Source organism: Rhinopithecus roxellana, chromosome 16 (assembly GCF_007565055.1).
Source record: "Rhinopithecus roxellana isolate Shanxi Qingling chromosome 16, ASM756505v1, whole genome shotgun sequence".
Lineage (NCBI taxonomy): Eukaryota > Metazoa > Chordata > Mammalia > Primates > Cercopithecidae > Rhinopithecus > Rhinopithecus roxellana.
In genome coordinates this window covers 62,559,111-62,631,199 of record NC_044564.1, presented here as the reverse complement: position 1 = coordinate 62,631,199, position 72,089 = coordinate 62,559,111, and the positions used below count along the sequence as shown (strand labels likewise).

Below are 72,089 nucleotides of genomic sequence, written 5' to 3'. Positions count from 1 at the left end.
ACATACATTTAATCTTAAAAGTGCCCTGGAAATTTGTAGAATGAGGAAGAGAAACTCAGAGGGTTCTGTGACATCTACAATAATGTATAATTACTAAATAGTTAAGATTCTACTGAGGCTTCTAACATAATTTCTTCAACTATGGTCCTCCAAACATTTAGAAAAAGAGAAATATTTGCATTTACATGATAGACTACAATGCTTTCTTTTACCAATTTTTTATAGATATAGCACACTTATAAAGTAATAATAAGTAATTAAGAACTGCATATTTTTTAAAGTCCCATGGTCACACTTGCATAAAATTTATTTCATAGATTTTTAAGTGTGTAATTATCTTGCACATCCTGTGGGAATATAGTTTATCCCATCATTGTTAAAACTTTTTTTCTATATGAGATTTTGATGAATCTTGTATTTCATTCATGATAATCTAATTCATGATTATGTTGATATATTTTACATATGAAATCATTCAAAATCAATATATGTTTTGACTTCAAGCAACAGCACACCATTTTTAAAATTACTGTGTAATCCACTCAATATGCACAACCAAGATGTCTGTGTCTATTGATCGTAAAAATACAGTACAAGAGAAAGGATTTTTTTATGACTCATCTCCCTACTATTAATATCTACAGTACCAATAATCATGTTGTGGATATAGCCGTGAAGGAAATGTTTTTTTGTCTTCAGATAATGTTTTCACCAGTAGACACTTATGATTAACTGATTAACTGGGCACAAAAAGGAAAGAGTGTGGTCAGATTTGTCTGAGGGAGAGATTAATAATAGTATCTGAGTGTCAAAAGTTAATTAGACATTTTCTAAGCTGGCTAGAATGAGAAAGGAATTTTAATCAGAGGGAGCAACATAAATGACAATACAGATACTTACACATCCAGTGAATCATGTCTATTAAGCACCCACTCAGGCCTACTCTGCTGTTTGGATAATGGAAAAGTTACATAAAGCATTGTCAAAGTATTAGTGTTCCCTAAATGAACAGAAAATAAAGTTTTTTTTATTTTTATTTTCCTACTGAAATTTTCTTAGAGTGACAATGAATATCAATAGTAAATTCAAGAAGAACAGATAGTTATGTGCTTTCACTTTTAAAAGAAGATTCTAAGCAATACTATAAAGGTACATATAATTACTAAATACTTAACAAGTTCCAGTCATTACCACTATCAAGTTTTGCCCTTCTGTTTCCACTTTTACCCAAATAAATGAAACGATATTAAAAAAAAAAAAAAAGTATTGGCTAGCATATTCTGGATTGCCTGTGCATACCACCTACATGCCACCAAAAATTGCCAGTCTTTATGCACTGTGTAGACATGGCAACTAAGTTATTTTGGGTAAGTCATTTGTTTTATTTGCAACACATGAGGCTTCGTTTTCATGGAAGAGAGAAAACCCAAATAATACTAAAGTGCTCTATAGAATATACTAGAGTCAATTTTACAGACAATTACTTTTATTTAATACATTTGAGCTTTCAAAATTATGTTTACTTTTTAAGCATATTTCTGAAATTTCATATTCTCAGAATACATTTCTCTCTGTTTATGCAGAATTATAGAATTTCCACAGAACTATTACAATTTAAGAGATAATTTAAGGCAGCATACTAAGAAGGCTCATCTTTAGCAATGGAACAAGAAAGAAAACTCAGATGAATTTAAAACTTCAACTACAACTTTACAAAGACCCACAAAAAGTGAATTTAATAAATGCATGGATAAGCATTCATTCCAATTGCTCTAGAAATGTTTTATAAACCAAATAACTTTTCATTTGAATTTTTTTCACATTTCAAATTCTGCATACAACTGGAAAACACATATTCATTTTCTGTGGCTGGCCTTAGAAATTATAGGATTCAAATTGTTTTAAATATTCAATATTTTATATTTATTTGTCTCTCTTAATCGAGATTTCCACAGGAAAATATGGATCTTCTTGCCTTATACTCAAGAATTATGGAGACATTAATTGCCAGATGTTATTTTCTTTTGTCCTGCAGTAGGCAGGGTTCTGTCTGGAATGTCACTGCACATGGGTTAATTTGATAGCATGCAGACCCACCTAGAAAACCTCAAGATTCCCTTTAGTCTTTCCTCTATGAAGCAAGAGCTGTGTGATCTTTAAAAGAATACCACCTGCCTGTCTAAGCCACAACTGTTGCAACTGAAAAGACAGAGAATAACAAGAGTACAATTTCTTAGAGTCTGGGATTCAGAGTAACATTAGATGTCAGAAGCAAAGCTAATTTGATTTTGAATGTCTTTACTTGAACCAGAAATTCTTTACTATAGCTCAAGAAATGATAGTCTATAATTATCTGATATAGAAATTTTGAAATTTTATGTAGTGGAACTTACAGATAGCGCAATGCCAGAAGTTCATGCTTTGGTACACATGTTCGGCTAGAAGTACATACCAATGACAGGTAATTTTAAATATGGCTAAAACAAAAAAGATCTAATTGAGCAAAGAAGAGAAAAAGAGGACCAACAACTAAACAAACAAAGAACGATTGAATTTTACTACTTATAGATACACTGGGCTCCTTGTGAGGAAGAGGCAATAGTGGCTGGGATATTGACATTCTAGAGGCAACAGAAACTAAAGATGCTTCATAGGAGGTGCAAGAGTAAAGTTGAAAGCTTGAAATCTTGAGTTCAGAGTGGAGCTGGCCCATGCTCTACAATGGAGAACAAATAAAATTCCCAGTCCAATTATAGGCTTGGTTATCGTTTACATAAAGTTCTATGTACCAGGAGGCAATAAGACATAGCAAGAAAGAAACAGGCTTGCCTGGAGAGAATGAACACGTCTCTCCATTCAGCAGTTAACTATACTGTAATATCAAAAGAAGAAAAGAACCCAAAGCAGCATTACAAAATAGGGTTGTACACTGGGGACCCTCGGTGATATGTCGCCAAAAAAAAAAAAAAAAAAAAAAAAAAAAGCTAAATAAGAAACACTGAGAGAAAGAGTAAGACAGAGAGAAAGAAAACTATAAACAAACACAAAAAATGAGCCAGCCAATTGAAAACGTATAAAATTATTCAAAAAAATGTAAAAATTCTGATGCTAAAACAGATAATAGTAAAAATATTTTTTTAAAAACACCTTTTAAAGGGCATCAAAAATATTCTACACAAAGTAGTATATATAAATATTCACAACCTTTCACTAATATTTATAAAATATTGCTGAAAGAATTTAAGAGGATCTTAATAAATGAACACAGACTCAATGTTCTTAAAGACTCAATAATATTAAGATATCGATTCTTCCCTAATTGATTTATAGGCTCAATAAAATATCTATTAAAATTCCAACTCTTGTTATAGAAGTACAAAAGTTGAATCTAAAATTTATACCTGAAGTAGTCAAAGTGAAGTGGCATCATTGTCTGGGATAAATACATGAAATTTGTTGTCTCACGGCCACGGAAAACTAGGACAAGAACACAAAAAGAGTGAGGTTCAGAGAGGAAGTTTAAGGGCAAAAGAAAGAGAAAACTGCATGCCGGGCGTGTCATGCCTGTAACCCTCAGTGCTTTGGGAGACTGAGGCTGGGGGATCACTTGAGGTCGGAGTTTGAGACCAGCCTGGCCAATACAAAATTCAGCGGGGTGTGGTGGCACGCACCCGTAATCTCAGCTACTCTAGAGACTGAGTCAGGAGAATTGCTTGAAGCTGGGAGGTGCGGGAGGTGGAGGTTGCAGTGAGCCAAGATCTTGCCACTGAAATCCAGTCTGGGTGACAAGAGCAAGAATGTCTCAAAAAAAAAAAAAAAAAAAGAAAAAAGAAAAAAAAGAGGCCGGGCGCGGAGGCTCAAGCCTGTAATCCCAGCACTTTGGGAGGCCGAGACGGGCGGATCACGAGGTCAGGAGATCGAGACCATCCTGGCTAACAAAAAATACAAAAACTAGCCGGGCGAAGTGGCGGGCGCCTGTAGTCCCAGCTACTCGGGAGGCTGAGGCAGGAGAATGGCGTGAACCCGGGAGGCGGAGCTTGCAGTGAGCTGAGATCCGGCCACTGCACTCCAGTCCGGGCGACAGAGCGAGACTCTGCCTCAAAAAAAAAAAAAAAAGAAAAGAAAAGAAAAGAAAAAAAAAGAAAGAGAAAAATCTTTCCCTGCTTCCGAAAGCGGTGCTGGAGAAATGGGTTGCTGGTTCCCTGGTGGAATGCAAAGGGTTTTATAGACGGGCTTGAGGAGGTGGTGTCTGTTTTACATAGGGCACAAAAGATTGGTCAGAACAAGTGTGTCATTTGCATAAGGCACAAAAAAACTGGTTAGGGCTAGGTGAGCCATTTGCATAGTGCACGGGAATCTGGCTGCCCCCACCCTAACCTTTTATTACGCAGATGTGTTCGCTTCCTGACCTGCGCCATGTTGCCTGTTTCTTTACTGTACACGTGCTGACGAAGAAAAGGGAGCCTCCATGTTGAACTTGCCTGGCCCTCAGGTAACCGTTTTCTATTGGCACAACTGCTGGCATTCACCTGTGCAAGCTTCCAGCTTGCTAATCTGTGTTTGCAGCTCGATTTTTCAGGCCGCTCTTTGTTAGAAAGTAAATGATTTGGGGGCTGCTTTTTGTTAGAAGGGAAATTCTGCCGAGGATTCTGTTCTCCTTACTATCTGCCTAAATAATTTCTTTCTAGCTCCTGTATCTAAAGCATTTTTAATATTATAAATTTGGAATATTATATTACTTGATTTTAAGACTACTTTAAAGCTAGAGTAAATTAAATGTGTGAGATGAACATGAGAACAAACATGGATCAGTGAAACAAAACGGAGTTCAGAAATAAACCCACGCGTATATAGAAAACTAATGTTGGATCTAAGGGCGAAGTAACTAAATTTAGGAAGTTTTTTTTCATTTAATGATACCAGAACAATTGACTATTCCTGTGCACAAAAATAAACCTTGCTTCTTCCCTCATATATATCAAAATTAATTGAATGCCAAAATTGGAAACAACCTAAATGTCATCTACTGGTGAATGGATGAACAAAGTGTGGTTACATTTTACAATGGAGCACTGATCAGCAATACAAAGAAACAAATAACTGATAGACAACTACAGGAAAAAAATCCATCCTGCTAAGGGAAAGAAGGCAGACACAAATGGCTACCTTGTGTGTAATTTCATTTAAATAAATTCTAGAATAGATAAAATTATAGCAACAGAAAGCAAATCAATTGTTGCCAGAGGCTCAGGGTAAGGGTTGGCGATTGACTGAAAAGAGTGCAAGGGGAAATATTTTATTTGGTGAAAGGAATTCTACATCATTGTGATAATGGTTACTTGACATTTATCAAAATTCATCAAATTTTATATTTAAAATTGGTCAAATTTCATATGTAAATTAAGTACCTAAATAAATTGACTTAGAAAAAATAGATCTTTTCAACTTAATATAGGGAAAACTGTTGTCAACTTACAATCTTATAACATGCAATTTACCTGTCATGCATGGGAAAATAATAACATTTTGGTATTTACATAAAAATTAGTATTTAACACCAAAAATCACTTCACCAAAGTGAACATTATTGGGGCACAGAGAAAAATAACCCAAAAGTGGTGCTTTGGCATGCTAAGCATTTTTAAATTAAAGACAGAAGGCCTAGAAACTACCTGAGAATCAAGGACTTGCTAACCTTCTCTTTTAACTTTCTCCCAAGTGCAGGGAGTGTCTCTCTCTGGAAGTTCTCTTATCTGTCTGAGAAAAACTTCTTTCAAAAAAATGCAATTGCCTTAAGACCTTCTCCCTAGAATTGTTAGCAAATTATCAGAAACGGTTAACCACTAGAGAAGATAAAAGACTAAACGTTGCCACCATGCTAAGATAGCCTTTCTAGGCCGGGCGCGGTGGCTCAAGCCTGTAATCCCAGCACTTTGGGAGGCCGAGACGGGCGGATCACGAGGTCAGGAGATCGAGACCATCCTGGCCAATACGGTGAAACCCCGTCTCTACTAAAAAATACAAAAAACTAGCCGGGCGACGAGGCGGGCGCCTGTAGTCCCAGCTACTCGGGAGGCTGAGACAGGAGAATGGTGTGAACCCGGGAGGCGGAGCTTGCAGTGAGCTGAGAGCCGGCCACTGCACTCCAGCCTGGAGCAAGACTCCGTCTCAAAAAAAAAAAAAAAAAAAAAAAAGATAGCCTTTCTAGCTATTCTGAGACAGCTCTAGAGATTGCGTGGGATACTTTACCTGCATAATAAGATAACTGTTCTTGGCTAAGTTCCACCCCTCACCTTCCCACCACCTTCTCCTGCCAGAACTTAGAGGAACTTTGTCCCTGGCTGTTGTCTGTTGTTTGGGCTCACTTATCTCTCCTGAAAATCACTTAACTACCTCTCATAATACCTACATTCCCTATCTTCCTCTCTCCTGTGAGAAGTGTGCTCTTTAAACCTCAACCATCTGACTCTTCCTCGAGTCTCATATTTGGAAAACCCCTTTGTCTATGTGCAGATTAATCTATTTGCATATCTTTTCTCCTGTTAATCTGTCCATTATAAGTATATTTTGACAGGATGAATCAATCATCAAACCTTCAGAGAAAACGTTTAAACTTTACTACAACATTAAAAGATAAACATGTGAGAGGACAGAAATAATCAGTTACAAGCAACATTGTTAAGCATTGAAAAAATAATAAATTTAACTGTACATATTTCAAAAAATAATTATTTTGAATTAAAATAAGAAAATCTAAAATTCTGAACAATAATAAGATGAAGGATGAAGAAAGCTTAATAAGCAGCTAGAGTAAGTTTTTACTAAGTTCAGGCAGTGGATTAAAATATTAATAGGCTAAAATGCAAGAAAAAATAGCATTAAATAGTTTTGCATGATAAAGCTTTAATTCAACTTTCTAAATATTGTGTTTCAAACTAAAATAGAATAATATGAAAAAAATTACCAATTCAAGGCAGAAATGAAGGGTAAAACAGAAAAGACTGGTAAATAACACAAAACTAATATTAAACTAATATTAATTATATCAGTAATTACAATAAATGAAAGAATATTAAATTACCTATTAAAAAACAAAGGTGATAAGTTCGGCTGAAAAATATAACAAAGCACATGTAAAACCTACAGAAAAATGAAAATAAAAGGATGAGCCATTTTATAGGCAGCAATTAATAATCCAAAATTACACACATATAAAAACTAATAAGTAAAAAGAGAATATTACAAAATGACAAAAGGAATAATCTACTATAAAATTCTATGCTTCTAAAAATGTATCTTCAAAATATATACAAACCATATGTAAAATTGTGAAGGCAAGCACTGACCAATTTGCAGTTGTTAGGGACATACAATCTTGATGAAGGATTAGTAAGAATTAGTACAGTTTGAAAAATCCAGTTTTATACATGTATAACTTATTTATACAGATACATAGTATGTACAAATATATTTATTTTTTCAAAAATGTCAACAATTGTTGAAAATAATTGAAACTCAAAGATAACTCATAATAGTTTAAGAAAACAATGTAGTGCATACTGCAATTTTATTTAAAATGAGAGGAAGGAAGTGCCCCGGGAGCCATTCACCCCCTTTACTTGAAGTGGAAGGAGGTATCCGTCTCAAAAAAAAAACAAAAAACAAAAAACAAAACAAAACAAAAAATAACAAAACAACAAAAAACCTATAACCTACATAGCATAGTGACCTAATCTTTTCAACTCTATCTCTAAAGTAAATAGGCTAGCAATATTTTTTACAAAGAGGAGGCCTTGCCTCTGAAATGTCCTTACTAGGACATCACTCGCTAAGGATTGCCTATAGTAAACAGAACCTAGGATCTATGAAGCTATATAACTGTTTGAAGTATAAAATAGAGAGGTTTCATAATTTAAATGATCTAGCTATATGAGAAACTGCACGACCCTCACTTTAAGGTCATTTATTCTAGGTCACAAAGGCATGTCTGACTGGGAAAGAAAGACACAAGTATCAACCCAGTCCTGGACGTCTCTCTCTTTGTTTGAGCCTTTTGATTGCCTGTATTCTTAAAATTATTTAGAAGAGTGATACTGGTTTAGATGTCTGGGTTGTGCGCATCTGATTTGATAGTTTAATTCTGTGTGTTTGCTCAATGATAAAGGGCAATATATTTTTATATTATTACATATTGAAAAATTTTAAATACATTTCTAAATAACTCACAGATTAAAGAAGAAATCACAATAGAAAACACAACATCTTCTTTAATAAAGCAATGATGAATGTGTCATTTGTAAAAAATGTCAGGATGTAGCTAAAATAATAAATATAATTTTAGGTTTTCAATGAACTTACATTAATAATGAAATTTCAAATATGTGATACACTTATGTTAATAAAATAAAGGAATATGAGATAAACAAAGAAATATATTGAAGAAAAATATGTGTATAAATGTACAAATAGAAAACTAACCCTCAAGAAAGTGGACAATAAAAATCCTCTTACTTAAAAAGAAATAGACATTTATCAGTCTAAATAGTATTAATTCTTCAAAATTCCATATAAAAGGTAACTTTACCTTCTTTATCATACATTAAAACCATACAATTAAAAGGGAGAAATAGAAACATTAGTTCAAATATTGAAGAAGAGTTAAATATGAGAAAATGCCATGAACAAATTCTTGCTTAAAAATTTAAAATGGAGGAATACTGGCATTTTTATGTAAAACTATTCATTACCAAATTTATGTGAGAAAAACAGGATCATTTTTAAGACCACAATTTTTAAAATTTAATTTTTTGGGGGTCCCCATATCCCTGCAAATGGCACTGGATATGTATTATTCTCTGTTCATGTTCTATCAAGTCTCCAACTTGCAGTTAATTCCTATGTTATCCAACACATTTTAGAGAATTCAAATTAAACATAAAAAGGAAATGTTACCAAACTCATTTTATGAGGATAGAATAAAAGAAGTGAGAACAGAAATGACAGCAGAAAATAACATTTAAAAATCAATATGAATATAGACATAAAGCACTAAGTAAAATATTAGGAAGCTGAATTCTTCAGTGTATTAAAAATGCATCATAGTCAAGTAAAATTTATATAATGAGTGCCATTTGGGGAGATATTAGACAATAGTTAATAACATTGCGGACCTGCCTATGAAATTCCCATTCTTACTCTTCAACCTGAAGTATTTTCTCTAAAAGCACATTTACACATAAGTATGTCTAATGAAACATACTAGACAACTCATTGTAATATGGTTTGTAAGATACTCTGAATATTGAGGGGAAACCTACATGCTATTTAATAGGGAATAAAGAAATAAACATTCGTATGATGGGAAACAGTGAAAATAATTGACTAGAACTGTTTATAGCAACATTGCTATATATAAAATAAAATTAAAAATTAATATTTCAGGGAGTTACATAAATTATGACAAATTCATGTTAAGTTTAAAAACATTATGAATAATTCTATTATTTATGGGCATATATATGTATGTAGTGAAAATAAAAAAGCAGTCATGGAAATGATAAACTCAAAATTTAGAATGGTGTTTACCTCTATGCAACAATAGGGATATATAGAAGCCTTTAAATTGTTATTCTTAATATATTTACTTAAAAATATATATATACTGACATAAATATCCTAGAATGTTTATGTCTGAGAAAGCTAATCATGGTACATGAATGTTTTCATTTTACATATATTTTTCAATATTTTAAAATAAAAAACAATGTTAAGAAATAAAATTGGCCAGGCGCGTGGCTCACACCTGTAAACCCAACACTTTGGGAGGCTGAGGTGGGTGGATCACCTGAAATCAGGAGTTTGAGACCAGCCTGACCAACATAGTGAACCCCGTTTCTACTAAAAATACAAAAATTAGCCAGGTGTGATGGTGTGCGCCTGTAATCCCATCTGCTCGGGAGGCTGAGGCAGGAGAATCGCTTGAATCCAGGAGGCAGCAGCTGCAGTGAGCCGAGATGGTGCCACTGCACTCCAGCCTGGGCAACAGAGCAAGACTCAGTCTCAAAAGTAAATAAATTTTTTAAAAAATGAAATAAAATTATATTCCATCATGTATTTCTGTAAACATCAAAATTTTTTAAATCTGAGTTCTAAAAGCATAATGGTTTGTTTACATTGTCATACAAATCTGGAATTAGATAAGAAGAAACCAGTTTGAAAAGATTATTAATATAAGGTGAAGGGAACTCTTGATAGCAATGGGAGGAAGTTCTTACCATAAGATCTGTAAAAGTCTTCAAGGTCAGGCAGAAAAAGGCTCTTCTTTTAATAGGGAGGAACAAACAAGGCTAGAAAAAAAATGCAGTATGGGCGAGTGGAAAGAGGTGAGTAGTATGATGGGACCACAGGGAACGTGTGTTTCCCTGAGTTAAGCAACTTCTCAGAAGGGTCCCTTAGAGAATAAGTGTGTTTCTGGATCAAAATGAGGATGAGTCAAAGTTCAGGGGCCTAAGGAAAGGAGAGAAGCTTCACTAAAGTCAGATAAGCCAGGTATTTAGTCCAGATTTTTTAGTGGGTAAAAACATTTGAGCTATTCATTATTTAGGTAAAGAATGAGAATTTGGAGAGTATATCTGGCCTAGTCATAGGGAACAAAGGTATCACCTGCAAATCATTTGAAGAAGGGTGATTCTTTGCAATATCCTTGTCAAGAATACACAGGTTGGGGATTTCTTTAACCATCACTCTTCAGAAACCACAGGTTTCAGGTTAGGTTTAACATTATCAAAATTTCAAAGTCAGTAAATGGTAATCTGTGTATATGGTGTCTCCAAAACCTATTTGACAAGTTTTTTTGGGTCTAGTCTTTTAAGTAAAACCAGTGCATTTCCTTATCTAACATTAGAAACTGGGTTATATTGGAAAGAGACTTGGAGTGGTCAGTGGAAGATCTAAGTCACAGCTCTCAAACCCATAGCCAAATCAGGCCAGCAGCATTATTAAGAATGACTGGCTCAGTTCATGTTGCTTGTCTGCTTGGATGGTCTATATTTTTTATTTGTTTGCTAATAGATTTCAGTGCATTTCAGTTGGCATGCACTCTTCACATCCCAAAGACAAGCCACGGCCCCACTGCCTTCGCCGTTTGTCTCACAGGTTTATATTTCTTTACTGACCAATGAAGAATTTGAGCTTGCCACCCATAGTCTAAATCATAATCCAGTTACTCTAGAAGCCCATGTCATATGGTTTTCCTGAATGTTAATATTTTTGTGTAATTACTTTGAGATTAGACTAGATTAAATTGAAAGTACTTTCTGAGTTCTAAAATGTTGCACTGTTAGTAGATATTTTAGTAAGGACATTTTTCACAAGCAAGATCTTTAATTATAAAAGGACATAAATATAAAAACATTGAAAACATTGAATACATTCATAATAACTTCAGTTAATTTATTTACTTAAAATAGTTTTTTTTCTAAATAAAAGATTTTTAAAAGATCAAACCAAAACTGTATATGGAAGATACATTTGAACCTACTTATCTCCCAGTAAATAAAAATTTGAAAAAAACATTCATAGGAAAATATGATCTTTAGCTTCAGCATAAGCATATTTTTGTGTAATTCTGCAGAACAGCAGAACAAAAGTGATTACATTTGAAACACTGTTAAATTTTTAAAGAATAAGCTTAAAGCCATTATAGAATGCAATTGCAGCAAAAGTGTGAATATCTAGATAGACGTTTATAATTTGTCTCAGACTAACATAAAACAATTTAAGATACTTTTGTTCATATGTTAAAAAAATGAATACAAGTGAAACTGAATATATATAAAATAGTGTGTTTAATTATCAGAGTCCTAAGATGTTTGTTTTGATTAAAACACACATTTATATCTACATTTTATCATTGTTTTTAACGATTCTTTTGCTATTGAAAAGTAATTTTCATAATAAAATATTAAAGCAATAACTACAAATCATTGTTATTAAACAAAATTAAACATTGAACAAGAACTATTTTTATTTTCACAAATTAAAATACATCATAAATATCTCATCTTTTTGCTATTTTTTTTACAAAGTCGACAAAAACTGATTTGGATCGGAATCTGTATGGTGTAGAATGGAGACCAACTGCTGATAAGAGAGACAGAGGGAATACTGTAGCTAATTAACGTTGCTTTATGCAGAACATCTGTCTGCCCATTCTTCTGGCACTTTTTTTGTCTATTCTCAGAATGTACAATAACATTGATCTCTAGTTTAAAGCCACACACTACTAGAAACATCAGTTTCTGTAGATTTTAAATTAATGACCCTACTTTGCTTATCTAACAGTGTAAAATAAGATAATAGATATTACAACACCAAGGGGGATGGTGTTAAACCATGAGAAACCACCCCCATGATCCAATTACCTCCCACTAGGCCCTGCCTCCAGCATTGGAGAATACAATTTGACCTGAGATTTGAGCTGGGACACAGAACCACACCATATTAATCTCAATGGCTTATTGAGTATTTTGAAGAAAATGCACTTTAAAAATGGCAGGTGCAAAAATAATGCTGCCTGATATCTTTCAATTTTTGTTCTTGCTTTAAACTTCCACATAATACTAAAAGATACTATTACTGAGTTTACTTTTTTATACATGAAATTTAAGGTTAAGAAAAATTACTAATGTCACACTCTCATTAAAGCAAACAATGTACAACTCCAGGAAATGTGGTGAAAGAGTTTGGAATATATCATCCCAAAATATCTCTGCAGATATGTCTTTATAGTATTGTCTCTTAACCTAAGATATCTCTTAATCTAAACCAATGTAAAAATAATTGCATTGGTTTAGTGTATTAGTCCATTTTCACACTGCTGATAAGGACATACCTGAGTCTGAGAAGAAAAATAGGTTTAATTGGACTTACAGTTCCACATGGCTGGGGAGGCCCTCAGAATCATGGTGGGAAGCAAAAGGCATTTCTTACATGGAAGCAGCAAGAGAAAATGAGGAAGATACAAAAGTGGAAACCCCTGATAAAACCATCAGATCTCGTGAGACTTATTCACTACCACCAGAACAGTATTGGGGAAACCACACTCATGATTCAAATTATCTCCCACCAGGTCCCTCCCATGACATGGGGAATTATGAGAATACAATTTAAGATGAGATTTGGGTGGGGACACAGAGCCAAACCATATGATTCTGCCCCTGGCCCCTCCACATCTCATGTCCTCACATTTCAAAACCAATCATGCATTCTCAACAGTCCCCTAAAGTCTTAACTCATTTCAGCATTCACCAAAAAGTTCACAGTCCAAAGTCTCATCTAAAACAAGGCAAGTTCCTTCCACCTGTGAGTCTGTAAAATCAAAAGCAAGCTACTTACTTTCTAGATACAATGGAGGTACAGCTATTGGGTAAACACCTATGCCAAATGGGAGAAATTGTCCAAAACAAAGGAGTTATAGGGCCCATGCAAGTCTGAGATCCGGCGGGGCAGTTAAATTCTAAAACTCTAAAATGATCTCCTTTGTCTCCACGTCGTGCATCCGGGTCACACTGATGCAAGAGGTATGTTCCCATAGTCTTCCAAAGCTCCGCCCTTGTGGCTTTGCAGGGTATAGTCCCCACTCCTGGCTGCTTTCACAGGCTGGCATTGAGTGCCTGCTGCTTTTCCAGGTGCTCGGTGCAAGCTGTTGGTGGATCTACCATTGGGGAGTCTGGAGAATGGTGACCTCCTTCTCACAGCTCCACTAGGCGGTGCCCCAGTAAGGACTCTGTGTGGGGCCTCTGACGCCACATTTTCCTTCGGCACTGCCCTAGCAGAGGTTCTCCATGAGGGCTCTGCCCCTGCAACAAACTTTTGTCCTGGCATCCAGGCGTTTCCATACATCTTACATCTAGGTGGAGGATCCCCAACCTCAATTCTTGACTTCTGTGCACCTGAAGGCTTAACACCACATGGAAGCTGCCAAGGTTTGGGGCCTACATCCTCTGGAACAATGGGCCACGCTGTACCTTGGCCCCTTTTAGCAATGGCTGGAGCAGCTGAGAAGCAGGGCACCAAATCCCTAGGCTGCAAACAGCATGGGAACCCTGATCCTGGCACACAAAACCATTTTTTCCTCCTAGGTTTTCTGATCTGTGATGGGGAGCTGCCATGAAGACCTACGACATGCCCTGGAGACATTTACCCATTGTCTTGGGGATTAACATTTGCTCCTTGTTACGTATGCAAATTTCTGCGGTCAACTTGAATTTCTCCTCAAAAAATGGGTTTCTCTTTTCTAATGCGTTATCAGGCTGCAGATTTTCTGAACTTTTATGCTCTGTTTCCCTATTAAAATGGAATGCTTTTAACAGCACCCATTTTGTTTCTGTCTTCTGAGCCCTCACACTGCTCCAACCTCGGCCTGATACCCAGTTCCAAAGTCATTTCCACATTTTCTGGTACCTTTTTAGCAACACGCAACTCCCAGTACCAATTTACTGTATTAGTCCTTTTTCACGCTGCTGATAAAGACATACCCGAGACCGTGAAGCAAAAGAGATTTAATTGGACTTACAGTTCCACATGACTGGGGAAGCCTCAGAATCATGGTGGGAGGTGAAAGGCACTTCTTACATGGCAGCCGCGGTAGAAAACTGAGGAAGATGCAAAAGCGGAAACCCCTTATCCTATCAGATCTTGTGAGACTTATTCACTACCATGAGAACAGTATGGGGAAAACCGCCCCCATGATTCAAAGTGTCTCTCACCGGGTCCCTTCCGCAAAATGTGGGAATTGTGGGAGTATAATTCAAGATGAGATTTGGGTGGGGACACAGAGCCAAACCATATTATTTAGGTTATCTATTTAACCTAAATAGACAGTAAAACAATGTGCTGTCTGAGCCTTGGTTCCTCATCATTTTAGTCATTCCAGATCGTCAAAAATAGATAGGTTTGTTTAAATAAGATAATAAATGCAATGTATTTCATACAGTGCCTGCCAATATACCATAATAAGAACAGCTATGTCCACTGTAACATTTAGAATAATTAGAATGGGCCAAATACTTTGCTTGATTAGATGAGAGAGAGAAAGAGAGGGAAGAGAGAGAAAGATCATGGCTAACATTTACACTAACACAGAAGTTAAGTATCATATTCATAAGCGTTTTAAAGTTGAATAAGCACAGAGAATTTAAGTAAGTGAACAAAGGACACATAGTCAGTAGGATATGTCTCTCTACTCCTGTACCCCTGCTCAAAGTCTGTTCTCATCTTACTATGCCAGTGTAGTGGAGGCATATTTTTAACTTTATTCTTTTAGGGTTTTGTGCTGGCCCTGAGAATTAAATTGACATAAGACAGATTAACAGGAAACAGGCATGCACATTTGTTTACCATGAGTTTTACATGACACGAGAGCTTTCATAAAGAAATGAAGATCCCCTAAACAAATGAAAACCCAAAGAAGCAGTTAGTGTTGAATGTTTATATAATGGGTTTGACAAATAGTAGTCAGTTGTGAAAATGTGAAAAGGCAAAGGGATTTGGGTTAAGAGAGTTAACTGGGTGGAGAACTGACTAGAAAGATAAGGGTAAGTTTAACAAAGCTTGAGTTTACAGATGTCCCTTAGTCTCAACTTTTTGCCCTTGATGATAAGAATGATGTTTTCCTTGTGGTATAGGGAGGGCATCTTTTATATGAGAATTTTATCTCCTGCTTTTAAGAAGAAGAAAGAATATCACCATTATTTTTGCACCTGCCATTTTTAAAGTGCATTTACTTCAAAATAGGCAATATGCCATAGAGATTGATACGGCTTGGCTCCATGTCCCAGCTCAAATCTCACATCAAATTGTAATCTCCATTGTTGGAAGTGGGGCCTGGTGGGAGGTAATTGGATCATGGGGGCAGTTCTCATGGTTTAACACCATCCCCCTTGGTGTTGTCACTCATGATAGTGAATTCTCAAGAGACCTGGTTATTGAAGTGTGTAGTACCTTCCCCCTCTCTCTCTTTCTGCTGTTCTGGCCATGTGAAGTGCCTGGCTCTCCCTTTGCCTTTTGCCATGATTGGAAACATCCTGAGGACTTCCCAGAATCAGAAGCCACTATGCTTCCTGTACAGTCTGCAGAACCGTGAGCCAATTAAACCTCTTTTCTTCATAAATTACCCAGTCTCATGTATTTTTTTTTTTTATAATAGTACAAGAGCAGGCTAATACAAAGGTATATTTTGGAGTGACATATACTGAACTCTTTCACCACATTCCCCGGAGTTGTGCAATATGTGTTTGTTTAATAAGCATGTGACATTAGTAATTTTTCTTAACCTTAAATTTCATGTATAAAAAAGCAAGCATAATAATAAAATCTTCATAGTATTATGTGGAAGTTTAAAGCAAGAAAAATAATTGAGAGAGATCTGAAATTTATCCTGACACACAGTAGGCCGTATTAAATATACTTTATCAACTGGGAACGAAAGGCAGCTGTTAAACATAAAGCTTACATTTGTACAAGTTAGATTATTTTTGAACTAAATACCTCTATTACTTCCATTCGAGCCAAAATAATTTATATTTCAATGTTTTACCTGTTTCTTGATCATACTGCTTTAATACAAGATCTAAAATGTTCTAAACTGTTATATATTTCCCCACAAATTGGATGTAGTCCCTTAAAATTTTCTGCAGTTCAATTTAATATAATTTATTTCTTTCCTAAGACAGTTTTACAGATAACTCCACAGTCCAGACTATTTTAAATATTGACATAGGATGTTCTACAAGACAAGAATATTGCCATTTTCACACAATGCTTAGGTAAAAAGGATTTTTAGGTAGCATTTCCATATACATGAGCCAATCCAAATCCTTTTAAAAATGTTTATTCAAATATGCAACTCTAAATCATTACTAACCAGGGCTTTAATTTTTACAAATTTTATATTTATATGAAATATATTATTTTGGAATTTGCTCTTTACTGATGATTTATTAGTTAAGCTGTGAGTTTATAGCCATTATATTCAACAATGGATTTTTTAACCACTCAGAATAGGAGAGATGTTTCTATAATGGGTTTCTTTCCTGCTTTAGGTTTCTAAGAACAGAAGATACAAATTTCTACCTCCACTTTAAAAAAACCTAATAATGCTATATATTAGCGGTGAATAAATACTCAAACCCTCATCTTCAGGGCAACTTCTTCTCTTACTTACCTATATAAGACCGAAAATACCACTGGCCACTGCATGCAAACAAAGAGGCAGATAGGGTTTTCATAAATTTCCCATTGACCCAGTGTCACCGCCAAATGCATATTCTAAATAGGAGAGTCTAGTCACCATGTTAACGTAAACTATTGCTTATGAGCTCCTTTTAGCTAAATAAGAGAGAGAAACAGGCTCTCATTTTACCTCAGTTAATGGGAGTTAATTAGAATGATTCCTGGGAATTTAGTTTAAATAGGAAAAAAGACTCAATAGCTACACAGAAAAGGCCTGAAGGAAGATAGAACACTGTGAAATATCACGAAGAACTTGTTCATAGTGCATCTGAGTTGAGCAGTAGTACTGGAGGCTCTGTGGTGGTAATAAATACAAGGTTAGATTAGAGATTTTTCAAAGGTGTAAGTAACATCCAATAAGATAAACCAAGAAAGCCATTGTCTTTCCTGCAAATTCCTGCATAGGGGCCCTCATTGCCTAAACATTTTAAGTACACATGTCTCAGTACTTCTGGTGTCTTCTCGTCAGGTTTAACTATTATGTCAATATATTACATTTGAAAATTGGTAAACAGACTTCTGCTTTTAAATTTGAAAGTATAACCCCTCCACGACTCACATGCCATTACAAGCAACTAGAAAATAATACACAAGATTTGCAACAATTGTTTTAAGACATTATAATAGTCAAGACAGGACTGTGATTTCAGCAGGAAGAAAAATGAATGAGGTAAATCCTACAACTATTCCAGTGTTTTTCCAGAGGAGATTTTCTCACTATGGAGGAAGAAAGGGAAAACTCCAAACACAAAAAGCTTGTGGTCTTAGTGAATTGTGGAGAAAAACAAAATTTCAGAGGGTTCTGCTAGAGGCCACTACATATAGAGGACTCTGAGGGTAAAGACTATACAGAAGTAAGCATAACTCAGAGATAAGAAAGAGGTGACTCTTAAAAAATCACTGGAGGCTGATGGATCAAACCATTTCTGAAAACTCATCCTAGACTTTTCATTTATGGAAAAGCATTTATGATGTCAGTTTCTGGCTCTTGCAACTAGAAAGACCGATCCAATAAGGATATACCATATTTTCATTCTAAACTCAACATTCCCTATTACTTTATAAATTTAGGATGTAAAGTAATGATAAATTGGTATTTTATAACAATCATAAAAATCAGAAAGTGCTTAATAGATGAGTACTTGGATGGATGATTGGTAGTTAGTTAAGTTGGTGTTTTTATTGTTTCATGTAGTTTAGACCCTGGCATCGTAGTCAATTCCCTGAAATTTGCATTATGCTTTTCAAAGAGAATTAATTTAAAGACAGTTCTGTTCATTTTCACCAAGTTAAAGAAAAGAATGCAATGGGTAAGACCTCACCCCTGACGATATACATTCACATGTATCAGAAAAAAATGCAGGTAAAACTCACAGAAGAAAAATATCTGATTTTTTAAATGTTAGAACAATTATGATAAAGATAATGAAATAATTAAATATAAATTTGACAGTAAAACTAAACAAGAAGAAAAATGTTATTTTAAAATTCTCACAGAGAACTTTGTCATAAATTTCACAACATGTATCACAAATGTCCTACCATGCTCCTGTAAAATGATTAAATCTAGTTGTTTTTCTCAAGCAAGCTCATTCAGATTTTAGCTAAAGACATTTTTCTTCACAATTCTAGAGTTTGAATTTAATTTTCAAATTACTGCTAAATGTCATAGCTCTGATTACCCATATTAAAATTAGCAGCATTTAGCATGGCTCTCATATCAGAGTATAAATGAATGAAAACAAGAGACTGTAAATTTATCATTAAAATGTAATATGGTCTTGATTTCTTTCATATGGACTGATGAAGAGACAGATAAGTAGAACTTTTTTTATAAACTTACTAAGTTTCAATACTTACCAGTGATACAGGGACTTATCAGGTATCCCAGCCTGTCTTTAAAAGATTCAATATGGCTTTCTGGTACACTGTTTGTACAGACTTTGTAAGGTAACTGGTCTATTTAAAAACTTTTTCAGATTCAGCCTTTACTTTAAACATATCATATCAATAAAGCATATGACAGATGGGAAATGATCTGAGTTGATCCTGTGCAGAAAAAGTGGAAAAAGTGAGGAAATCCAAATAAAATCTGTAGTTTAGCTTATTGTTTCAATGTTACCATTTAATATTTGGTGGATGTTTTATAGTTATGTAAAAGAAATATATCACAAATGTAATATGTTAACTTTAGAAGATGCTGTCTTATGTAACATGTTAACTTTAGGAAATGTTATGTAATATGTTAACTTTAGAAGATGGACAAATGTATTATTGTTAGGTTGTTAAGAAAGATGGATGAATGGTATAAAGAAACTATGTTTTATTGTTAAACGTTTCTGTAAATCTAAAATCACTCCCACAAAATGTGTATTTTATAAAATAAATTATACTTAGGTTAATATATTTTATTCACTTTCATATCTCTTGGAGATACCTTCTTAAATTCTGAGATAGAAAAAATCACCTGGAAGCCACTCAGTTTGATGGCTATTTTACTTTATTAATAGCCACAAAATACAGCTTAACTTGGTCTCTGACTCTGCCGGTGAAGGATGAGATGCAGTTTTCCGTTTAGAAGATCATGTTACGGAGTGCTGTGTGCTCTTGCATGTGGTGCTTCCTATTGCTGGAATATTCTGCTTTCCTACTAAATTCATACTCTTTCTTCAAGACTACTTCAGTATCTTCTCTTCTGTATATGTTTCTCTAACTTTCCCTACTCTTTAGAAAAATGTAATACACTTCAATGTATTAAAAATTTATACTTTATACATTTATATAATCTCTCATTGTAGTTCTGAAATAGTGTTTATCACAATTAACTGTGGAACTTCTTTTCCCAGCATCAAACTCTCATTTCATTTAGGATAATACCTTAGAATCTGAGTCTTTAGTAGGAATTCTCCCTTCAGAGAAACTATACTTTGAGATATACTGTCTTATGTAACAGTAACACACTTCATATACGATTCTGTACCAAGCATGATAATTTATTGAAAAGTATACCCACAAAATTGAATAGTTAAATAATTAAAAATAGGTTAAAAAAAGGCAAAAGTAAGTTGTATTTAAATTCTTAAGACTTAGCTTAAAAAACATGTTCATGAAACTTATGCAAAGACAGCCAGGCTCCAAGGTTGCACCTTGTTCATAGAGCCTTCCTGGTAACTCACTTATATTTGGTTTTCATTGAAAGTATTTTCAAATGGATAAGCAAAATTTATAATTTTCGCTTATTTTAATGTTTTTTTTTTAAAAAGCAAAACATGTGATTGATGTGTTAAAATTGCCTAAGCTGAGAGAGTTTATCAAAGCAATTGGTGTTTGCAAATGGCCCTGGCAATTCTAACAATTAGAAGGCGCTCTATAGCAGTGATCTCCAAGCACCTCTGTTTGTACATAACATAAATTAATTTCAAGAATTTTCTCCCTTATACATTTTGAGTTGAAATTTAACATTTTTCACCATAAATTCTAATATAATTGAAAGGGTATAATTTATTGTGTATTCTATGTATTGATATTTTAAAATAAATAATCATATCACCGATTTAGTTTTATCCAATGAAAACTAAATATTTTGCAATATACTGCCCAATATCAACTCTTTAAATACTGTCATAAAAAAGCTTTTATTTAATACATATTCTGTTATAAATATGTTTTTGTTATACTCTGACTGCTGAATTTCACTTTAGTGTAATTTTTTTATGCTGACAAATTTTTTTAATCACTTACCATAATCATTCTCCAACAAAATTATGTACATAATATGTACTTATTTACAAAATGCATTTTCTATGATTGTACATAAAATGAGAAAATACTGTAGAATTTGAAGAAACAGTTGTATAATCTGATGTAAGATTTTTAAAGTGGATATTTTTATTATGGCTTCTGTTTTGTGAACAGATGGAAATGAAGTACAATGGAAAAATGAAGAATAGTTAGGAAGATATTGAGTAATAAGGCAAGAGATTTTGATGATCAGATTATCATGGCAACTGTAATTATGGTGAAAATTGATACCTTCCTGATTGTATTTTTAAAGTAGAGTCACAGAATTTACTAACAGATAGAGGTTGAGAAAGAAAAAAAAGAGAAGAGAGAGAGAAGAAAATGCAGAGATACCAGTAATTTATTTTTAAGACAGAGAGAAACTAGAAGAATGTAATTATCATGTACTACTTGGGAAGCTACATTTGGGACATATTAAGATGACACTTATCCATCCAAGTGACAATGTGGTAGAGGAAATTTGATTTGTGTCTGAAATTCAGAATAGATTTCTAGGCTAGAGACATAAAGTTGGAAGTCTACAGCATAAAGATTGTGCTTAAAGCCATGCAACTTGCTTAGGTTCCTGGAAAGTGAGTAAAGAAGAGGGTTAAGATAAAAAGAAACAGTTAAGAAGACTAAAACAGAGCAGAACCTGTCATGAATACAAAATGTAGCCAATGTTTCCAAAAGGAAGTAATTGGCTGCTTAAAATACTGGTGATGTTAGCTACAGGCAATATGCTCTATAGTAGATGTTCGGAACTTATTATTATTATTTTTAAATTTGTTAAGGGGGTAGATCTGTTAAGTGTTTGGGTTGGGGGGGGGAAATCTGGTAGATGATGAATATATCTATGGCCTTGATGGTAGTAATTATTTCATAGGTATATACTTATCCCCAACACATCTGTTTGTATACAAAAATATATACAGTTTTTACATGTCAATCACACCACAATTAAGTGGTTTTTAAAAATACTGGTGATGAATGAAGTAAGGTAGTGGATAAGAATTAACCATTGGATTTAACATTGTATAGCTTAGGGCTGACTGACAAGAAGAAGTGTGATGGTGGAGGAAGAGTAAAAGCCTATTTGGAATAGGATTAAGAGAATATGTAAGAGAATGTTCATGTGATGATGATAATGATCCAGTAGAGACACGGCAAAAAAATGATAATTCAGAAGAAGTTGAGAGGGGAGGTTATTGAAGCAACAGCCCTTATTGGGTGAGAGGACTTACTGCACAAGTAGAAGATTGTCCTTAGCTAGAAACAATCTACTCCTAATAGGAGTGAAAGCAGTTGAGAAACATAGATATTGAAAGGTAGATAGGTATATGGGACTGGTGGCTAAAATCTAGTCATCTGAAATGACTTCTGGATTTTCATTACAGAATTAAGATATCAAATCTTTGGCCAAGAAGGCATTTTTAATATGTTTATATTACATTGTGAACATAATGGGGGTGGGTATTCACAGAGAAAGCGTTTTAACTAGAAGCACATCTGTGTTTTGCAACTGCAATTAAAAGGCATTATCCTTTTATGTCATCTGTTATATTACTAGGGGAGATGTTATTTATAGAAAAGAAAAAATATAAAATCCATGGGGAGCTTAAAAGGCATAGTGAAAAACAAAATTAATTTCAATGATCTCTATAATAATTCAGAAGTCAAAATATATTTACAAGTGCACTATCAATCAAGCTCTTGTGATTAAACTTATAGTAACTCTATTCATTTATTTATTTGTTTGTTTATTTATTTATTTATTTTTGAGATGGAGTCTTGCCCTCTCGCCCAGACTGGAGTACAGTGGCACAATCGCGGCTCACGGCAACCTCTGCCTTCTGGGTTCAAGGAATTCTCCTTCCTCAGCCTCCTGAGTAGCTGGGATTATGGCTGCGCACCACCGCGCCCAGCTAATTTTTTGCATATTTAGTAGAGACAGGGTTTCACCATGTTGGCCAGGCTGGTCTCAAACTCCTGACCTCGTGATCTGCCTGCCTCGTCCTCCTAAAGTGCTGGGATTACAGGTGTCAGTCACTGCCCCAGGCCAGTAATTCTCTAAATCATCCTTCTTTGCTACATAACTTGTAAGACATTGGTTAACTCAACCTAAGGAGTATGCTACCCTTATTACTATCCCCCTAAAAAGAAAATCTGACAAAAGTGAGATTTTTTTGTTTCCTGAAGTTGTGAATTATTTTATGCACTTCAAGTCTTGATAATTTATCCATAAGTATTATCATGCTAAGGTAAGAACTTGTTTGAAAGTCTATGTTTTAAATTATTAATTGAAAATCATTAAAATTAACATGCTTTAGAGATTATTTTTGAAAATGGTAGAAACCTCTACCATAATTGAATTATATGGTAGTTTTAAAACATTGTATTATGCACTTCCAAAAATATGTCCTGTGGTATACATATTATCACCTTCATTTCATAGATGAGAAAAGAGTCTCAAAATATGTAGTTTCCCCCAAAACATAAAGGCAAGTCTTTGAAAAAGACCGTACTGCAATTAAGAATGCTGAGACTCCAATGTTCTTTCTAAACAGTTCTGTGCTGCTAGTCAAGAGGATTTGTCAGAATTAGCTTACACTTTCATGCATCCTTCCCTCATGGCATCCCAGTAAAGGCTTCCAGGTTTTGTAGTTCTACTAGCTGACCACAAGAGACTTTTAAGGAAGATTAAGAAGTTTTACTCCATAGCTAGAATACATTTAGCTCTCTCATCTTTCTGTCTTATTGATTCCCTTCAAGTCACTGCATCACTGAGTGCCCTGGAAAAGTATTTTGCTACCATTCTTTCACCACTTATTCTTATTCTTATTCTTATTCTTATTCTTATTATTTTTTGATGCTCTGGATGATAGCAGTGGAGGGAAGAATTTCTGTCAATGTATTTTGATATCTTGCTGTTATCACATAAGCACTGGGAAACTATCACACAAAACCTCAACTGGCCTAGTTTCCCATTTCTTAGGTCATATTCTACTTCTACACAACCTTGAAAGTAAAATGTTAAATGCAATGCATCATTTACTTCAATTTAATATACTCTCTATGATTTTGTGTTTGCTCCATATTATATATGCACTATTTTCCTTAAATATGAAAAGGCAAAAAAAAAATGCACACAATTTAGCTATTTTTAAAGTGCATTTTTATGAAGGATTAAAAAAAAATCCTATTTGGAAAAGCTAAGAAGTAAAAACCACAGCATTTGGCTCCTTTTCAATGTAAGTAAATATATAAACAGCCTGTTGAAATGCAGATCTCCTTCATAAGAAAAGTTCCCATTGGAGTTGGACCGTCATGTTCATTTTTACTTTATTGATATTTAGGACTTTGAAAACATAAAAATATACTTCTAAAATATGTTCTTTAAATTTTAATCAGAAAAATCTGGGTAGGTTTAGATGTGAGTATTTTAGTCCATAACAGCTTTAAAAAAACAATTTTGAAAACAAATTAGGGTGTAACTGCAATTGGTTCTTTTAGATCAATTAGTGTAAAAATATGTATGTCATAAACCTTTCACCTAAAGCATCTTACTTATTCTGTGCCATATTTAGCAACATCACAGGTATTTTAATGATCGAACAAACAAATTTATTTACAAATCAAGTGAAGGTGACTCTAAAAAAACACATTAGAAAACACTACAAGTTTTCCCATTATATTTAGAGGTGGAACAAATGAATGACCCACATTTGCACTAGGAAAGGAACTTATATTTTAATAGGACAAAAATTATTGTAGTATTAGAAATCATCTGTTGTTTTTATATTAAATAAACACTAAAAATGATATGACATACCTGACATAATCATAGGTTATATATCAGCAGGCTAATAAGTTGAAGAAATGTTTTGTCTTTATATATCCATGCTAGAAGGAATATTGCAGAAACACACTAAGAAAAAATGTAATCCTGGTGAAGGAGAGTAACTAAAAGCAGAGATTTAGGAATAGCAAAAATGAAGTTTTCTCTGCAAGTAAGGTAATTTATTCCATTATTCATCCACTATCTACTGATCTACTGAACACCCAAAATGTGGTAGACATTGTGCCTTTTTTCATTGTACACCTTTAAAAAAATCAACCCTTCAAATTACTTATCAAAAATTTTAATTCAATGTAATTTATTGAAAACTGCATAACTCCAAGAAGGGTGGGAAAAATTCACCTTAAAAATTAAGGCTATTGTATTATTTGAACATTCTAGGTTAGGGTCTATGAGATTTGCATGACCTAAAATGATATTTGACATCAGAAAAAAATGCATAGCTCTAAAAATAAAATTAATATTTGATAATAAACATCAATAAATGTTTAATTAGATGATTATTAAACAGTATTATAGTAACTAGTCAACAAGAATTCAACTTAGTTACATACAACTAAAATCACGAGGATAAAATTGATAAATTATTTTTAAAAGTAAACATTATTTTAAAAGACCATTTTAACATGTAATATAAGGACTTCAGAAATAAATACCCAGAGCCTACTTAAATTTTAAAATGGTAAATATATTCTTACCATTTTGTACTTTGTTAACAAAAACAGACTTTATATTTCACATGATGATTAGAGGAAGGAGGCAAATATATATGGAGCAGAGATCAACATATAATATGAGTATTTCTACAATGAATCATAGTTAGAAAAATAATAAAAATTTACAAACCAGTCACTTACCAAACTAAGAAACGTGTCTGAAGGGGGCGGATGGCTGGTCAGTGTAAAGATAGTTTTTAAACACAGTTTAGACTACCTCACTCATTACTTATTTTACCATAATGTGACACTTCCAAAGTAGACACCAACAATTATGGAAGTAAAAGCAACACAAGTTGAATGAGGAAGGTAAGAGGAAAACCTGAAAGTGTTTTTACTAAGACTGTACACTTAAATAATCAATGAGAGGAATTTATCAAAGCTCTCTCTTTTGTCCAACATAAACTGGAATCACAATGTTTTATTAGCCATAGTTTTAACCTTGCCTCCTGTTGAAGATAAATGTATCTTAGAATTTAAAAGAGAATCTAAAAGCTCAGCAGAAGGGAGAGCTATACCCATAGTATGCCAACATAGCAGGGAGATACTATCTTAATGACTCTGAGTTCATTCAGTGGCCTCTGCTTAGTAGAGTTAGAGGAAATGTTATGTAGTCACTAAAAGTATTCCTACACAAACAGCAGCAAATCAACAAGCTATCTTGATTAATTACTGTGTATTGATTATGAGGATCAGAGCATCTGAGAACACAGAAACCTGAAATTCCACAACATTTTTGGATTTCCATGTAATTGACATATTACTAATGGGGTTGAGACAAACAAAAATATTGGCAAGAGTAATTTAAATATGTTCTTTTTTAATGAAATGCTCTGATATAGTAGTCAAGAATCTGTGGCAGGTGAAGATCAATAGGAAACATGAAAATGAACTCCAGGAGTTTTATATACACGTCTATTTTTAAAAAATTAGAAGTTGACCAAAATTAACATAGTCTATTTTATTGTGATGTGCTATTATTCCTTGTTGATATTTAGGAGAGAGACAAGCATGTCTCTGAAATGTACATAATTAATTTCCTTAGAAAAATTGCAAGAAAAGCAAAAAAAAAAAAAAAAAAAAAAGAGCAGAAGACATATACCTTTAATCTTAGTCACTATGGTAGTCTGAACATCCTTTTGGGATAGATACAACAAGAAAAAGTCTATAGCCTAAGAATAAGTGTTTTGGCTTTGGATCCATTTCAAGGGGTGGCTTAAATTACCTATTTAGTCTTCCAGTCATCTTAAATCATACATCTGGTGAGGCGCTGCTGAATGTATGATTTTAGGGATGCTTCATATGACTTTTTGAAGAGAGGCAGGATTGGAAAAAGACAAAATCAACAACATAATATAAATTCCTCATTAGGCAATTCTGCAACTTGTGTTTTAGTGTTTTTTGTTTGCTTTTGTTATTTTCGTCACTTCTTTATGGGATAAGTGGACTAAAATTAACTGGAATTGTGAAGGCCATATGCAGTCAGCTCTCTGTTCTTGTTTGCAGAAATTATTAGGAGGAAGGCAATTTTTCTGGTGCCTTAAAAGTTACTCAGATGATTCATTCATTCATTAAAATATTTATTATCTACTATTGCATTGGGCACTCAGCTGAGATTAGAGATACCAGTGGTTAAGGAAGGCCACATCTCTTCCTTTATACAGCTTATAGTCTAGTGATAAAAGACTAGAATGGCCAAAATCCAGAACACAGAAAACACCAAACGCTGGAGAGGATGTGGAACAATAGGAAGGGTCATTCGTCACTACTCTGAGTGTAAAAATTGAATAACCATTGTGGAAGCGTGGGAGACAGAAAATGAGGTTAAGTACACAATGTAAGTGGGATCAAGAAAAATATTTCTAAACTAATACAGAAAAGAGAATTAAGATTTAGCCCAAGAAAAAGGGAAGGAGAATGCATTTCAGGTAATGAAAATTAAATGCTTAATGTTCCAGAGATCAGAGAACATCGCACATTTAAGGAGCTTAGTTTAATTCATATGTCCAAGCTTATAGTTTAAGAAGTGAACAATGTAGGAGCAGTAAACACCTGGGAGGAGTAAAACAATTGTGGATATCTCTTATTTTCTCTGCATCTATTTGGAATCAACAATAGGTATTCATAATTTTATTTTATTAACATGACCTTAATTTTCCTTGGGTAATTACCAGTTAGCATTTTCAGTGCATGCTATCATATTGGACTTTCTTCTTTTTCTGTAACTCCAAAGGTAAGCATGTGACTAAATCTGGCCAATGAAACTCAATTCCAGGTTGTTGATTTTTGTGTGTAGGGAGTGTGAGTGTGTGTGTGTGTGTGTGTGTGTGTGTTTGCATCCTCTGAGATTATAGTTTTGCTTTTCCTACGGGCTATTTCTGGAGAGATTGAATTCAGCCCGGAACTAGTAGGGGACATATTGTCCCAACAAAGAAAAACTCACCTGAAAATAGAGAAGACCCATTGGCCAAAGATGGAAGTAGAAAAGATGAGACATCATGACAATGTTTGTGCTCCTATACCTGGTCATAGAAGTCTAAAATTTCTCTCATATGTTGAGAGCCAAAATCTTTACATTTTACTTTTATTTGTTTATATGTTTATTTATGCTTTGCCAAAGCCATTTTACATGTCACTTTTATGTAAAGTAGTTTTGAGTAATAAATATGTAAATAAATGAATATTATTTATATAATAATCTCCCTTGTTTTGATGGGAATATAGACATGGGCTTTTCATGAATAAATATTGTACACCCCTTTCTTTGTGTTTAGTGTAAGAAAAAAATTAGGTGGATTTTAGTGAACCAGACCAATTGTTAATATAAAAAATAATAGCTAAATATTTGCTACCTGTTGTTCAGTTGTAGAATTTCATCTGACTGATTTCAGTTTTAGGCCACTCTCAGAGAGTTAACACCATAATTGATATAAGACCTATAGCTAAAGTAGGGAATTTTCTCCGCATCTCCTACCTTTAGATTCTACATCAATGATCCCCAACATTTTTGGCATCAAGGACCCTTCCATGGAAGACAATTTTTCCATGGAGGGGATGTGGAGGGGGATAGTTTTGGGATTAAACTGTTTCACCCCAGCTCATCGGGCATTATTAGATTCTCATAAGGAGCACACAGCCTAGATCCCTCGCATGCCCAGTTAATAATAGGGTTTGTGCTCCTATGAGAATCTAATGCCCTGGCTGATCTGACAGGAGGGGGAGCTCAGGCAGTAATGCTCCCTCACCAGCCACTCACTTCCTGCTGTGAATCCGGTTCCTGTGATACCAGTCTGTGACCCAGGGTTTGGGGACGACTCCTGTTCTACATGAAAGTGGTATATCCTTCAGCCTGGCGACAGAGCGAGACTCCGTCTCCAAAAAAAAAAAAAAAAAAAAAAAAAGGAAAGTGGCACCTCTTTCTGCAAGAGCTAGGTTAATATACCTCATACAAGTTATATAGAGTCTTGTACTGAGATGAGTATACCAGCACCATGATTGAATTAACATCACTGGTATTTTCACTTTCCTAGTAGATTAGGACGTGGGACAGCCCTATGTCTCTTACTTGTGTTTTAGCCGGAAAATAGGAACCTGAAAATTAAGAAGTTAAAAAGTTTTAAAAGGCTTTAACATTCATGTTGACGTGTTTCAGCTTAATCTGCAAGCTACTCGGCAGGTTTGAGATAATCATAGACTGTAATATGGTAATAACAGTGAAGATGAACCAAGTGTTTGGTGGAAATGAAAAATTCAATTAAAGAAAATAGTATATTTGGTTTAGGTCTGTGAATTCTTGTGATAGCCTTAAAGGAGATCCATGTGATGTTCTTCTACAACTTAAGTCATGTAATTCAGTCCCAGTCCTCGGGAGGAAGAAGGCTCAGGCTGATTAGACTCAAACTGATGATAGAAGCTGATTTCCTCATGAATCAAATCTAAAATGCAAACTATTCTCTCAATTTGAAGTCTTTAAAACATCTCATGTTATTAGGATGAGGAATGTTGAACTGGAGTGTGGGAATTAATTTAGAGCTAATTTTTAATATTCTCTTTTCTTTTCTATTTTATGGTACAGGCAGGATTTATATACAGTAAACATGAACCAAGTGAGTAGAATGCTTGCTGAAGCAATCTCTGGGGAGACTGTAAGATGGCCTAGATTTACAAAACAACGACAACAAATATAACCTAGGTATCATTGTTAAATAATCTCTAATCTCAGTGAAAAATCTTTGTGTTTTGTTTACCCATTTAAAAAAACACAGAAAACACTGCTATGAGAACATAGAGAACAACAAATTTCTTTATTGTGTGTGTTACCAGAAAGGGGTCCTGAGCCAGACCCTAAGAGAGGGTTCTAGGATCTTGTGCAAGAAAGAATTTGCGGGGGGTAGGGGAGTCCACAGAGTAAAGTGAAATCAAGTTTATGAGAGAAATAAAGAAACAAAAGAATGGCTACTTACAGGCAGAACAGCCCTGAGGATTGCTGGTTGGCTGTTTTTATGGTTACTTGTTAGTCATATGCTAAACAAGTGGTGGATTATTCATGAGTTTTCCAGGAAAGGGGGTGGGGAGTTCATGGAACTGAGAGCTTCTTCCCTATTTAGCCCATACAAGGTAATATCCTGACATTGCCAAAAGTATTTGTAAACTGTAATGGCGCTGAGGGGAGTGTCTTTTATCATGATAATGCATTATAGTTAGCATATAACGAACAGTGAGGACAACAAGAGGTTACTTTCTTCACCATCTTGATTTTGGCTGGCTTCTTTACCACATCCTGTTTTATCAGCACGGTCTTTGTGATCTGAATCTTGTGCCAACCTTCTATCTCATACTGTGGCTAAGAATGCCTAACTTCTTGGGAATGCAACCCAGCAGATCTCAACCTTTTTTATCTAGCCCCTATTCAAAATGGAGTTACTGTCATTCAAACGCCTGTGACATTTGCTATAAAAAACTACCTAAACAGATACCTGAAATCTCTAAAATGTTAAGTTTTTTGTTTGTTTGTTTTGTTTTGTTTTTCTGGAATAAACCTCCATAGTTTTGCAGATATTCAAAGGGGTCTCTGACCTGAAAATCACTGAAAACAAGTTCTACAGAGATTATTTTTCAGGTGTGAATGTTTCATGATTGTATCCACATCTGTTATGTGCCTTGGAATAATGTGAAATTGAATTGGGATATGCAAAACAAAACAGCTCTCCAGGTAGTCATTATAACTTGGGTCAAGCTTGGCTTTGACTGTTTGCTTTATTTGTTTTGTTGAAGACACTCTTTAGAGGACAAAAAGGATTTGTCACTTCTTTGTTAAGCTGCAGTTTTCTTGGTGTTCCTTGTGGATAAAATGTTTCTCTTTGGGATTTTCTTTTTTCTTTTTTTGGAGTCAAATGAGCTTTGACATGAAGCATAAGAAACATCAAAATGAACACAGAGAGGGTGCTACTTCCTATGTGTTCTATTTTCACCCTGCATGCCCAAGCTGAACTCTATCTGGCAATGCGTATTATATGACTTTGATGATATCAGAGGTCTCTGGATCTCAGTTTTGCTTTAGAGTTGCTTATTTGTTATTGCTGATCTTATTTCTTCATTCATTTTAAATTATTCATTAAATAGTTTATTTTAAATTATTTAATTTAAAATTAAATTTTAATTTTTTTAATTTAAATTTTATTTAATTAATTTAAATAATAAATTAATTCTTTTAAAAATTAAATATTAAAGTAAATTTCTTCTCCCTCCCTCCCTCTCTTCCTCTTTCTCTCTTCTATTCTTATGACTTCTGACAAGATAATAACCTAAAGGTATATTTGCTTCCTGTTTATTTCAATATTGCCATTGAAATTATCAACATAATTTTTAATTAAATTGAAAAATAATAAAGACAGCACTAGAAACTAGAAAATGGCAACATTCACTTGCCAATCTATCCTCTGAATAACTGAGTATGAAGGAAATATTCCTGGTAAAGTAGGTAAAAGAATAATTTTAATTCAGGTCTGTCAGAGGACGGTTGGAAGTTAGTCACTCATTAATCAGGAAAACATTAGTTTCTACATTCACTGTGAGAACCAAAACTTCACTTCAATCTCTGCTTGGATTTGGTCAAGTTAGGACAGAAGAGGAATACTGTATGGCTGGCTACTAAAAATAGGTTAGTGAATTATTAATACATCCTTACATAAATCCTCGGCTAAAATAAATGAGAAAAGTAGGCTTTGGGTGTAAAGCTAAAGAACGCTTCAATGTTTGTTTCTATCTCCAGTTCCATCCTTGTTTCCATACTCACCCATGACTTCATATGTGATATGAAAAATAATAAAATACGTCTAAATTATTTTAACATTATCTCAGTTTCACAGATTCAGAGAAGGATTTGATAATATCTAGAAGAAGCCACCTCTACGTCCAGTATAGGTCCAGTCCCTCTGTAATGGCAAATAATAGAGACATATTATTAGCCATATAAAAGATACTGTATTTCAAAAAGCAAAAAACAAAATGAAACTAAACAAAAAAAAACCTCTAAGGCAGCGTTTGGCCAACGTTTTTTTTAAAAGATAAGATAACAGTTTAGGTTGTTTTTGCTAGAAAGTTTTTGTTGTAATTATTCAACTCTCTCTTTGCAGCATGGAGAAAACTATAAACAATATGTAAATGAATAAATGTGGCTGTGTTCTATTAAATTTTATTTACAAAAATAGGTAATGAGCCAGATTTGTTTCATAGGCCGTAGTTGGTGACCCATGTTCAATGAATCAGAATAAGTACCCTTTTACCATATTAGTAACAGGAGATCATTTTAGAAAATTTCTTATTCACTACCATGATTCAAGAGGAAATTGATTATATCAAAATAGAGCAGACAAGAATGAAGAGGACATGAAGATGAAAACATAAATGCCAAATTTAAAATTACAGTGCAGTTGGTGAACATCTTTTTGTATACTACAGAGTATGAAATAGATGTAATTTTTAAAAGGAAAATAAAAACAATCTTAATAAAGTCTCTCAAAACTAGAAAAAAAAGCCTAACAATACAAAAAAAAAAAAAAAAAAAAAAAAAAAAAAAAAAAAAAAAAGAAAGAAAGAAGGAAAAGTAAAGACACCTGAAGGAAAAAAATCAAAGGTTTAATTCGGAAGTAAGATATAAATACTAAATTGATAAAACACTCTACATGGCTTTTAGAAACTATTATAATTCTTTGATATCCTTTTAAAGTACTTCTCTTTGGTTATTGTTGGGTGATACACTAGTACTATCTGAAAAATGTCCCAGAATACATTATTTTAATCATTTTCTTCTGGTGTTCTTGACCAGCTACCATGAAGCTGCATCTATTGATAACGACCCAGGAAACTGTCTTGTCTGCTGGAGACAACCATCTCTGCTCAGATCCCCTAATCACACATTATCTCAACCTTGGGTAGAGGATTTTCATCTCCCTATGTCAGGCAGATCAGTCCTGTTTATGATCATAACTGGTTAGTAAAGACTTCAAAGTTCTCCTTTAATGTGCGAGCATTTTGCAAGTGCTGTCCTATATGCATAAATATGGTATAGCTACTCTGTCTATCAGATTTACTTTAACCTTTTCTTGGCCTCGGAGCTTCAGAGCCAAAATCCTCCCAGACCTTAGAGAAAAGTTTAAAATAATTCTGAATCTAGCTCCAATATACCATATTATTTATTTCTTCTGAGATTTAACAATTTCCCTTCAGGGCTGGCAGATGAAACATACCTTGTCTTCAATGATATTTTTATGCCCACTCACTTAGGTGTGGCTTGCCTAATGTACTGGGAAAACTATTATAAAATCATCTAACTTTTATAGGCTTCTTGAAATTCAAAGGCGTACTGTTTAATTTATATTCACCCTGCAATATGTAAGAAATAATGAGTCAACCATTACCTAAGCTCATAGAAAAATTCCCACCTGTTTTTCATTTTATCACAAGTGAAGGCATTATTTTCACACTTTAATTCTCACACTTCATCTCTCTCCTTTTCTTTTCTAGAGGCTTTTAAGGGCCTTGAACTTTCTAGCTAGTAAGTTGTTCTTAGGCAATGGTCACCAGGGGTACCAATACTCCAGAAGAGCTCAGTATTTTGTGCTTTTTGTCCCTTCTAGTCTGTTTTTTGTCTGACTAAATTGAATGTGCTTAATTCCATACTCACTACTATGGTTTGAAAGTGTCCACTTCAAAAATCAGGTGTAATTGACCAGTCTGATCTTTGACAAAGTTGACAATAGCAAACAATGGGGAAGAACTCTCTATTCAATAAATGGTTCTGGGATAACTGGCTAGCCATATGCAGAGAATTGAAACTGGATCCTTTTTTTATACCATATTCAAAAATCAACTCAAAATGGATTAAAGACTTAAACGTAGGACCTATCACTATAGAAACTCTGGAAGAATACCTTGGAAATACCATTCTGGACATAGGCCTTGGCAAATATTTCATGATAAAATCTCCAAAACCAATTGCAATGGAAACAGAAATAGACAAGTGGGACCTAACTAAAGAACTTTTAAACAGCAAAAGAAAATTTCAACAGATTAAACAGACAACCTATGTAATGGAAGAAAATATTTGCAACTATGAATCTGACAAAGGTTTAATATCCAGAATCTATAAGGGATTTAAACAAATCAACAAGCAAAACAAAATACAAACAACAACAACAAAAACCAACAAAACAAAATGCAAACCATTAAAAAATGGTCAAAAGACATCAACAGATACTTCTCAAAAGAAGACGTACTTGCAGCAGTCAAGTATATGAAAAAATGCTCAACATAACATCACTAGAATAATGCAAATCAAAACTGGTATGAGATATCATCTCATACCAGTCATAATGGCTATTACTGAAAAGTAAAAAAATAACAGATGTTGGTGACATTGCAGAGAAAAAGGAATGCTTATACACTGCCTGTGGGAATGTAAATTAGTTCAGCCACCATGGAAAGCAGTTTGGAGATTTCTCTAAGAACTTAAAATAGAACTACCATTCAACCCAACAATCCCATTACTGGTTATATAACCAAAGGAATAGAAATTTTTCTACCAAAAAGACACATGTACCTGTATGTTCATCAAAGTACAATAGCAAAGACATGGAATTAATCCAAATGCCAGTCAATGGTGGACTGAATAAATAAAATGTGGTACATATATATCATGGCATACTATGCAGCCGTAAAACAACAACAACAAAAAAACTGTAATCATGCCGTTTGCAACAACATAGATGCAGCTGGAGGCCATTACCCTAAGTGAATTAATGCAGGAACAGAAAACCAAATCGTGCATGCTCTTGCTTACAAGTGAGAGCTAAACATTAAGTACACACGGACAAAAAGAGACAATAGACACGGGGGCCTACTTGAGGGGAGAGGTTAGGAGGAAGGTGAAGGTTGAAAAACTACCTGTCAGGTGCTATGCTCACTATCTGTGTGATGAAATCATTTGTACATCAAATCCCAGCAACATGCAATTTACTCAAACGGTAAACCTGCATATGTACCCCATGAACATAAAATAAAACTGGAGAAAAGAAAAAATAAATAAAATGATTTCTGGTGAGGAAAAATAAATTAAGTGTAGTCAACATGATTGTGTTAAGAGGTGAGGCCTTTAAATGGTGATTAGACTGTGAAGGCTCCTCTTTGTCAATGATGTTAAGGCCCTTATAAGAGGCTTCCCACAGCATTTGGCTAGCTTGCCTTTCTGCCATGTGAGGATACAAGAAGAAGGCTCTCATTAGACACCCAAAGTTGGGGCATCTTGGTCTTGGACTTCTCAGCCGTGGAGCTGTGAGAAACAGATTTCTGTTCTTTATAAAATTATTCAGTCTTAGATATTCGGTTTTAGCAGCATAAATAGACTAAATAACTCACTTTGAAGATTGTGCTTTGATCCATATGTTCCTCTCCCATTGCAGGTTCCCCTCTCATGCCTTTCTTCTCTTTCTTCAGCTTCATGTAGTCTAATGTATATGAATGAAAAATCTAGATCTGGAAACATGCATCAGAATGCCCCACCACCACCAAAAATTAAAATTAAAAAGACGTAGTTATTTCTTGTTAAACAAGAGCTTGATGTGATCTCCAAGCCCAGGTCTCCAAACAAGGATGTGATTTTGCATAGATTTTGGGAAAGCTTCATGTTCACAGATTATTGAGTGTTTAGGGGTTGCCTGATTTTCAGGCATAGGCATGTGGTCACTAGACAGAGGCTACTGATGATTGAATAACTTTCAGAAGCATGGAAAAGTCACTAATTGGCTGATTTTGAAATGCTTCGAGAGCTAATGTGAAGCTGTCGCGGATTAATTGGGAAAGTTTAAAGTCAATTTCAGTGTTTACTGGATGATGGCTAGGTTGTTATGGAAAAAAAATCAGTCTTTCCTTAAATTTTGAGAATAGGAAATTTTTATTCCATTGTTGGCAAAAATTAATTTTTATGATATTTTTCATGTTAATTATCAGTTTCTGAACTCTAGATCGATAAAAGCACATCACTAAGAGAGTAAACAATCCTTTTTCCTTCAATTTTATCTTGGCCTTTATAGCTACTAAAAAGCAAAACACAATTTATACAAAACTTGGAGAAAAAATTATTTGACCCGAGAATTCTTTAATGAAGCAACCATGCCAGTGTAAATGTAAAAGATGTATCTTCTCAAATATGTAACTATCTTTTGTTGAATTTACTGTGATTGTAGCTTCAATAAAAATGAATCACAATAAGGAAACAAATAAAACAAATATGTGGAAAGTTATTAAAAAAGATAATTATGATGGCTAAATTACTTCAAATTAAATTAATTCAAACACAGAATTAGCTTTAAACTACTATGGGTACACTGGTTAGGAAAAAAATGATTGTTAATTTATTTAAATTAAAACACTATGGTGTAAACATAAGAAATAAAATTATTAAATTAAAAAACTCAAGAGTATATCAATAAAAATTACAAAAATAAATGTAATTATTGGTGTTTAGAAATGGTGAAAGTTTCAGCAGGGAAAAAGGTTGGATAAGCATGCTAATGCATTTATATTTAAGAGAAGTAAATCTTAAATGCCATTACTACTTTAGATCAATACATTAAAAAATAAAAATTCAGGTCAGGCGTGGTGGCTCATGCCTTGTAATCCCAGCACTTTGGGAGGCCGAGGTGGGTGGATCAGGAGGTCAGGAGATCGAGACCATCCTGGCCAACATGGTGAAACCCTGATTCTACCGAAAATACAAAAATTAGCCAGGCATGGTGGCACCTGCCTGTAATCCCAGCTACTCAGGAGGCTGAGGCAGGAGAATCACTTGAACCTGGGAGGCGGAGATGGCAGTGACCCGAGATCGCGCCACTGCACTCCAGCCTAGTGACAGAGCTAGACTCTGTCTCAAAAAAATAAATAAATAAAAATAAATTTAAAAAAATTAAAATAAGAATTCAAGCACATTAACACTATAAACACATTTTAAAATGGATTCTATAGATCCAGTCAACTCATATGTAGATGAGAAAACACATGAAAATCATAGTCAAAAATACATACAACAGTAGGACAGCAAAAATAATTAAAAATAAGACAAAGAACAAAATAAAATTGTGAATGTTTTAGTAGAAGCATAAATGTAAAAGAATTTAACCTACTAAGAGATGACCATATCCATTCTTGGTCAAAAATGAAACCTAAATTAAGTTCTGTCTACAAGAGACACATATAATTACACAGTTTAAAAATTGTGATAAAATAAATTTTTAAAAATTATGCAAATCCAACAAAAAGAAACTAGAATATCGCAATGTTTAAATTGATTAAAGTTGTATTTTTAAAAAAAGCACAATTTGGGCAAGAATTAATATGTCACACAATTTTTACAATTAAGAAAAAAATTTAACTGAAAATTGTTTGTGTCTAATACATACAATTGAATATATAATTTTGAAGTATCAGTAAATACACAAAATTAACAAATTAAGAAACTTACAACATAATGAAATATTAAATAGCCTAATACTAAGAAATATTCTCACAAAATATGTGAACAATGGAATTCAAAGCAAAGCAATGAGATCACTAAATGCTGGTAAGATAGGAGAAATTAAGAGAATTAGATCATTCATACTTTACTGGTAAGACTATAAATTGATACCACCACTCTGAAAATTTCTGAATAAAGTGTATATAAAACTCTCATATAATTCAGCAATTGGACTTCAGAGCATTTATCCCAAAGCAATGCTGACATCTTCACACAAAACTGAGTATGCAAATGTTTATAGAAGCTTTATTTGTAATAGGCAAAAACTGGAAACAACCCACGTGTCCTTCAACTGCAAATGGTTAAACAAACTGCGGTCCAGTCATACCATGGAATATAATTGAAAGTATAAAGTAAAAGCAATGACTACTGATATAGACAACAACCTGAAATAAGTGCCAAAGAACTTTGCTGAGAAGAAAAGGCCAGTGTCAAAGCTGTTCTCAAAAGGTTACATACTATGTGGTTTCATTTACAAAACATGCTTAAAATGACAAAATAATAGAAGTGAATAACAGATTAGTGTCTGTCAGGGCTTAAGGAGCAAGCGGGGATGAGTGGCTATAAAAGAACAACATGATAAAAAAAATTCTGTGTCTTGACTGTATCAATGTCAACACCTAATTTTGATATCATACTAGTTTTGCAAGATACTACCATTACAAAACTGGGTAAAGGAAACACAGTCTCTCTGTATCATTTCTTATAACTTCATATAAATCTGCAATAAAGTAAAAATAAAATATCTAACTCAGAAAAATAAAGGCAAATAAAGACATCCCTGCTTTGTTGGAAAAAAAAGGGAGAGTTTGTTTCTAGCAAAACTGCTTTACAAGACATACCGTAGGAACTTTTTTTCAGGAAAAAAACAAGTGATACCAGAAAGTAATTTGAATCCACATGAAAAAAATAAAAACAGTGGTAAAGGTAATTAGTAAGTCATTTACAAAGACATTATAATTGCATGTTTATTTTCCTTTCTTCTCAACTGATTAAAAAGCAATTGTTAAAACAATGTGTATGTAATTATATAACAGCACAAAGAAGGTGGATGGGAACAAAGCTTCATTCGAGTAAGGAAATGACACAAAATGGTTAACTGAAATACATAGGAATATACGAAGAGAATCAGAGAGGGTAAAAAAAGTTAGTATAACCATATCTGCAATATATACCTGCTATTTTTCTCTCAGCTTCTTTGAAAGACGTAAAATTACAAAATATAATAATTTAGCATTATATCATTGGGTTTGTAACAGATCGAATATATGTAACAAATACAGCACAAAAAGGGAAAGAAATCAATCTGTATAGAAGTAACATTTCTATGCTCATTGGAATTAATATAGTATAAATTTGAAATGTGTCCTGATAAGATAAACATTTTATGTTCTAGGGTAATTGACAGACTGGATTAAAAACACAAGGTACAACTATATTTTCTGTACTGGAGACACACTTTAGGTTTGAAGACAAATATTTTGAGAACAAAAGGATGGAAAAAATACTCATGCAAATGCAACCATTTCAAAGTTGGAGAAGCTATACTAAAATAACACAAAATGGAGAGTAAAACAACAACAAAGTGTTACTGAAAGTAAAGAAGGAGATTTTAGGATAATAGAAAGGTCAATCTACTAGAAATGTGTAACAACTGTAAAAATACATGAACCTAAAAAGACGACTCCCAAAATACATGATGCAAAACTGCCAGAATGAAGGGAAAAATAGACAATTCAACAATCATATTTGTAGCCTTTAATACCCCACTTTCAATAGTGCATAAAACAACTAAAAAGAAGATCAACAAGATATAGGAGACTTAGCAACATTAACAGATATCTATATAGCTAACTGCACTCAAAAGCAAGACAGTGCACATTTTTCTCAAGAGCACTTGGAGCATTTTCTGGAAGAGACCTTATGCTAGTTCACAAAATAAGACTCAACATATTTTAAATGATTGAAATCAGACAAAAATCTGTTCTCCAAACACAGTGGAATTAAATCAGAAATCAATAACAGAAGGAACAGTGAGAAATTCAACACACATCTAAATAACCAATGGATCAAAAAAAGAAGAAAAGGAAATTAGAAAATACTATGAGATGAATAAAAGTGAACATGGAACATACAAAACCCATAAGATACAAATAGAACAGAACTTAGAGGGACATTTATAGAATTAAACACTAAACACTTACATTACAAAAGAATAAAGATCTCAAATCAGCAACCTTACCTTTTACCTTAAACTTGAGAAAGAAGGTGAAACTAAAACCAGAGCAAGAAGAAAGAAAGAGCTTTAAAAATAGGGTAGACCAAGTGAAATGGAGATCAGAAAAACAATGGAGAGAGAGAGACAAAGAGAGAGAGAGAAAAAAAGAAATGGAGAAAATAAACAAAACCACAAATTAGTTCTCTGAAATGATAAAATTGATAATGCTTTAGTCATGCTAATATAAAGGAGAAAAGACTCAAATCACTAAAGTTAGGCATGAAAGAGAGGACATCGCTACTATTTTTGTAGAAATAAAAAGGATTTTAAGGGAGTAATATGAACAATTATACTTCAACAAATTAGGTAGCTTAGATAAAATGAACAAATTCCTAGACTAACACAAACTACCAAAACTGAGTCAAGAAAATGCCACAAATCTGACTAGACCTAAGAGGAGTAAGGAGATTGAATTAATAAGAAACTTTCCATGGAGAAAAGTCAGGTTCCTATGGCATCACTGGTGAATTCCACCAAACATTTAGAAAAGAATGAATACCAATCAGTTACACCATTTTGGAAGAAATAGAAGAGGAAAAAATACTTACCAACTCATCTAATGAGGATAGGGTTACCATCATACCATCACTAGACAAATACATCATAAGAAAGAAAAACTATGTATCTTGTGACTCTAGACACAAATGTCTTCAAGAAAATACTAGAAACCATATATAGCATCATATAAAAAGGATCATTATATATATACCATGACTAAGTAGATTTTATCCCAAGAATGAAAAGGTCATCGTACATTTGAAATCAAATGATGTAGGTCACCATATCAGTAGAACAAATGAGGAAAAACACATAATCATATCAGTAAATACAGAAAAAGTATTTGAAAATAATCCAAAACCCTCTCATTATAAAAACACTCAGTCACTAGGAATACAACGGAACTTGGTCAACCGAATAAAGTGCTTCTACAAAAAATCCAAGCTAACATCATACTTAATGGTAAAAGACTAAATTCCCCTTAAGTTCATAAACAGTACAATGATGTCCACTCTCACATTTTGTTCAGCATTGTATTAGAAGTTCTAGCCAGGACAATTAGGCAAGAAAAAGAAGTAAAAGTCATCCATATTGGAAAGGAAGAAATAAAACTATTTCTATGTGCTGATGAAATGATTTTATATCTAGAAAATCTTAAGAAATCAAAAAAAAAAAAAAACTCTCAGAACTCTAAATAAACAAGTTCAGCGAGCTTTTAGGGTATGAGATCAGTATATGAATATCATTTGCATTTCTATACACTAGCAATAAACAATCCAAAAAAGAAAATAGAAAATCATTTTTATTTAAAATAATATGAAGAAATAGAATACTTAGAAGTAAATTAAGCAAAGGAGTCCAATATCTGTATATTGAAAACAACAAAACATTGTTGAAAGGTATTACAGAAGACCTAAACACATGGAAAGATGTTCCAGTGTCATTTTTGAGAAACTTAATATTGTTTAAGTGGCAATTATTCTCAAATTAATCTATGTATTCAAGAAAATATCTACCAAATTCCATCTTTTTTTTCAGGAATTGACAAAGTGATATTGAAATTCATATTAATATTTAAAAAACAAGGGTAGCCAAAACAGCCTTTAAAACGAAAAGCAAAGTTGGATAACCCATAATTTCTGACTTCAAAACTGAATACAAAGCTACAGTAATCAAGACAGTTTGGTAGTGGCATATAGACAAACACACATATATATTGAAAGAAATTGAGAGTCTAGATATAAACCATGACATTTAAAGTCAATTGATTTTTGGAGCATGCCAGAGAAGTTCAATTTTGTAAGATAAACTTTGACAAATTGTGCTGGAACAATTGGTTCTCCACCTACAAAAGAATAAAGCTGGACTCCATCCTTATTTACATCAGAATTAACTGAAAATGTATCATAGACCTATATGTAAGAGCTAAAATTATAAAACTCATAAAAATATGTAGCAGTAAATATTCATAACTTTAGATATTTCGCGAAAAGCACAAATTACACAAATGAAAGATAAATTTGACTTTATCACAGTTGTATTGATTCGGGATCTACAGAGAAACAGAACCTGTGTGCGTGTTAGTGTGTACATGTGTATATGTGAATGGGTGTGTATGTTTAAAGAGATTTATTATGAGGTATTGGCTCATAAAATTATGGAGTCCAAGAAGTCCCACAATATGCCCTCTGCAAGCTGGCAACCCAGGGAAGCTGATGATACAGTGCAGAGGGCTGAGAGCTGAAGAGCTGCTGGTATAAATCTCCATTTGAGTCTGAAGTCTGAAGTCTTGAGAATCAGGAGAACTGAGGGCATGGGAAGAACAGTGTCCCAGCTCATGTAGTCAGGCAGAGATGGAACATTCAACGTCCTTTTACTGCATTCGGACTCTCAAATGATTGAATGATGCTTACTCACATCGGAGAAGGCCATTTGCTTTATTCAGTCTGCCAATTCAAACTCTAGTGTATTTTGGAAATGCCATTACAGACAAATCCAGAAATAATCCCTAACCAGATATCTGGGCATCCTCTGGCCCAGTACAGTTGATACATAAAATTAACCATCAACATAATTTAAAAATTTTGTGCTTCAAAGAACACAATTGAGAAAGTGAAAACACAACCTAGTGAATAGTAGAAAATTTTTGCAAAATGTATATGTGAAAAGGAACTTGTAGCCAGAATAAACAACTTTTACAATTCAATAATAATACAAATAACCCAACTGAAAAATTGGCAAAAGATTGAAGTATACATTTCCCCAAAGAGGTTATCTAAACTGCAAATAAACACATCATGAGATAACTTCACATCATTAGAGAATAGGAAAATGTATATTAATACCAAAGGGAAATACTACTTCACACCCAGTGGGATAGATATAATTTAAAAATACATGTAAAAACAAATATTGACAAAGATATGGAGAAACAGGAACACTCATTCATTGCTGGTAGAAATGTGAAATGATGTGGCCACTTTTCAAAAACAGTTTGGTAGTTCCTTAAAATGGCAAACATAGAGTTACCGTATACTTCTACTGCTACCATGTATCCAAGAGTATTGAAAACATGCTTCCATGCAAAATTTCCTTGATAAATATTTACAGCAGAATTTTGATAATAATAAAATGTTAGAAACAATACAAATGTCTGTCAACTAATGAATAGATTCAAAACCATGATATATTCATGCAATACAATATATTCAGCAGTAGAAGGGAATAAAGTAGTAATATGTGTTATAGCATGAATAAAAAATAAAAACATTGCATGTGAAAGAAACAAGTCAGTTTTCTATTGCTTTAACAGAACCTGAGACTGGGTAATTTACAAGTAAAAGAAATTTAGGCTTTACAAATCTGGAGGCTGAGAAGTCCAAAGTTGAGGGTTTGCATCTGGTGAGGGCCTTCTTACTATGTTGTAACATGGCAGAGGGTATTTATTGTAGGCCAAAGCAGATCAAGTATGTCTGAAATGTCTTTCTTTTTTTTTCTTATAAGGCCACATTCCTATTGGATTAGGACCCCATCCATATGACTTCATTTAACCTTAATTAGCTCTTAAAAACATCTCTAGATATATAATCTCATTGGGGTTTATATTTCCAGCACATTAACTTTTGAGGGACATATTCAAACCATAGTACTATATATTATGTACTTGATTTATATGAAACATCTAGAATAAGCAAATCTATAAAAACAGAAAATAGAATGATGGTAATCTATGGATGGGTAGTAATGGTGAGAAAGATTTGGGGCAAAATTGGGAATGACTGCTAATATGTACAGACTTTCTGGAGTGACGCAAATGTTCTAAAATTGATTTTGGTGATATTTTTGTGAATTTACAAAAAATAACATTTTAAATTTGAAATAAGCATGTTTTATGGTATGTAATTTATATCTCAATAAAACTGTTAAAAAAAATGAGATACTTTACACCTATTAGAATGCCTAAAATTTTAGAAGTCTGATAAGACAAATTGTTGACAAAAACATGAAACAGTTAAAGCTCTTACATATTTTCTTGGGACTTTAAAATGCTACAACCACTTTGTTGATTCTTTTGTAGTTTCTTATAGAGTTATAAACTCACCACAGAAAATTGTGACTCCAATTTCTATGAATTCACTCATTAGAAGGAAAAATATGTTGATCCAAACAACTGTACATTAATGTTTATATCAACTTTATTCATTACACAAAGAAATTAGAAAAAAAGATTACTTCGCCAATCAGGAAGTGAATGGATAAATAAATGTATTGTTCACAAATTATTGTCGCATAATGAAGAACCACAAACTTAGCAATGGAAATATCATAAATTTATCATTTTAAGGTTCTGAGGTTAGAAGTCCAAAATAGGTCTCATGGGACTAAAAGCAAAGTGTCAGCAGGTTTTTCTTTTTGGAGGTGAGAGTATGTTTCCTCACCTCTTCCAGCTTAGAGGCTGCTCAGGTTCCTTAGCTCGTGAATGCTTTCCTCTACCCTCAAAGCAAGCAATGTTGTATCTCTGACTAGTCTTATGTGGTCACATGCCCCTTTGACCAAACATCTATGTATGTCAGTAATGGTTCTACAAAAAAAGTTACACACACACACACTTACTCATGTGCACACATACATACACACTGACAGAAATATTTATTTTAAGATATTGGCTTATAAGATTATAGAGGTTGGCAATTCTGAAATATGCAGGGCTGGCCAGCAGGCTGAAAACTCAGGCATAATTTCTTGAGGCAGAATTCCTTTTTCTTCAAGAAACCTCAGTCTTTGCTCTTAAAACCTTCAACTGATTGCATAAAGTCCACCCACATTATGGAGTATAATCTATTTTACTTTAAGAGAATGGATTGAAAATGTTAGCAACATATCTAAAACGTTTTTACAGTAACATCTATACTATTGTTTAACTAAAAAAAAAAAAAAAATACCAGACATCATAACCTAGACAAACTAATACATTAAATTAACTATCACATCAAGAAATCATACTGAGTCCACTTGGTTAATTCAGAAAAATCTCCCCATCTCAAAGCCGTTGATTTAATCCCAGCTGCAAAGTGCCTATAGCCATGTATGGTAACATTTCAGAGGTTCTAGGAGTTAAGACATGAACATGTTTGGGGTGATATTATTCTGCCTGCCACATTCATATAAGGCTACAGCACTCAGCGATAAAGTAGAAAACTTCAAATATGTTCATCAAAATAGAATCTCAAAAACATTCTGCTAAATAAAAACAGACAGATGCAAAACTGTACATGCTGGCAATTTTATGAATCCATTTATCTAAAAATGGAAAATAGACAAATCTAATATATAGTTATAGAAAGTGGGTGAGTGGGTTGTCTGGGGCCCTAGATGAGAGCTGGGACTGACTAGGAATGGATAAAAGAAAAGCCTTTACGCTGTTCAAAATATTCTGTGTATTGATTGTGGTGATTATAGCACAGATACATGCATTTTTCAAAATTAGTGTAACTTCCTACTTTAAATACCTGTATCTTATTTATGTATATGTTATCCCAAAATTGATTCTAAAATGAAAACAAATGCAATGACAAAACATAAACGTAAATGTAACCTCTTTATTACACAGTAGCTATCAACCTTTGGGCCTTATATATTTGGGCATATATATGCCAAAATATCAACAGTGGTTTTTCCTGGTAAGTGGATGTATAATGTTCATTTTGGTTTGGTTGGCTTCTGTAATGTTTGGGTTGTTTTCAATGAATATGTCCTTTAAAATAATATGGAAGATATTTCCAGTAACAAAGTAAAATGAACCTACTTTTTAATCCAGAAAGTCAAATTCTAAGAAAATATTTTCCTATGGTTGGAATCAGAGACGCATGCAAATTTTATAAGAAAGTACACTCATCCCATCATGTTTCAGAAAGTGAGAAATTAGTTTTAGCCTAACCATCCAAAAGTTGGAGTAGAAATGAGATGGTAATATAGTTTTGATATTTGTCTCTGCTCAAATGTCATGTTGAAATGTAATCCCCAATCTTGGAGGTGGGGCCGGGTGGGAGGGGTTTGGATCCTGGGGGCAGAGCCCTCATTAATGGCTTGGGCCTTACCCTTGGTCGTAAGTAAGCTCTTGCTCTGAGTTCACACGAGATCTGGCTCTCTAAAAGTGTGTGGCACTTCCTCATCGCCCCCAGTTCTCTTACTCCTATTTTAGTCATGTGAAGTACTTGTTCCACGTTCACCTTCTGCCATGTGTTAATGCTTCCTGAGGTTTCCCCAGAAGCAGATGCTGGCACTTTGCATCCTGTGAACCCTGCAGGACGATGAGCCCATTAAACCTCTTTCCTTTGTAAATTACCCTATCTCAGGTATTTATCTATAGCAATGCAAGAATAGCCTAATGCAGAAAATTGGTACTGAGGGGTGGGGTATTGCTATAAAGATACCTGACTATGTGGAAACGACTTGGAAACTGGGTAACACACTGAGGTTGAAAGCCCTTGGAGGGCTCAGAAGAACACAGGAAGATAAGGGAAAGTTCAGAACTTCTTAGAGACTGGTCAAATGATTGTGACCAAAATGCTGGTAGTGATATGGATAATGGAGTCAAGGATGACATGGACTCAGATGAAAATGAGGAACTTATTGAGGACTGGATCAGAGGTCACGTGTTATGCCTTAGCAAAGAACTTGTTCGCGCCCTAGATATCTGTGGAACTTTGAACCTCATAGTAATGATTTCAGGTATCTGCTAGAACAAATTTCTAAGCATCAAAGCATTCACGATGTGGCCTAGCTACTTCTAACAACCTGTACTCATATGTGGGAACAAGGGAATGACTTAAAGTTGAAACTTCTATTTAAAAGGTAAGCAGAGAATAAAAGTTGGAAAAATGTGCAGCCTGGCCATGTGGCAGAGAAAGCAAAAGCCTTTTCAGGAGAGCAATTCAAGCAGGCTGTGGAACAACCATTGCGTATATTTCAGAGGATGTATGGAAAACCTGGGTACCCAGGCAGAAGCCTGCTGCATGGGCAGGGCCCCCACAGAGAACTTCTACTGGGGCAATGCCAAGGGAGACTATGGGAGATTGGAACCCCACTCAGAGTCCCCACTCAGGTACCACCTAATGGAACTGTGAGAAGGGGGAAATTGCCCTCCAGACCTGAGAATGGTAGATTCACTGGTAGCTTGGACCCTGTGCCTGGAAAAGCCACAGACACTCAATAACTTATGAGAGCAGCCACAGAGGCTGAACCTTGCAAAGCTGCCCAAGGCTTTGGGAGTCCAACCCTTGTAACAGTGTGCCCTGGATGTGAGACATGGAGTCAGCGGAGGCTATTTCAGAGCTTTAACATTTAATGACTGCCTCTGCCTCCTTTCTTTTGGCTGATTTGGTGAGGCATAGGCTCAACCAATGCCTATACCCTCATTGTATCTTGTAATTTGTTTTCAATTTTACAGGCTCATAGGTTTAAGGGACTTGCCTTGTTTCAAATGAGACTTTGGACTTTTCAGTTAATGTTGAAAGGAGTTAAAATTTTGGGGGACAATTGGGAAGTTATAATTGTATTTTGCAATGTGAGAAGGATGGGAGATTTGGGTGGGAGCAGGGGCAGAGGGCAAAATGATGTTGTTTGGATATTTGTCTCTACCCAAATCTCATGTTGAAATGTAATCCCCAATTTTGGAGGTAGGGCCTGGTGGTAAGTATTTGGATCATGGAGGCAGATCATGGGGGCCATCACTTTGGTGATAAGTGAGCACTTAGCTCTGAGTTCATGTGACATCCGATCATTTAAAGTGTGTGGCACCTCCTCCCCACTCTTGCTCCTGTTTTGCCATGTGGGATGCCTGCTCCTGCTCTGCCTTCCACCATGAGAAACAGCTTCCTGAAGCATCTCAAGAAGCAGATGCTGGCACTATGCTTGCTGTATAGCTGGCAGAATTGTGAGCCAATTAAACATCTTTAAAAAAAAAAAAAAATTACCCAGTCTTAGGCATTTATTTATAGCAATGCAAGAGTGGCCTAATACAGATGATGTGCATGGAGCCATACCATGGAGTGCTATCAACCATTGAAATGTCTGTATACCAGAAATACTTTCTGACATAGGAAAGAGAGTGTCAGTTAAATGTACACAATACAAACATCTAAAAATTATAACTGCATACATATAGTGATCCTATTTTTATGTATTTTTAAAACAAGTAACTGATTACAAAATTGCTAGTTGTATTTTTGCATTTACTCATGACATTTTATTATTTGTATTTTTTTTTTTTTTTTTTTTGAGATGGAGTCTCGCTCTGTCGCCCAGGCTGGAGTGCAGTGGCCGGGTCTCAGCTCACTGCAAGCTCCGCCTCCTGGGTTTATGCCATTCTCCTGCCTCAGCCTCCTGAGTAGCTGGGACTACAGGAGTCCGCCACCTCGCCCGGTTAGTTTTTTTTATTTTTTTATTTTTCAGTAGAGACGGGTTTTCACCGTGTTCGTGATGATGGTATCGATCTCCTGACCTCGTGATCTGCCCGTCTCGCTATATTTTGTGCAATGTCAACAATAAATTTGTATTACTTTTTTTTTTTTTTTTGAGACGGAGTCTCCCTCTGTCGCCCAGGCTGGAGTGCAGTGGCCGGATCTCAGCTCACTGCAAGCTCCGCCTCCTGGGTTCACGCCATTCTCCTGCTTCAGCCTCCCGAGTAGCTGGGACTACAGGCGCCGGCCACCTCGCCCGGCTAGTTTTTTTTTGTAGTTTTTTAGTAGAGACGGGGTTTCACCATGTTAGCCAGGATGGTCTGGATCTCCTGACCTCGTGATCCGCCCGTCTCGGCCTCCCAAAGTGCTGGGATTACAGGCTTGAGCCACCGCGCCCGGCCTGTATTACTTTTATCACACAAAACACATAGGATATGGCTGGAATATAGGAGATGCTAAATAAATAGTGTTTAAATATAAATAAAATTAATCAAAATGCTCAAAATGTGATAATATGACTGCATATGGTTAGGTGTTGCCATTGTGTAATAGGAAATATAGAAAAGACTTGAAATATCAGCAATAGAGAGTTGAGCTACTGTATATTTGTATATTAAATTATACTATATGGAATTGCTACTTTTACAGCTCAAAATGATCAAATATTGGAGTTTTTACATATTTCAACCTGATATATTGGTAAGATACTTTAATGAGTAAATTATGGGAATAAAATACTCCTATGGAATACATATGAGAATACAATATCATTTCTGCCCCAAAGTAGTAATAGTTAAATCTTCAGTCTTGTGAAAGTAAAACAATTTACCAGGGAATATTTTCAATGCTAATAATTTTTTAAAAATTAGCTTGGACTCAAAATTCATTTTTCTGTAGTAGCAGCGGTATATGAGGTAATGATATCTACAGTGTAGCCCACAAAAGCCTATTTAACCCACAGTGCAGCTGAAATATAGTAGTAATTTATCCACATAAAATCATGTTCATAATAATGTTGCTTTAGGGAGTTGAATGCAGAGTTTATTTCAAATGGAAACATTAGAAAACATGGCTTTCTTGGGACTGGAGCCCGTGTTCCTTTTGTTTTTTCATTTTAGTGTTGCTAAAACTGCTTTAAGAATGTTTGTGGCACCACAAAAGCATGTTTTGCTTCAAGCATTCATGGACTGGTCTGGCAATGCACAGTTTTGCTGCTTCTGTGTCTGTTGGCCTGGGAAGATGAGAAGAAGTAGGCCAGGCGTCTGAGGACTTGGACTGCATCCTGTTTTAGCCCAATTTCCTCAGTGCCATTGGTCAGGTCACTAAAATGTTCTGGGACCAAATTTCCATATTTGATGGAAATATATTTTTTCACAATGTATACAATGTGGTTATTAGTAAATATAAAGAAATTGGTCAAATGTTATTATATAATGTAAGTTTTGCTGTGGTTTTATAATAAAAGAATTCCCAGTATTAGGCTAATAATTTAACTTTGTGGATCCAAAGCACAACTGAATGCTACTAATAAGAGAAACAAAAACTATTCCCTAAATGTGTTTTGTTTTAGATTGGGTTTTATGTGTGTTTGACCTCTCTCTCTCTCTCTCTCTCTCTCTCTCTCTCTCTCTCTCTCTCTCTCTGTGTGTGTGTGTGTGTATACATACAAGCACATACATAAAATTGCTTTCTCTTGTAGAAAATGATATGTAGGACAAAGAAGGGCAGAATAACCTTGGGGAAATACATACACATGAATGTAAATAAATCCCACACTAAGCAATATAACGTTACATATTATAAATAAGGAATATTATTCCTCTAGTAGAACATCAGAATAATGACTGTAATTGTCAGGTGCTGTTCATTATAGTATGTTATTAAATCAATATAGGAAAAGAAATTTTTTAACTTATAACATTATAAAAATAAAGGAGAACAAAACAAAACAAGACAAATTGATAATGGCAGAACACACCCAATAACATGCTTTATGCAGCTAACTATACAGGTTATTTAGTCATAAACAAAGTATACCGTCATTAGCATAGCTTTTATGCTTTTGACATAACACTTATGCTTTTGATATAGCACAGTTGTAGTATTTAATTTCTGGTCCCTGTTTCATTCTTTATAGGTGTAAACTGTGAGCCACATGTAGCTAAGGAAAATAAATCTGTTCTCCTCTGTTTTCACTCATTTTTGCTATTCCTTTTTTACGTGCCCTAAATGGCGTTTTAATCCATGTGGTTCCTATCTGGAATGACTGTTTTCTTGTTATCAAGAGATAGTATAGGATATTATTTAAGAGCCTGACTCTAACCCTAGACTCTGTGGGTTTAAATGCCAGCCCTGCCTTTCCTACCTACCTGACCTAGAGCAAGAGGCTTCATCTCTCAGACGCTCAGATTCTTCTGTACAATTGGAAATGAAATAGGATTGATAGAAGAATTAAATGAGTTCCTGCATTTTGTACAGTTCTTGAAACATTGTGATCTTTGAATAGATGTCAGCTACTACTATTATTTCTATCTTTTCCTAAGTGTTCTTTAAATGTTGCTTGTGTATTCTGTGCCGCTGGTCTTGGGGCAGGCATAATAATAATGTTAATAATAAAATAACAAAAAGTAATGTTTATTTAGTGCTTACTATGTGTTGTGTATTGTGCCAAGTACTTTAAATAATATCCACTCATCTTCACAATACTTGACCAAAGCAACTTAAGCAACTTACCAAAGCAGTTTAAGTAATCTGCAAAGATCATATTGGCAAGAAAGAGGTGCTAGAATTTGATTAGATCCATGCATAATACTTATTCCAAAAGACACCTAAGGAATGCCCTTTGGATGTCCATTGTCATGTATGCTACGTACCAAATAAGCCTGACTACAAACTCTGGAGAATCCATTATGACGTTTCCTTACCCTGCTCACTGGACCATAAGGTCCTATTAAGCACTTTCTGTTTCACTGCTTAATATTTAGATAACAAGTAATCCATTTAGGCAACTTTACAGCTCTGGATTTTGTCCAAATGTGCAAACATTCCTTAAAATATTCCAACGAATGGCAGGAAGAAGATTTCAATTATATGACAGAATAGAAAATTAACAGAAAATTTAAAATGGCTATGAATTACTACATTTTAAGGGCATCATCTGAAGTTAAAACTAGAAAACTGCTTTGTTTAAGGAAGAAAACTCTTTGCCCTAAATTAAATACTGCAACTTTGTTTTTGAAAAGTTTTATTTGGACTTCAAAAGACGTGTGTGTGTGTGTGTGTGTGTGTGTATGTGTGTGCGTGTGTGTTTGTGTGTATACATACTTTATATTTCCTTTATTTGAATAACTTTACACAAGATGTCTACTGTCCCATTCAAAGACTTTACTTCTCTCTTCTTTTTGTCATTTGTCATGCACCAATATGCACCTAGACTAATTGACACCTCTGTGTTACCTCACTGATATTTTTAAGGCTTCCGGTTGTAACCCCTGCATTTAACTAAGTAACTGGTATGAGTGTGGAAATGAATATTTCCCACATTCTTGTGAAAGAATTTTAATTTAAGAGTAAATGATTACTTGCTTATACATCCCCAACCCTGTAAGTCCCAAGCAGAATATGAGTCAGATATTTGGAATATTGAGTTTTTTCAGCTTCCAAGAGTGTGTCCTTGATTCCTTGAGATTTGAATGAGAAATATGAGACATGGTGATAAGACAGAGATTCTGAAAGGCCATCCCACTTTCTATCTGCATCAGTGATCTCAAGGGATTTCATGTCACGTGTCCTACTCAAGGATATATACATTTGTGTGAGTGTATGTAGTAAAGTATGCACATATGACTGAAAAAATTAGATATAGATTTATTTGGGCTGTTTTCTAAGTGTGAAATTTTCATATATATTTCCTGTTTGTTCTTTTGATTATTTAAAATAGTGCTGTTATAAAAATATTAAGATTAGACAAAACAGACAAAATGAATTAATATTTAATGAGGAGGGTAGAGGGATATTTACTGGGAGCGAACGTTTGTGTTGTAACATGAAGCTTTCCATTAAAGTCTGTTGCATCATCCCATTGGGAGTAGTTCTAGAGAAAATACCTCTGAAGGTGATGAGTGAGAGGAGAAGGTGCCAACCCAAAATGGACAATTCTATAGTGCCTACTAAGATGATGATAAATCATGTAAGAGAAAAAAATATTTTAAGGTGCATGACTGTCAGCTCCCTGGTTCTCAGAGCTTTTCATTTTGCCTTAATCACTGTTCCCATTTTATTTGAACAGAATGTGAATCCTTCATTTACTAGTGTTTTGTCTTTCTCTCATTCATTCATTATTTATTAAAAATATTTATTGCTTACTAAATTCTAGGCACAAAAGAGGGAGGTATAAATATACAGACCCAATCTCTGGTAGACACTGTCAGTATCTGATCTATGTTATTCAGCTATTATGGACATTATTACCATGTACTCTGTGTGACTTCCACTTGCCAGTCTGCACTTGTGCTGAAGATCAATTGTGCACAAACTGCAGATAGCCCCGTTAAACTCCCCAAGCAGATTGAAAATGACGAGAAACTAACATCTCTTGGGTTTTACATTTAACTTGGGTTTTGCCTTTACCAATGACTCTTGGGAGTTGGGATATAAATACCCAAGTTTTCTTTCCCTGTTGGGAAATAATATTGAGGCATGTATATGGTGACATTTATCAGAAACTCCTCAGGGTTTAGGCTTCAGTTGGTCACTGTAGAAAATATCTTAATAGTCCACATTTTATTAGGGCTAACCCTTTCCTCTATTGCATCCCTCTCTTTTTTGTTTATTCATATAAAGTTCACGCCAAAAATAAAGTTCTATCACTAGAATCCTAATCTCAGATCAGCTCTTGGAAGAACCAAACCATGGCACAATACTTGCAATCATGTAAATTACACTGTAGTCCAGTGTATTTCAAGATAAGATATTATACCAACTGCATCAGAAATCAACTATAGAACTTGATGACAGATGAGCCAAAATCTCTGGCAGAAGAGCTTGGTAATTTGTACTTTTAACCTGCTCCCCAGTTGATTTCTGTGCTACCTCACATTTAAGAATCATTGGCCTAGTAGCTGTCATTGTATTTTGTAAGTTTCTGTCTTTGATTTGAGAAGATTTCGAGTTGTAATGATTTAATAAAATTATTTGCCAAATATTTTATGTTTCAAGAATTAAAATATGTACAAATAAGGTTAAAAACTTCAAGAAAATAACTATTTTGGTTATAGTCTTTAAAACAACAAAGTGTATTTGAAATTCATGAGAATCTTTAAGTGTCAAATATATTATTAAAGTAGGAAGGAAGGCTAAGGCATCATTTGTATATATTGAGAGTAGAGCCATACTCAATAAATAATATAAAATAATAATTATACTTTGGTGAGAGTATTTTGTGTTTTGGCTGAGGATATTTTTTGCATTTACTTATTTCTTCATTCAGCCTTAAAAAAATTCAATAAACATGTACTGAGTAAGACAAACAGATATTAAATTAAAATATAGAGGCAAAGAAATGAAGGAGAAAGATATGGCTCCTACCCTGAAGCATAGTCTCTCTATATTAAATCTAAGACATTCCTACTGTAACATAAACCTGAAAGAAATTCAAAAATGAGGTATTGCCCTAAATTTCACATAGAAGAATCTATAATTAATGATGAATGTTTATGATATGTTATTCTTTAAAAAATCGTCATAACTTTCTCTATGCCTTTGTTATTCTACAGGAACTGTAGTGAGTGAGAGGAATATATTTACTTCTTGTATAGGAGACGTGGCACAGTATGGAGGAAGATGTGAATTTTTTCACTTTTTATGCACTTACAAAATTCTCCAAATTAAATTTACTGCTGTAGCATTTTTAAAAATTTAACCCATAGCATGGATAAGTTGTCAAATACTGTTATTTTCAATGATTTCAAAATACATGCTTACAATCAATATTGGAAAGCTTATTTTTCGTTTAGGAGGATAGAGCATCAATTGTATCTAACATTTCCAGAAATCAGGTCTGGGTACATGTAAGGCAAATATTCTGTCAAATATAGGAGCCATATTTTCTTTCTAAGTTTAGACATAACAATGAACCCCCTCTTATACTTATCTCCTGTAATATTGAAAGTTTGGAATCTCAAATTTCAGTTTTCAAAAGTATTTAAAAATTTCTTGGTATTTGATGGCACTATCTTAAGCAAAACAGATTAGCAATGATGTTTTGTATAATACAACTATACATTTAAAAACTCATTTTCATAAGCTCAAATGCTTGCTTGAAATACTGTCATAATCATCTCTTTGTGCAAAACTTGAAAATTTTTCCTTCTAAATCATATGCTTATGTAAGTTTCCTATTAACAATTCATTCTTCTCAAAACCCACTTCCCGCCAGCCCGGATATCTTGACTTGTTGTGTTCTAACAGTTAAACAATTTGATGATTATTTTTCTCTCTTGTTCTCCTCTCACATTTTGAACTTTTCCTGCTACCTTTGAGTTTATTGCCTTTTTCTTGAAAATAATATGCATATTTTAGAATCATTTCCTATCCCCTGATTGTTTTCCATAAGCAATAACATATATTGATACTTAAAATGATGGCATATTCTACCACTTAAGATAGAAAATGACACAGACAATGTCAAAATAACCACCTGCCATTGAAGTTGTAGATGGAGAAAAATATTGCCAGTCTTAACATCTTCTGCATTATAAGCTTTCCTCTCAACATATTGTTGGTGAAGTGTGAAAAATGATTTAATTGGTGAAGTTCATCCTCCACCTCTGTTATATACAATTCACATTAGACATTACACATACTATATACAATCTTCTACTGAAAGAAGAAAGAATTTTCTGTACTTTTGGAACTTTGCAAGTGAAGTATTTCATGTAAATAGATAATTAATGGGTAAACAGAAGTATTCTATAACTCACCTTTGTTTGTGAACAAGGCTGTCCTTCAAATTGAAGTACATCTGTGGAATGAGAGGAGAGTGGTCATAAAATTAGGAGTCAAGTAATTTCTTCATGATCTTTATTTTCTTATATCTTGGGCCCACATGGATGTGATAAGACTTTGCTAGCCAGATCCTTTACTTACATACTACATTCCACTTTTAAATGATTATTCTTATCTTCAGCTCAATTAAATATTTATAAAACAATCAAGTGTTTTTAAACATAGTAAAAGAGGAAAGAAGAGAAGAAAGCTGTTCATATTTTGATCTACATTAAAAGGGCAGTTGTTTGGGTAGAAGTGGTCAGACTGTTGCTGCCAGTAGCATAACAATAACAGAATAAATATAATTTTTGGGGTAAAATATTATGTCTCCAGGGTCCACATGTCTCTCTTTATGAGGATATTCTCTTTTCCAGTGATAACTTAGAGGTCTTGGGTTCTATTTATGAATGAAGACAAACTTCTGAGAAATATCTGCTTCCTGCTAAATCACACTAGAATGTCAGAAAAGAGATAAAAGTTGATACACCATAAAATAAAAAATGGAATAGGAGAAACAGCAATATATTGTAGAAAACTGAAAACAGCCCAGGCACGATGGCTCACACCTGTAATCCTAGCACTTTGGAAGGCTGAGGCGGGCGGATCACCTGAGGTCAGGAGTTCAAGACCAGTCTGACCAACATGGTGAAACCTCATCTCTCCTAAAAATACAAAAAATTAACTGGGTGTGGGGGCGGGCACCTGTAATCACAGCTACTCAGGAGGCTGAGGCAGGAGAGTCACTTGAACCTGGGAGGTGGAGTTTGAAGCTAGCTGAGATCACGCCACTGCCCTCCAGCCTGGGCAACAGAGTGAGACTGAAACAAAAAAAAAAAAGAAGAAAGAAAGAGGGAGAGAGAGATGAGGAGAGAGAGAGAAGGAAGGAAGGAAGGAAGGAAGGAAGGAAGGAAGGAAGGAAGGAAGGAAGGAAGGAAGGAAGGAAGGAAGGAAAGAAAGAAAGAAACTAGGAAGGAAGGAAGGAAGAGAAAGAAAGAGAAAGAAAGAAAAAAGAAAGAAAAAGAAAGAAAGAAAGAGAAAGAAAGAAAGAAAGAAAGAAAGAAAGAAAGAAAGAAAGAAAGAAAGAAAGAAAGAAAGAAAGAAAGAAAGAAAGAATACTAAAAACAAATGAACACATGATAACTGGTTAGAACTAGAAGAAAGTGCATTCTAATGCAATCGTAGGTAGAACCCAGCAAAAACACATTTGAATCACAGAACTGCATAAATTGGAGGCACTTCTGATAGTTGGGTGTATGTTGGGCTGATAAAAAGAAAATTGTTTGGAAATCTGTGTAAGGAATAATCACCTGCTTTGAACTGAAGATCAGTTGTCTAAACAGGTTAAGTCAGACATTGCTTCAGACTTGGGGACCCAAGCATAGCTGAGGATGAAAATACTATGTGGAAAGGTGGGCATCTTTGGAAATCTATATAGAGAATGGTAAAACCACCTCCTCCACTCTGCTGTGAGAACACTGGCTACTGTGTTTGCAGTCTTCAGGCAGAATGATAAATAATTCCTCTCTAGAGAAACAGAGAGTTTGACAGTTGAATTTCCCCAAGAAAAAGCTCAGCAAGATTATCATACAGAGAACATGTGCAGTTTATATATATATATAAATGACAAAAGATACTGTTTATAAGTATACAAAAAGGGAACAAGAAAAAGAAAAACATATTTGAAATTTAAAATATATTAGAAAAAAATTAAAAACTCAATAGTAAAGTGTTGGAAAATAAAGTTACAAAATCAGAACACAAATGGAAAAAAACTTGAAAAGATGACAAAAACCAGATGACCCACACACAATACATAAACAATAGGAATTGCAGAAGGAATAACAATAAAAAGAGAAAAAATATGTCGATGACACTGGAAGCTAGAATTCTGCATCAAATATAATTACTCATCACATGTGATGGTAGAATAATGCTGTTGGGTGTTTGCATAGTGTAGGGTTAAAACACAAACGTAGAGTCGGATTTCAGGGGTTTAATTCTGGAACAACAAGTCTCTACATAATTTGGGGTTTAAATTTCAATTTCTTAAGTTTTTATTTTTCCCAGGAAATCAATAATTCTCTTACTGGGTTGTTCTGAGGATTAAATAAGTAAATACACATAAAATGCAAAGAGTAGAGTATGGCATCTAAGAAGTTCTTAGAAAGTTGTTATAATTATTTTTTAACAGATGTACAAATCCTCAAGAAATTTACTTTTCTTCAAATAATTTCCAATGTGCTACTATAAGATATGGCCTATTAAAATTAAAGTCATAAATTAAGAATAAAAGAAATGAAAACAAAAAAGGGGGGGTTCAATGCAGAAAGGAGTTGATAGGAATTGCTAGGATCAAGTTACATGTCAATCCCAAGGTGACAAGACATAAGCTATCCCACAAAATTAGAGAATAAACTTCAGATTAGAGAAGAAAAGGAGAGGGCCTCAAGAGTATTTATCAAAGAACAAAATTAAACCAATGAATTACATAATGTATGGACATAATGAAAGTGTATAGTTCTGGAGAAGAGGTATAGGATGAATTAATGGGAAGTAATATTTAATCCCTTATAAGAAAATAAGGAAACAAAATATTAAGTGCAGTTAAAACTATATATATATATATGTAAACAAAACAGAGAAGAGTGAGGCAAAGCACGATGGCTGAACAGAGCACTCCATCTATCTTCCCCCAAACAGGAATACCAGATTGAACAACTATCCACACAAAGAAGCACCTTCATAAGAACCAAAAATCAAGCAAGCAACCACAGTACCTTATTTTAACATCATATTAAGGAAAGAGGCTAAAAATGACAATCTTAAATCACCTACACCACCCCTCTCTACCTCCCAGCAGCAGCCACACGATTGGGAGAGAAAATCTGTGTGCTTGAGGGAGGGAAAGCACAGTGATTGTGAATTGTTGCATCGGAACTCAGTGCTGTCCTGTCACAGCAGAAAGCAAGAAGGGGCAGGACTCAGTCAGTGCCCAAGGAGGGATTATTTAGGCCAGCCCCAGCAGTAGGAACATGAGTTCCAACAAGCCACAACACCACAGGCCAAAGGGCTCTGGGGTTCTAAATTAACTTGGAAGGCAGTTTCAGCCGCAAAGGATATAATTCCTGGGAAAGTCCTGGCGCTGTGCTGAACTTGGAGACAGTAAATTTGGGGTGCATGCAATCTAGTGAGACACCAATTGAGGTGGCTAAAAGAGTGCTTGCATCACCCCTTCTCCAACCCAAAACAGTACAGCTTGCAAATCCAGGAGAGACTCCTTCCTTCCACATGAGGCGAGGAGAGAGAAGAGTAAAAAGGAATTTGTCTTGTGAATTGAATACCAACTTAGCCACAGTAGAAGAATTCACCAGGCAGAGTGCTGAGGCCCCCATTCCAGGCCCTAGCTCCTGGATGATATCTCTAGACACACCCTGAGCCAGAAGGGAATCTGCTGCCTTGAAGGGAAGGATACATTCCTGACAGGATTCATCACCTGCTGACTAAAGAGCCCTTGGGTCATGAATAACTGGCAGTGATAGCAAGGCAGTATTGCCATGGGCCTTGGGCGAGATTCAGAACCATGCTGGCTTCAGGTGTGACTCAGCACATTTCCATCTGTGGTGGCTATGGGGAGAGACTCCTGCTTGAGGAAAGGAGGGGGAAGAGTAAAGGGGACTTTATCTTGCGGCTTGGGTGCCAGTTCAGTCACAAGTGGGATTCTGCTATACCTGATTCCAGGCCTTCGCTCCTGCATGGTATTTCTGGACCTGCTCTAGGCCAGAAGGGAGCCCACTACCCTGAAGCAAGAGATGCAGGCCTGTCAGTATTCACCACAAGTGAACCGAAGAACTCTTGGGCCATGATTGAACATCAGCACTAGCCAGGCAGTATTTGCTGCAGGCCTGTGGCAGTGGTGGCCACAGAGAGAGTCTTTTCTACTTGAGGAAAGGGGAGGAAAAGATGGAAAAATCTTGCAGCTTGGGTGCCAGCTCAGCCACATTAGATAGAGCACCAAGTAGATTCCTAGGTTCCCAACTCCAGGTCCTGACTCCTGCTCACCATTTCTAGACCTACCCAGGGACTGGGATAACTCACCTCTCTGAATGGAAGAGAAGAAGCCTGACCGGATTTGCCGCCTACTGATTGTGGAGCCCTTGGACCTTGAGAAAATATAAGTGGTAAATAGGCAGTGGTCACTGCAGGCCTGGGTGAGACTCAGTACTGTGCTGGCTTTGGGTCAGACTCAGTGCAGTCCTAGTGGTGATGCTCACAGGGGTGTTATTGTCACCCCCCAGGCAGCTCAGCACAGGGATGAAGATTCCATTTGTTTAGAAGAAAGTAAGGGAAGAGAACAGGGATCTCTGACTGGTAATCCAGAGAATTCTTCCAAATCTGACCCAAGAGTGCCACGGTGGTGCCTCTCTGAGCCTGCAAGAACTAATGTACTACTGGGCTTGGGGTGCCCCCTAATGCAGATACAGCCGCAGTGACCAAAGACTTAGATCACAGCAACCAAGTACCTTGGAACACTTGGAAAGCATTCCCAACAGAAACAGGTACAAAGAAGCCCAGACTGCGGAGACTACAAGAAATATCCAGCTCTTCAGTTCCAAGACACTGAAAAATATCCACAGGCATCAAGACCATCAAGGAAAATGTTACCTCACCAAATGAACTAGCGAAGTCACCAGTGACCAATCCCAGAGAGGCAGAAATATGTAACCTTGCAGAGAGTAGATTAAAAATATATCTATGGAAGAGCTCAGTGAAAGTCAAGATAAGACAGAGAAGGAATTCAGAATCCTATCACATAAATTTAACGGAGATTGAAATACTTTTTAAAATCAAGAAGAAACTCTGGAGCTGAGAAATGCAACTGCATGCATAAAAATGCATTGAAGTCTCTGAACAGTAAAAGTGATCAGGCACAAGAAAGAATTAAGGAGTTTGAAGACAGGCTATTTAAAAACACATAGTCAAAGGAGAGAAAAGAAAAAAGAATACAAAAGAATGAAGAAGATCTACAAGATCCAGAAAATAGCCTCCAAGGGATAAATCTAAGAGTTATTGACCTTAAAGAGAAGGTAGGCAGGGCACAGTGGCTCAAGCCTGTAATCCTAGCACTTTGGGAGGCTGAGGCGGGTGGATCACCTGAGATTGGGAGTTCAAGGCCACCCTGACCAACATGAGGAAACCCCATTCTACTAAAAATACAAAAATATTAGCCGGACATGGTGACACATGCCTGTAATCCTAGCTACTCAGGAGGCTGAGGCAGGAGAGTTGCTTGAACCCAGGAGGTGGAGGTTGAAGTGAGTCAAAATTGCACCATTGCTCTCCAGCTAGGGCAACAAGAGCAAAACTCTGTCAAAAATAAATAAATAAATAAATAAAATAAGGTAGAGAGAGTGATAGAAAGTTTGTTCAAAGGGATAATAACAGAGAACTTCTCAAACCTGGAGAAATACATCAATATCCAAGCACAAGAAGGTTACAGAACATCAAGCAGATTTCACCCAAAGAAGACTACCTCAAGACATTCAATAATCAAATTTCCAAAGGTCAAGGATAAAGAAATGATCCTAAAAGCAGCAAAAGAAGAGAAACAAATAACATACAAAGATCTTCAATGTGTCTGGCAGCAGACTTCCCAGTGGAAAGCTTATAGGCCAGTAGAGAATGACATGACATACACATAGTGTTGGAAAAAAAAAAAATTGTCCTAGAATAGTATATCTGTTGGGAATAGGCCCCCAGATCTGGCCATAAACAGGCCCCACAACTGGCCACAAACAAAATCTCCACAGCACTGTGACGTGTTCGTGATGGCCATGACACCCATGCTGGAAGGTTGTTGGTTTACTGGAATGAGGGCAAGGAACACCTGGCCCACCCAGGGTGGAAAACTGCTTAAAGGTGTTCCTGAACCACAAACAATAGCATGAGCAATCTGCACCTTAAGTACATGTTCCTACTGCAGGTAACTAGCCAGACACATCCCTTTGTTTCGTCCCATCCCTTTATTTCCCATAAGGAATACTTTTATTTAATCTATAATCTATAGAAACAATGCTTATCACTGGCTTGCTCTCAATAAATATGTGGGTAAATCTCTGCCTGAGGCTCTCAGCTCTGAAGGCTGTGAGACCACTGATTTCCCACTGCGCATGCTGTATTTCTGTGTGTGTGTCTTTAATTCCTCTTGTGCTGCTGGGTTAGGGTCTCCCCGACCGAGCTGGTCTCGGCAATATCCAATAAAAATATCCTTTAAACATGAAGGAGCAATAAAGACTTTCCCAGACAAACAAAAATGGAGGGATTTTATAACATCAGACTTATTCTACAAGAAAATGCTAAAGGGAGTTCTTCAGTCTGAAATAAAATGATGTTTATGAGCAATAATTCATCTCATCTGAAGATATTGCACAAAATTCACCTGCAATAGTAAGTACACAGAAAAACACAGAATATCATAACACTGTAATTCTGGTTCATAAACTACTCATACCTTGAGTAGAAAGACTAATAGATGAAACTATCAAAAGTAAGAAATACAACAAATTTTCAAGACATAGTATAGAAAGACATATAATAAGACAACCACAAAAAATTAAAAAGCACGGAGATGAAGTTGCAGTGTAGAGTTTTTATTAGTTTTCACTTTGCCTGTTTGTTTATGCATTCAATGTTAAGTTGCCATTAATTTAAAAAATAGGTTATTGTGGTCAGTGGAGTGCAGGTGCAGCTGGAGAAGCTGTGGCTGAGCAGGAATCAGCACAGCACAGGCCAGGCAGTGAGCAGCTTGGATCTTCTTAAAGGGCTCCTGGCCAATCTCTTTGAAAGGATCTGGCTTTGGTTTTGTGCTTTCTTTCTCCATCAGTTCCTGATGCCTCTTCTCAATTTTCTTATTCCTGTTTATAATGTATTCCTGGATGAATTCCACTGTCTTGTTGGGCAGCTTGGTGCTTATAAAGTGTAGCGTCTCTTTGTGAAATTTGCTTTGCAGATGCTTCTGGATCTCTTCCTCTTCAAATCTACGGAACTTGCACACGGAAGAGGCCAACTGAATCCTGTCGGCTGCGCGGTCCTGCATCCTGTCTCTCCTTTACTTTTCCCTTCTCCTCTTCACTTCCTCATCCTCGTCGTCCTTCTCTCTGCCTACCAGAGTCACAGAATTCATCCTCACCTTTGAGTTCTTCATCTCCTGAGTGGAAGTCACCAGGAGATCATTTTCTGAGAAACCTCCTTTGCCGTCAACCCAGGATAGTTTGGCGTCTGGCTCCTTACAAATCTGGAACTGCTTCCGTTTCCTTCCCATGCCATCTAGTCCGAAGGGTCAAACCCTCTCCTTCTGGGTGGATCCCGATCCTGCATCCAGTCTTGCAAGTGACCACATCCATAAGGCCAGCGCTGTTTATAGCCACCCGCCCCCTGCACACCCATCAAGCCTTAGTCAGGAGCCATGGACTGGGAGAAAGCCAAGGAGGCCGCTGCCTGGGGAGAGGGCCTTCCCAGACCCCATCCACTCACGTGGTTAAGCTCTTTCTAGGGCGTGGATAGAGGCTCAGGGGAGGACAAGGGTGTCTTGAAAGGGTCGCTGCACATGAAGGTGCCAGGATTGCTCTGGTCCTGGAAATGGCCCTGGCCCCGCCCAGCATGAAGCCATCGAGGGAGCCCTACTCCAGGGCCAGGTGTCGACATTCACTGTACTGCCGCTGAAAGCTGCCATTGCGGTGGAACCCCAGGTCGAAATCATAGTCGTAGCTGTAACTGGGGCGGTAGGGGCTGTGCTCTGGCAGGCAGGGCATAGAGTCATAGGACTCCAAGGTCTGCAAGTGGAAGGAGTTCTCCCGGCCCTGCATGCCCTCCCCACCGTGGCCGCTCCCGTCCCTGCCTTCCTCCTTGGACACCATGTCCCAACGCCGGTTGATCTTGGCAATGAGGGAGTTGGAATTGTAGGTGCCTCGCTCTGGGCCATAAGAGGCCATGTGCATGGAAGCAACCCCAGCCACCAGGCCACCTTTGCTTGCCTTGGTGGCCTCCTATGAGACTGGGCCGGCTGCTGAGCAATTCAAGAAAACCAGTCTCCATATGGCTAAGAGTTTCTTGAACAACAGACAGATACCTCGGGTGTGAGGCCCCTTACACCAGTGAAACTGGTGACACAGAAATGGAAGGAGATGGCAATTTAGGAGGTGAGGATACGGAAGAGACACCTGAGGAGGTGGTGGAAGACATCTTGGTCCAGGAGATTACCACAGCAGTGAGGGCTATAGATGGGGAAGGAGCACTGCTCTGGAGAGCAAGGCGAGTCTGAAGGCCCTGTGGATACAGCAGACAACAGTAGTGATCCTCAGGCTGAACAGCTGCTGGAAGAGCACATGCTCTGTGTAACAGCGTCTGAGTAGGGGGCCACGAGGCCAGAAGTGAGGCTGCGGAGGCTGTAAGTGGGGCTGAGACAAAGGCAGCAGAGGCAGAATGCAGTGGAACCATGGCTGCTTCTGCTGCAGCTGCCATGGAAGTCCAAGCGAAACAAGTTGATGTGTAATCCGAAGATGCTGTGCCCACAGAATTGATGCTCATTTCCCTGTTCGAAGGGATGTGATATATGATGGATGCCTTGCCCTTTCTCCTTTGGCTTGTAAGCAGTACTAGGGTGTGTGTTACCTTAAAATGCTCTAAACTAATATTGTTAAAGAGACCCAGCCATTTCTTCCTGAACAGTGCACCTCATGGCTTGTCTTGTGCAGTGAGGTAGCTTCTCACCTGGGTTTGAAAGCTGCAGAAGTTGTACATTCACCCTAGCAGCTGTGACATTTCTTGACACCGCAGTTGAAAAATAAAGTTGGATAATTAGAAATAAAATAAATAATTACAGGCTAAAAATGTGATGTGCAATCTCATGGTAACCTCAAATTTAAAAACATATAACAGATACATACAAAAAAATTTTTAGAGAAAGAAATTAAGACAACCAAAGAAAATCACCTTCACTAAAAGGAAGACAGGAAGGAAGGAAGGAAGGAAAAGAAAACCACAAAATAACCTGAAAGCAAATAAACAAACAGGCAGGAGTAAGTCCTTACTTATCAATAATAATTTGAATGTAAATGAACTAAACTCTTCCCATCAAAAGACATAGAGTGGCAGAATACATAAAAAACAAAAGTCCCAACAATCTGTTGTCTACCAGAAATATACTTCACCTAGAAAGACACATTCGATTGAAAATAAAAGGATGGTAAAAGATATTCCATGCCAAGGGAAATTAAAAAAAAAAAAAAAAAAAGCGGGAATAGCTATTCTTATACCAGATAAAATGGATTTCAAGACAAAAACTATAAGACGACACAAAGAAGGTCACTATATAATGAACAAGGGTCAACTCAGCAAGAGGATATAACAATTGTAAACATACATGCATCCAACACTGGAGCACCCAGATATAGAAAGCAAATGTTATTAGAGCTAAAGAGAGAGACAGACCTCAGTACAATAAGAGCTGGAGATTTCAACATCCTACTTTCAGCATTAGAGAGTTTATGCAGAGAGAAAATTAACAAAAAAATCAGACATAATCTGCACTGTGGACCAAATGGATCTAATAGATATTTATAGAACATTTTACCCAACAGCTGCAGAATACACATTCTTCTCTTCAACATATGCATCATTCTCAGGGATAGACCATATATAAGGCCACAAAACAAGTCTTGAAATATTCAGAAAATTAAAATTATATCAAATATCTTCTCAGAACACAATGAAATAAAACTGGAAATCAATACCAAGATGAATATTGAAACTATACATAGACAATAAATTAAAAGATATGCTCCTGAATGACCAGTGAGTCAATATAAAAAATTAAGAAAAAAGTTGAAAAATTTCTCTACAAAAAAAAAAAAAAAAAAAAGATAATGGCATACCAAAACCTGTTGGATACAGCATAAGCAGTACTAAGAGGAAAGTTTATAGCAACAAGCACCTAAATCAAAAAGGTAGAAAAACTTCAAATAAGAAACCTAATGATAATCATAAAAACCAGAAAGCAGGACAGGCATGGTGGCTCATGCCTGTAATCCCAGCACTTTGGGAGGCCGAAGCAGATAGATCACCTAAAGTCAGGAGTTCGAGACCAGGCTGACAATATGGTGAAACCTTGTCTCTACTCAAAATAAAAAAATTAGCTGGGCGTGGTGGTGTGTGCCTGTAATCCCAGCTACTCGGGAGGCTGAGACAGGAGAATTGCTTGAACCCGGGAGACAGAGGTTGCAGTGAGTTGAGATCATACCACTGCACTCTAGCCTGGGCGACAGAGAAAGACTCCATCTCAAAAAAATAAAATAAAATAAAATAATTAAATTAAATTAAATTAAAATTTTAAAAAATATATAAAAAATCAGAAAGCAAGAGCGAACCAAATCCAAAATAAGTAGAAGAAATAAGAAAGATTAAAGCAGAGAGAAATAAAATTAAAATATAAAATATAAAACATCAATGAAACAACAAAAGACAAACAAAATTGCCATATGTCTAACCTAAGAAAAAAAGAGAGAAGACCCAAATAAATAAAATCAGAGGTGAAAATCGAGACATTCCAACTGATACTGCAGAAACTGAAAGGATCATTAGTGGCTACTATGAGCAACTCTATACAAGAAATTGGAAAACCTAAAAGAAATAGATAAATTCTTACACACATTCAATCTACCAAGATTGACTCACAAAAAATTCCAAAACCTGCACAGACCAATAACATGTAAAGAGATCAAAGTCATAATAAAAAGTCTCCCAGCAAAGAAAAGTCTTGGACCCAACAGCTTCACTGCTGAATTTTATCAAACACTTAAAGGAGAATTAATATCAATCCTAATCAAACTATTCTCAAAAATAGAGGAGGATGGAATACTTCCAAACTTACTCTGTGAGGCCAGAATTACCCTGATACTAAGACAAAGACATGTCAAAAAAGAAAACCACAGGCCAAAATTCCTAATGAACATTGAGCAAAAATCCTCAACAAATACTAGCAAACCAAATTCAAGAACACATTTAAAATATCATTCATCATGACAATGTGTATTTACCCAGGTATGCAAGGATGATTCAACATACACAAGTTAATGTGATGCATCATATCAACAGAATGAAAGACAAAAATATATGAGCTTTTCAATTGATGCAGAAAAAGCCTTTGATAATACTCAACACTTCTTCATGATGAAAACCCTTAAAAAGCTGTGTATAGAAGGAACATACCTTAACACAACAAAAGTCATATATGACAGACTCACATGTAGTATTATATTGAATGGAGAAAACCTGAAAGCCCTTCCTCTAAGACAAGGAACACAACAAGATTGCCCATTTTTGCAACTGTTTTTCAACAGAGTACTGGAAATCCTGGCTAGAGAAATCAGACAAGAGAAAGAAATAAAGGGCATCCAAATGGAAAGTAGATAATTCAAATTATTTTTGTGTGTAGATATAATCTTATATTTGGGAAAACCTAAGACTCAACCAAAAAACTGTTAGATCTGATAAGTGAATTCAGTAATGTTGCAGGATACAAAATCAACCTATTTAGGAATAAACAACCAAAAACATAAAAAATCTCTAAAATAAAAACTATAAAACATTAATACAAGAAATTAAAAAGGGCACAAAAAATGTAAAGATATTCCATATTCATGGATTAGAAGAATCAATATTGTTAAAATATCCACACTATGTAAATAAATCTATAGATTCAATGCAATCCATATCAAAATCCAGTAACATTCTTTACAGAAATAGAAAAAAATAAACCTAAAGTAGATATGGAAGCACAAAAGACTCAAAATAGTCAAAGCCATCCTGAGCCAAAAGCACTAAACTAGGAATCACATTACTTGACTTTATACTACCGAGATATTGTAACCAAGACAGCATGGTATAAAAACAAACACATAGATCAGAGAAGCAGGATAGGGAACTCAGATATAAATCCATACATATACAGGAACTTATTTAGACAAAGATACAAGAACATACATAGAAGAAAAGATAGTATCTTCAATGGGTGGTGCTGTGAAAACTGAGTATCCACATCCAGAAGAGTAAAACTAGGCACCTATCTTTTGCCTTGTACTTGAAAATCTAATCAAAATGAGTTAAAGACTTAAATCTAAGATCTCAAAGTATAAAACTACTTAAAGAAAACATTTAAACAAAACTCTTCAGGACATATACACAATACAATACTGTTTAGCCATAAAAAAGAATGAGATAACAACATTTGCAACAACATGGGTAGAACCGGAGGTCATTATGTGAAGTGAAATAAGGTTGCACAGAAAGACAGACTTCACATGTTGTCATTTATTGTAGGAGTTAAACCTTAAAACAATTGTACTCATGGAGATAGAGAGTACAATCATGGTAACCAGAGGCTGTGAATGGTAGTGAGAGGTGAGAGAATTAGGAATGTTTAATGAATACAAAAGTGTAGTTAGATAGAATGAATAACATCTAGTATTTAATAGCACAACAGTGAGTATAGTCAACAGTAATATATTGTACATTTTTAAATAACTGAGTTTAATTGGATTGTTTGTAACACAGAGAAAGGATAAATGTTTGAGGTGATGGATACTCTATTTACCCTGATGCGATTATTACCCATTGTATGCCTGTATCAAAATATCTCAATTGTCACATAAATATATACACATACTATGTACCCACAAAAATTAAGAATAAAAATATTTGAAAAAATGTAATAGTATTATATTACCCATGTACATATATGTGTATATATATAATATTTGGATAATGAACACAATGTATGCAATAATAAGCACATGAACAATAAATACCAATTCAGTAAAAAGATTTTAGCAATTTTATTGTGAGCACTATGTTTGTATACATTTGGCATGCTGGAAATGATGTGGTTGGTTATAAGAAAGGAAATTCCCATTTTTCTCATAGCAGGAATTCAGTGGATTACATCTGAAACTGAAAAATTAAGATATAGAGTAAAAATATCTTAGTAATAAATTTTATGAACATTTTAGAAGCAATAGCTAAAATAGTTGAAGATATTGGTAATAGTTACCAAAATTGTGGAGGACTTTCAGTAACAAGACAAATAAGTTCTGGTGATGTACAGCTTGGTGACTATATTGTATATTACAGTATAGTACTTTACCATACTATTTACTTGAAATTTGATAAAAGAGTTGATCTTACGTGTTTTCATCACACACACACACACAGACATACACACACCACACAATGGTAACTGTAGTAATGGATGTGTTAATTGGATTATGGTTATTATTTCCCTGTGTGTGTGTGTGTGTGTGTGTGTGTGTGTGTGTGTGTATCGCATATAATCGCATTGTACATCTTGAATGTATGCATTTTTTATTTGTTAAAAATACCTTAATATAGCTAGAAAAAAATTGTAATGTAACTCTAGACAGGTCTCAATATAAGAAGAAGAAGGGGACTTGGGATCGTTTTGGAGCAGTGATACTGCTACATTTGAAAATAAGCCTTACTGAGCTATTGGATATTTTAAACTATGAACTTGCAAAACTTGTAAGTTAAAACTACAGAACCACCACAACCCACATGGAAAATTCATGTTAATTAGAAAAGAACAGTTCCTCTGATCGGGCACAAATTGTTATGAAGCTGGGTGACTGCAATTTGGGCTAGATTTTAGCCTCTATCTACATACTCAGTCCCAGACTCTTGATCAATAGAAAATCTGCATGGTAATACATGCCAGCCCTGCACCAAAACAGTGGAATACTATTCAGCTGTTGGAATAAATTTGGACTTGCTGTGGAAAGAGGTTCACTATACAATAAACATTGGAGATAAAGGATTACAAAAGAGTGTTTGTAAAGCATCTCATTTTGGTCAAAACAAAGTTGTAAAAACTACTCATTTATTTTAAATTGCGTTAATATTGTTATGCACTCTAGTTTTCTCTATATATATAAATTTCACATTTTTGTAGTGATTTATCTCTAAGTAGTACAATTACTTTTTCAACTAATTTTTGAACCACTTTTTCTCATTTTTTAGAACATTTGTGTATTTTATGGTATATATACCTACTATAAATAATGAAAAATTTAAATACATCAATACTGAAAAGGGAACTTTCGCTACAAAATTGTGCTGTTTACACATTGATCCTTGCTAGGAATCTGTCAAACAAATGAAACACATTTAGGATAGGGGGAAATGGGAAAGTCTTTTTAAAAAGTAGTCTATCGTTCCTGTGAAAAAAAATATTTAATTGGTAAATAATGCATTATTTCTCATTCTAAATGAGAGAATACTTATGCAATTGCCCCCTTAAGGCAAACTGGCAGCCAGAAGTTAGAGTACACTGTAAATCATACTTCTTCCAATAGAACTGTGGGAATCACTGAAACCAGAGAATGAGAGATGTCTTTGTGAGGGCATACTCATCTGTATGGCATTTGGCATGATTTAAATGTAGCCCCCTCCAAAATTTAGGTATTGCCAAAGTGATTCAGAGTTGGGGCCTGTAAGAAGTGATTAGGCCATAAGGGTTGCTCCCTTGTTAATGGGATTAAGCCCCTTGTAAATAGACTTCATACAATGTTAGACTAGCTTGCCCTTTTGTTTTCTGCTATATGAGGACTCAGTAAAGAGATCCTCTCCAGATAAATTGCCAGTGTCTTGATCTTGAACTTTCCAGTCTCTAGAACTGTGAAAAATAAATTTCTGTTATTTATAAATTATTCAGTCTTACGTATTTTGCTGTAGCAGCACAAATTGACTAAGCCAGCATTTTTAAGTGTTGAGCAGGTGACTGAGAAAACAAGGAAGAAGAATGAGCAATGATAAGGTGTGTTAAGTTATGCCCTTTTAAAATGCAGCCTATAGAATTTCATTAAAGAAAATAGGCCAGTATAATGTATAAGACAGTTTATCAAAGAAAAACGGTGTCCAACATATAATGATGCATTACACCAGGATTAAAGTGCAAGAGATAAATAGGGCCTTTTTTCCTCTGGCCACAGAGAGATGCAAATAGTTAATATACATCAGACTTTTTTTTTAAGAAAAATTATCATGACTAGATCTATGCTAGGAAGAATTAATTCTTCTGCAAGAATGTAGAATGCAATTTAGCAAGAAGGACGTGGGTCAGAAGAGGGGGTTAAGAAATTTAGGAAGACATTGCATGAAAGAGTCTAGCTATTAATAAATGGCCTTGATGTATTAGTGATTGTAAGAATCTCATAAAAATTTTCCTGGAACATTATTCAGCAATATTAAATTTGATTAGTGCAAAAAGGGGCAAAGATACCTGTACAGAATGAGATTACAATTAAATTGTAATCACGCATTATTTCAAGAAGAAGTGGAACAATCAATGAGAACCAGACATGTAATGACCTGGAGAAAATTTGCTTTGTTACCTTATCCATGCCCCCATCAAAGGGCAGATTTAATCAATCTCGAACATTGAGAACCCATGGCAAATTTTAGACTACCATATGAAAATACTTTTCTCAGTAATGTCCTCCCATTTAATAATTCTCCCATGTAAGGAAAAGTTTCATTACACTTGACCTAATTTCACTATCCTGCAGAGAAATAGCATTGACCCCCTTCTTATTCCCCTATAGTGAACCTGACAGCTGGCTTGCCTTCTTTAAAATAAGACTATTTTTACACTAGGCAACTATTATCCAATCTACCCTCAACCCCCTTTGATTCAGTTTCAGTAATCCAAGTCACTCTAACCTATTCTCAAAGGCTCAATTTCCTAGCACTTTAATTATCTTTCTAGCTTCCAACTGAGCCCACTTCAATTTGACCACATCCCCATTTTGCTCCTGAGCTCAGTATTGAAGATTTTATTCTAATAAGGGCCTGACCAGTGTTGAGTATAATGAGATGCTTGTTTTTCAATTATAGCATTTCTCAGTATAATATGTGCTTGTGCTTTTCACTCACATTGTGATGTTTCTAATTCATAACTGACTGCTGATAATCTATGAGCTATAGATATTTTTCTATTGTGATTATAAATAATTTTATGTATCAATAACTCAGATTTTATAGTTTCTCAGGAATACTACTTTTATATGTTTATATATCTTAAATTTATTTTCTCTGTCAAATTTATAATTCACATAGTGGTAATAATGAGATTTAAAGGATATAATCATTTCAAGAATAATTTTAAAAATCCTAATTTCTACTCCAAATTCTGACTTTAATTAACTACTTGACACAGCATCTTTGGTCTTCAGTATTCACTCTGTAAAATAAGCAGGAAATCTAAGATTTCCATATCTCTAAAATCTCATGATTATAAAAAAGGCTTCCCATATCTAGGAAAAATGTTAAATGAATATTTATTGAGCATGTACTTTCTATGTTTCATATACTGTACTAAACACTGGTGTAAAACGGTGAACAAAACATAAGAAATTAATTTCCCTCATGGAGCTTGAGTTCTATTTGGGTAAATAAATAATAAATATTAAGAGGTGCTAACAAGAAAAGTAAAGAGAATTAGGAAGTTGTAGAGTGGTGGATT

At 35.1% G+C, this 72,089-nt stretch overlaps 1 pseudogene; it reads right to left on the bottom strand.

Moving 5' to 3' along the window:
• Positions 1-29,208: 29,208 nt before the first annotated feature.
• Positions 29,209-64,084, bottom strand: LOC104658594 (annotated as a pseudogene).
• Positions 64,085-72,089: the final 8,005 nt, after the last annotated feature.